The following is a 72089-nucleotide window of genomic DNA, read 5'->3' on the forward strand; positions in this document are numbered from 1 at the left end:
CCTTCATGAAAGTCCTGACATCCCAGGAATCAGTCTGGTGAACTCCCTCTATGGCAAGAATGTCTTTCCTCAGATTAGGAGACCAAAACTGTACGCAATACTCCAGGTGTGGTCTCACCAAGACCCTGTACAACTGCAGTAGAATCTCCCTGCTCCTATACTCAAATCCTTTTGCTATGAATGCTAACATACCATTCGCTTTCTTCACTGCCTGCTGCACCTGCATGCCCACTTTCAATGACTGGTGTACCATGACACCCAGGTCTCGTTGCATCTCCCCTTTTCCTAATCGGCCACCATGCAGATTAAAGAAGCCAATGAACCTACAATTCCGCACGTTTTTCGTATGTGGAAGGAAACCGGAGCGCGGGAGGAAACCAACGCGGTCACGGGGAGAACGTGCGAACTCCGCACAGACAGCACCCGAGGCCAGGATCGAACCGGGTCTCTGGCGCTGTGAGGCAGTGGCTGTACCAGCTGTGCCAAACTGTGAACATTTTCCTTGGAGTTAAACCATTTATTGAAAGAAACACTTCTCACGGTGGAGGAGTTGAACCAAGCTTTGGTAAATCAGTCATAATTTAATAATTAAAATATCAATGGCTCACTTTAGAGAAAAAAATCAGTCCTGCCAGACTTCTGACAGCAGATTAAATTCAAATACCTCCACCTCAAAACAGTTTCAATTGATTAAATAAGATCAGACATTATCAGTAACAATATATTTATATATATTCAAAAGTTACTTGTCATATGTAACATACAATGTGTATGTCACGGCCAAATAATAAGCTGAGGTGTTTTGATGTAGATACAAGGAACTGCAGGTGCTGGAATCTGGAACAAAACACAAAGTGCTGGAGGAACTTAGCGGGTCAGGCAGCATCTGTGAAGGGAAATGGACAGATGACGTTTTGGGTCAGGATACTCCTACTTCGGCTGAGGTTGAGCACACTAGGACTCTATTCCTTGGAGCACAGGAGGATGAGAGGTGATCTTATAGAGGTGTATAAAATCATGAGAGGAATAGATTGGGTAGATGCATATACAGCAGTCTCTTGTCCAGAGTAAGGGAATCGTGAACCCGAGGACATAGGTTTAAGGTGAGGCGAGAAAGATTCAATAGGAACCTGAGGGGTAACTTTTTCACACAGAGGGTTATGGGTGTATGGAATTAGTTGCCTGAGGAGGTAGTAGCTAGATGCAGGAAGATTGCTCCCGATGTTGGAGAAGTCCAGGACAAGGGGTCACAGCTTAAGGATAAGGGGGAAATCCTTTAAAACCGAGATGAGAAGAACTTTTTTCACACAGAGAGTGGTGAATCTCTGGAACTCCCTGCCACAGAGGGTAGTCGAGGCCAGTTCATTGGCTATATTTAAGAGGGAGTTAGATGTGGCCCTTGTGGCTAAGGGGATCAGAGGGTATGGAGAGAAGGCAGGTACGGGATACTGAGTTGGATGATCAGCCATGATCATATTGAATGGCGGTGCAGGCTCGAAGGGCCGAATGGCCTACTCCTGCACCTAATTTCTATGTTTCTATGTAGTTGAGGCAGGTACTATCACAACATTTAAGAAACAGGTATTTTAGAAGGAACTGCAGATGCTGGAAAATCGAAGGTACACAAAAACGCTGGAGAAACTCAGCGGGTGCAGCAGCATCTATGGAGCGAAGGAAATAGGCAACGTTTCGGACCTGAAGAAGGGTTTCGGCCCGAAACGTTGCCTATTTCCTTCGCTTCATAGATGCTGCTGCACCCGCTGAGTTTCTCCAGCATTTTTGTGTACCTTTAAGAAAGAGGTACATGGATAGGACAGGTTTAGAGGGATATTAGGCATACGCAGGCAGGTGGGACTAGTGTTGATGGGACATGTTGGCCGGTGTGGGCAAGTTGGGCCGAAGGTCCCGTTCCCACACTGTATCACTCTGTGACCTGTTACGTCGACAGTCTGACAATGGGTCCCCACCTGTCCATTTCCCTCCACAGATGCTGACTGATCCACTGAGTTCCTGGAGCTTTGTATTGTGCTTAGATGTATCTTCGTATGTGATTGAACGTTTCACATCATCAGGGTGAGTTAACCTTGTTGTATAGTTTGGTGGACACCACAATTGGTTTGTTTGGCATTAAGTAAGGGCTTGGGATAACCTTGTGAAGGTGTTGGTCGATCATTTTACTTTCCAGGTAAATGACAGGTAAGGCATTCAAAGTCCAAAACACCATGAAAGGGCACTGATTGTGAGAAATATTTACGCAAGGCTGTTTGTGGCTTGTGTGGCAACCCATTATTCTCAACTGAGAGTTGCACAAGATCCCAGTGGATTTTTGCATCTGAATGCAATCCAGGAATGCATGCCTGATCCGTGCAATGCTTAAGAATGTCACGACACCTCCATTCAGATCCTATCACCTAGAACCCAATCAAGACAAATTATTTCCATCCAAACCAGACCAACGACACACACAAAACGCAAAACACAGCACTCAGTCCGCCTAGACCTACATGAGCTCCCGGTTGCTAAACACTTTAACTCCCCTTCCCACTCCCACACTTACTGTCCTGGGCCTCCTCCACTGTCAGAGTGTGGCCCAACACAAATTGGAGGAACAGCACCTCATATTTCACTTGGGCAACTTACAAGCATGAAAATTAACTTCTCTAACTTCAAGTAACCCTTGCTGTTCCTATTTCTCCATCACTCCCCCAGCCTGGTTCTCCGACTAGTTTGACTCTCCTCCTGATTAAATTTTACTTTGTATGCCTCGTTGTCTCCTTCCCCTAGCTAACAATGCTCTATTCTACATTTTCTGTGGTTTCCGCCCCTTTTGATCTCTTTTCGCACCTTACCCTTCCTCATCTCTCGTTTCCCTCTCCCCTGAAGAAGGGCCTCGACCCGAATCATCACCCATTCCGTCTATCCAAAGATGCTGCCTGAGTTACTCCAGCATTTTGTGTCTATCATCAACAAACATGTTGTCGGGGAAGGTGAAGTGGGAGTTGGGGCATCACTGCTGGTCATGGCACGGTGTGGCGGCCCTAGGATATTGTAAATGATGGGAGGATTTGTTGAGCAGAGAAAGATCCCATTGTCTGAGTCTTGAAAACAGTGTTCCTGTGTTGGAAGAGTTCCAATTTTGCATTGTTTTCTTGGTTGAGTATTATCGAGAGTCCGGGCAGCTAAGTGATCAATCACATACTGTAGAACAAAACAGTACAGCACGGGAACGGGCTGAACATGGTGTAAAGTTTAATTTAGTTATATGTCCTGCCTAAAGCTCGAGAAAATCAGGTACTCACTTCAACATTCAAATGGAAGGTTTCAGAAAGCATAGGGACCTTTTTTAAATGCATTCCAGACTTTATAAATGCTTGATCATCAAGCACAGTTTAACAGCTTAACAGCCTACCCATTCATTTATCGTGGATTATTGTTGTGACAGGCTGATATTTGCAGGTGGGACTGGGGTGGGATTATTTTTGGTATCTCATTTTTCTTTTACTGCTGTTGTCTTGTTATATGTTATTATAAGTTGTTTTTTATTAATTATTTTCTGTAACAAATGGACAACTTTGCACTTTGTTATGATCCTGAAAACTAAATAAAAAAGATTTTGATTTAAGTTTAATTTAGTTTAGAGATACAGTGCGGAGATGGGCCCTTCAGTCCACCGAGTCGGCACCGACCAGCAATCCCCGCACACAGGCACGCTCCTACACAATTTGCAATTGTTACCGAAGCCAATTGACCTACATGTCTCTGGAATATGGGAGGAAACTGGAGCACCTAGAAAAATCCCATGCAGGTCATGGGGAGAAAGAACAACTCTGTACAGACAGCACCCATAGTCAGGATCGAATCCGAGTCTGTGGAGCTATAAGGCAACAATTCTATTGCTGTGACAATGTACCACCCCAAGCTAGACTGATCTCATCTGCCTATACATGATCATACCCCTCTACTCCCTGCACCTCCATCTGCCCATCTATAGAGTACATCTCCTCTCACTCTCACAGATGTCAGTTTCATTGATCAGTCTCTTCAGTTCACTGGATCCCAAGCTTTGGAATCTGCTCCCAAAAGCACACCCTGCTTCGGACGGTACAGTACTGTTGAGGAAGCCTGAGATGGCATCTCCTGACACGGGATCGTCCTCCAATTCGCACTCCCCCCTGGTGACTGGGATGGTCCACAGAGCTGGGGAGATGTTCTGAGATACATTGGCACTGTCCACCAACCATGTCCTGTGACTGTAGGCGAGAGGACCAAGAGGAAGACCATCACGTGGGAGGTCCGATGTTGAGGGGGCGATCATTGAGTTGAGTTTGTGTTGGGTCTTTACCAGCAAAGTCCAGGCCCAGATGAGTTTGTTGCTGGGTCGATGAGGGCAAAAATCTTTGCCATGTTGAGTTTGTGGCTGTGTCTATCCCTGATGAGTTTGTTGATGGCTTCGTGAGGACAAAAATCCCGGGGCAGAGGGGCCAGAGAGAGATGTTGTAGGACAAGTGTCCAAGCTCGGCTTTTGAAGTCCCTGGCACTGATGGAGCATGTCCTCGATGGTTGGGGGTTTGGGGGGGTTGTTGGGGTTAGGGGGATGATGAGGATCCCGTCGAGTTCTGTCCTAAGGAGGTGACGGAGGGCACGATGACAAAGATAAAGACCCCGGAGACGACCAGGGCGACGGTGAGGAGCACCACGCACAAGATGGCCATGTAGTAGCACCACCTGGAGCGGTAGGGCATGTTCTGTCTGTTGCCCAGTCCCCTGGTCGCCGGCTGGCCCACGTCCAGACTCATGCTGATGCTGTTGACGGGCTTGAGGAAGGAGCCCGGGTCGGGAGCCTTGGTGTAGAGCTTGCCCTTGTCCCGGCTGAAGCGGATGGAGGGCACGGTCTGCATGCCCGAGGGCAGGTGGGACAGCACGGCCTGGTTGTTGTTGAGTGCGGGCAGCCCCTTGCCCGACGGCAGCGGGGTGAGGTGGCGGCAGAAGGGGCAGGTGACCGAGCTGACATTGTCCGAGGACACATTCATGCGGGCCAGGCACTCGAGGCAGAAGGTATGCCCGCACTTCAGCAGCTTCGGCAGCTTGAAGACATTGTCGAAGGGCGAGAAGCAGATCGCGCAATCCTGGTCGGACAGCCCGCAGACGGAGGCGGCGGGGGTGAGGCTAGCACCGTCACCTGTGGATGGGTCGTCTGCGTGGGAGATGACAGCGTAGTTTAGTTTAATTTACAGCTACAGTGCGGATTAGCCGATTCACCCACACACCTGCAACGTCTTCGGAGTGTGGGAGGAAACCGGAGAAAATCCACCCGGTCAATTCATAGAAACATAGAAAATAGGTGCAGGAGTAGGCCATTCGGCCCTTCGATCCTGCGCCGCCATTCAATATGATCATGGCTGATCATCCAACTCAGTATCCCATCCCTACCTTCTCTCCATACCCCCCTGATCCCCTTCTAAGGGCCACATCTAACTCCCTCTTAAATATAGCCAATGAACTGTGGCCTCAACTACCTTCTGTGGCAGAGAATTCCCAGTGTGGGGCGAGTCCAGAACCAGGGGCCACACACAGTTTTAGAATAAAAGGGTTGGCCATTTAAGACTGAGGTGAGAAAAAAACTTTTTCACCCAGAGAGTTGTGAATTTGTGGAATTCCCTGGCACAGAGGGCAGTGGAGGCCTCCAGTCACTGGATGGATTTAAGAGAGAGTTAGATAGATCTCTAGGGGCTAGTGGTGTCAAGGGATATGGGGAGAAGGGTTATTGATAGGGGACGATCAACCACAGAAGGTAGTTGAGGCCACAGTTCATTGGCTATATGTAAGAGGGAGTTAGATGTGGCCCTTGTGGCTAAAGGGATCAGGGGGTATGGAGAGAAGGCAGGTACAGGATACTGAGTTGGATGATCAGCCATGATCACGTTGAATGGCGGTGCTGGTTCGAAGGGCCGAATAGCCTCCTCCTGCACCTATTTTCTATGTTTCTATGTCACGGGCCTCTTTGGAGTGTGGGAGGAAACCGGAGGACCCGGAGAAAAATGCACGTGGTCACAGGGAGGACATGCAAACTCCGTACAGACAGCATCCGTAGTCAGGGTCGAACTCGGGTCTCCGTCACTGCAAGGCAGCCACTCTAGGTAGCCACGGCGGTAGAGTTGTTGCCTTACAGCGCCAGAAACACGGGTTTCATTTAGACCATGGGTGCTGTCTGTACGGAGTTTGCATGTACTTCCCTGTGACCGCGTGAGTTTTCTCCAGTTTCCTCCGACACTCCCAAGAGGTGCAGGGTTGTGAGGCGATTGCCTACTGCAAAACAAACGTTTAATTGTCCCTGGTGTGAAGGGTAGTGCCAGTGTACGGGGTGATGGCTGGTCGGGGGCTGACCGGATTCCACGCTGTATCTCTAAATTGTGTTTCAGTTAGAGTTGACCAGAATATGGGGAGGACAAAATGGGATCAACGTGGGATTGATGGAGTGGTAGATACATTTTGACAGAACAATGAGGATTTATAAGAGAGGACGAAATGGTCGGCACGGACTTGGTGGGCCGAGGGCTTGTTTCTGTGCTGTTCCAGGTCTCTGGCGCTCTGGCAGAATCCCCGCCCGCTGAGTCACTGCCACACTGTTTACATTTGTAGTCTCACCGAACGCTTGCATGACACAGGAAAGCTTGTAGGCAAAATAGGCTACAGGGAAAATTAGTGGGCAATGAAATAGCTCTCTGAGGCAGCTTAGCACCCATAGTCAGGATCGAAGCCAGGTCTCCAGGCGCTACAAGCGCTGTAAGGCAGCCACTCTACCACTGCGCCACTGTCTCCCGGCCCACCACCTCTCTTCCCCTCCGAACCCAACCCCACACTCATTCACATCACATTTACAAGGAATTCACATTGATTATTATGGACTTTTTCAAGAAGGAACTGCAGATACTGGAAAATCGAAGGTAGACAAAAATGCTGGAGAAACTCAGCGGGTGCAGCAGCATCTATGGAGTGAAGGAAATGGGCCTTTGGATGTCAGAGGTTATGGGAGAAGGCAGGAGAATGGGGTTGGGGGGGGGGGGGGGGGGGGGGGGGGGGGGTGAGATAGATCAGCCATGATTGCATGGCGGAATAGACCTGATGGTCCGAATGGCCTGATTCTGCTCCTTTCCCTTATGACATGATCGGATGGGCCGAATGGCTGCCGTCCACATCATAAGGAAATGTTGAAATAGATGGTTTGGATGGGCATGTGAGTTTGGAATGTTAATTGAGGCATGATCTGGAATGCATAGATCAAGAGGGCTCTGTGACGAGATTCATTCACACTCAGCCAAGGGCAATTAGTTTGGTTTAGAGATACAGCGCGGAAACAGGCCCTGCAGCCCACCGAGTCCACACCGACCACCGATCGCCCACGCGCTAGACCTATGTTCTACCCCAGTTTTGTGTCCAACACACTTGGGCCAATTAACCAACAAACCTGCATGTCTTTGGGATTTGGTAGGAAACCGGAGAACACTGTCACAGGGAGAACATGCAGAACTCTGCATGGACAGCACCGAGGTCAGGATCGAACTCGGGAATCAGAGGACATTGATGGGGTGGGGGGGGGGGGGGGGGGGAGGGGGGATTGAATAGGAAGCTGAGGGGCAACATTTTTACATAGAGTGTGGTAGCTTGTGGAATTACCTGCCGGAGGAGGTAGTTGAGGCAGGTACTATCACAATGTTTCAAAAACATTTGGATAGGTACAAAGGTTCAAGAGGGATATGGGCTTAACACAGGCAGGTGGGACGAGTGTAAATGGGGCATGTTGGACGGCATGGGCAAGTTGGGCAGAAGGGCCTGTTTCCATGCTGATTCATTATAACTCTGGCACAATGAGGCAGCAGCTCCACTACTGTGCTGCTTTCTTGGCCAATTGCCTAATACCAATTGATACCAATTGGTTAATAGGATAAATGCAAGAGGATAAATACTTGGAGAAATCTCCAGGGTTATGGGAAAGGGAAGTTAGATGTGGCCCTTGTGGCTAAAGGGATCAGGGGGTATGGAGAGAAGGCAGGGATGGGATACTGAGTTGGATGATCAGCCATGATCATATTGAATGGCAGTGCAGGCTCGAAGGGCCGAATGGCCTACTCCTGCACCTAATTTCTATGTTTCTATGTCTCACTATTTGACAGTGTGTGAACATGCCCAGTAGTTGATAGCTTGCTCTTGGTTCTTTGGCCCTCTGACTACACTCATTGAATCTTGAAGGACATACACCTCCCTTTGTCACGCAGGCTCAGAATTCAAGGCATTTCTGGCTTTGTGCCTGGTTGGAGATACCCCCGTTGACATGCCCAGCAATTAACATTTGATTGATCTCATGATAAAATGAGTCACAGCAATCACACACACAGGTACCTAGAAGTTATGGGCTTGTTAAATGCAGCTCAGCGTCAGGAGGTGATCTGGAAACCTTCCCAAGTCCCTGATAGATTGCAGCCCCAACCGAATTTGCAAAGTTGAATTTGACCGAAACAAATCAGGCTCAAGAAGGGCCTCGATCCGAAACGTCGCCCATTCCTTCTCTCCAGAGATGCTGCCTGTCCCGCTGAGTCACTCAAGCATTTTGTGTCTATCTTCGGTTTAAACCAGCATCTGCAGTTCAGTCAGTCAGTCAATTTTATTTGTATAGCACATTTTAAAACAACTCACATTGACCAAAGTGCTGTACATCAGTGCAGGTACTAATAGAAACATAGAAAATAGGTGCAGGAGTAGGCCATTCGGCCCTTCGAGCCTGCACCACCATTCAATATGATCATGGCTGATCATCCAACTCAGTATCCTGTACCTGCCTTGTCTCCATACCCTCTGATCTCTTTAGCCACAAGGGCCACATCTAACTCCCTCTTAAACATAGCCAATGAACTGGCCTCAACAACCTTCTGTGGCAGAGAATTCCACAGATTCACCACTCTCTGTGTGAAACATGTTCTTCTCATCTCGGTCCTAAAAGACCCTTATCCTTAAACTGTGACCCCTTGTTTTGGACTTCCCCAACATCGGGATCAATCTTCCTGCTACATAATGTGCTACATACAATGGTACACAGACCTAAACATTACATACATAAACTGTTTACCGCACCCCCTCAGAGGGCCTCATAAACGCTAGGGAGTTGGGAGTAGAAATAGGTTTTGAAAGGAGTCGATGGAGGGGGCAGTTCTGATGAGGAGTGGGATGCTGTTCCACAGTCTAGGTGCTGCAACCACAAAAGCGCGGTCGACCCTGAGCTCAAACCTGGACCGCGGGATAGTCAGTAGCCCCAAGTCGGTCGACCTGAGGGACCTGGAGGTAGAATAGTGGGTTATAAGATTTTTCATATATGGGGGGGGGGGGGGGGGGCAAGCCCGTTAAGGGCTTTGTATACGAATAAGAGGTGCTTGAAATTGATTCTGTACCGTACTGGGAGCCAGTGGAGAGGCCAGAATCGGGGTGATCAAGTCAAGTTTATTCGTCACATACACATACGAGATGTGCAGTGAAATGAAAAGTGGCAATGCTCGCGGACTTTGTGCAAAAAGACAAACAAACAAACAACCAAACAAACTACCAACAGAACCACATGTGGTCCCTTTTACGGGTACCCGTCAGGAGTCTCGCTGCGGCGTTTTGAACCGATTGCAGGCGGGACTTCCTACTCCTTCCCATCCATTCCCTCCGGCATATTCACTCCCTCAAGAGTTCACTTTCTTTGGCATCTGAGATTTGGCATGGAGTCATAGTCTTACAGCGCAGAAGCAGGCCCGTTGGCCCAAGTCACGCACACTGGCCAAAATAGCCCATCTACATTAGTCACACTTGCCTGCATCTAGCCTATGTCCCACTCAATCTGTCCTATCTATGGACTTGTCTGAATGTTTTTTTTTTAACATTGGGGTCGTACCTGCCTCAACCACCATGGTGAGCCGTATCAATTTAATTTATTGTCATGTGTACTGAGGTACAGTGAAAAGATTTTGTTGCATGCTAACCAGCGCCCTTCCACATACCAAAGATGTTTGTTTGTAGGTTCATTCTGCTCCCATCACCAATGAACATATCACTGAATCTTTCAAGCGTTGTGTACAGTTTTGGTCTCCTAATTTGAGGAAGGACATCCTTGTGATTGAGGCATGCAGCGTAGGTTCACGAGATTGATCCCTGGGATTGTGGGACTGTCATATGAGGAAAGATTGAAAAGACTAGGCTTGTATTCACTGGAGTTTAGAAGGATGAGGGGGTATCTTATAGAAACATATAAAATTATAAAAGAACTGGACAAGCTAGATGCAGGAAAAATGTTCCCAATGTTGGGTGAGTCCAGAACCAAGAGCCACAGTCTTAGAATAAAGGGGAGGTCATTTAAGACTGAGGTGAGAAAAAACTTTTTCATAGAAACATAGAAAATAGGTGCAGGAGTAGGCCCTTCGGCCCTTCGAGCCTGCACCACCATTCAATATGATCATGGCTGATCATCCAACTCAGTAACCTGTACCTGCCTTCTCTCCATACCCCTGATCCCTTTAGCCACAAGGGCCACATCTAACTCCCTCTTAAATATAGCCAATGAACTGGCCTCAACTACCTTCTGTGGCAGAGAATTCCAGAGATTCACCACTCTCTGTGTGAAAATTTTTTTTCTCATCTCGGTCCTAAAAGATTTCCCCCTTATCCTTAAACTGTGTGTGACCCCTTGTTCTGGACTTCACCAACATCGGGAACATATGACATTTCACCCAGAGAGTTGTGAATTTGTGGAATTCCCTGCCACGGAGGGCAGTGGAGGCCAAGTCACTGGATGGATTTAAGAGAGAGTTAGATAGAGCTCTAGGGGCTAGTGGTGTCAAGGGATATGGGGAGAAGGCAGGCACGGGTTATTGATAGGGGACGATCAGCCATGATCACAATGAATGGCGGTGCTGGCTCGAAGGGCCGAATGGCCCCCTCCTGCACCTATTTTCTATGTTTCTATGTCGTGAACTGCACAGCTACACCAGAGTGCGGCGGGTGCCCCGGAGCCACTGAATGAATTGGTTTATAGCGGTCCTCTGTCCACGCTTCTCACCCCCCCCCCCCCCCCCACACCCCAGTTGCCCCGCTGCAGGCTCGGTCGAGGCGGGGAGCGGCCACCGAGAAACAGGATCCTCAACTCCGCTTCGCTGCCCGGCAGATCTGGATCCGCTCCCAACTTTTCCCATTGTCTCCCCTGCGTCGCGGCGGCAGGTGCGGAACTCGCTGACATTTTAAAAGATTGTGGAGAGAGCGGCCGTCACAAGCCGGCTGTTCATTCTTTGAGGGCAAATGTGTGCTGGAGTAACTCCGCGGGTCGGGCAGCATCTTAAGTTTTTTTTTAGTTCAGAGATACAGCGCGGAAACTGACCATTCGGCCCTGCGGACTTCTCCCCCCCCGTACACTATCGTACGTACACACACACACTAGAACTATCACACAAACACACACACACACACACTAGAACTATCACACACACACACACACACACACACACACACACACACACTAGAACTATCACACACACACACACACACACACACACACACACTAGAACTATCACACACACACACACACTAGAACTATCACACACACACACACACACACACACACACACTAGAACTATCACACACACACACTAGAACTATCACACACACACACACACACTAGAACTATCACACACACACACACACTAGAACTATCACACACACACACACACACACACACTAGAACTATCACACACACACACACACACTAGAACTATCACACACACACACACACACACACGCGCACACACACACACACACACACACACACACACACACACACACACACACACACACTACCGCTGTCCCACCGCGTCGCCCTTCTCCAGATGTTTCGGGTCGGGACCCTTCTCAAGAATCCACGTTCTCCAGAGATGCTGCCTAACCCGCTAAGTTACTTCAGCACTTTGTGTCTTTTTTTTTGTTGGTAAACCAGCATCTGCAGTTCCTCCTTCAAGGCCGGACAGTGTCATTCTTGTATATTGAGTATAGGAGCAGGGAGGTTCTACTGCAGTTGTACAGGGTCTTGGTGAGACCACACCTGGAGTATTGCGTACAGTTTTGGTCTCCTAATCCGAGGAACGGCATTCTTGCCATAGAGGGAGTACAGAGAAGGTTCACCAGACTGATTCCAGGGATGTCAGGACTTTCATATGAAGAAAGACTGGATAGACTCGGCTTGTATTCGCTAGAATTTAGAAGATTGAGGGGGGATCTTATAGAAACTTACAAAATTCTTAAGGGGTTGGACAGGCTAGATGCAGGAAGATTGTTCCCGATGTTGGGGAATTCCAGAACAAGGGATCATAGTTTAAGGATAAGGGGGAAGTCTTTTGGGACCGAGATGAGAATTTTTTTTTTCACACAGAGAGTGGTGAATCTCTGGAATTATCTGCCGCAGAAGGTAGTTGAGGCCAGTTCATTGGCTATATTTAAGAGGGAGTTAGATGTGGCTAAGGGGATCAGGGGGTATGGAGAGAAGGCAGGTACAGGATACTGAGTTGGATGATCAGCCATGATCATACTGAATGGCGGTGCAGGCTGGAAGGGCCGAATGGCCTACTCCTGCACCTATTTTTTATGTTTCTTCCAAACAAACATTCCCCATTCTCTGGGCCTCAACCTGATAAACGACAATGTCCTTTAAAAAATAGGTGTGAAGAATAGACTCGACCATTTACCGCCTTCCCTCTCACTCTCCCACCGGCCGCCAACCCACACACGGGGGGGGGAGTAACAGTCTTCGATTATGCCCCCCCCCCCCCCCAACAACCACCCCTCTCCACCACCACCACCACCACCCTCCCCCCCCCCCCCCATCCCGTCCCACTCACCGGCCTGTAGCTCCAATGTTATGGCTGCTGCACTATCCTCCATATTCCACTGCTGTTCGATGTTTCAGCCGGTCCTTGTCTTTCTGCCACTTGCTGTAACTCAGTAGCAGGTACACTAGTTAGTAACATGCATCGCCCTCACTAACCGCCTCTCTCTCTCTCTCTCTCTCTCTCTGCCTCCCTCCCTCTCCCTCTCTCTCTTTCCGTCACTCAGCCACCTTCGGTGTAGCTTTCAAAGCTACTTTCTTGAATATGTTTATCCGGGATTCAGTTCAACACTCTTGCGCCCCTGTTTACACGCTCTGATTGCTGTCCAGGTCATGCATTCCGGATGCGTTCGCCCCCTTGTGTTCTGGGTTCTGGAGGGTCTTACGCGACCACACAGGTAGGTAGGTCGGTAGGTGGCTGGGTGCTCGCTCGCCTCCGCTTGCCCTGTGAGAACTTGGAGCCGCGACAAGCGGTTTTCTTCCCAACTCCCGTGACGCCCAGCGCAGGTTCAGCCTGTTTTACCTGCTCCAGCGCCGGGCGTCTGCTGGTCGTTTGCCAAGAGACCTGGCCGGCTCATTTCAGCCACACCGGTGAGGGAGGGGGTGGGGGGAGGGGAGGGGATGGGTAGAGGGGGGGAGAAAGAGGGTGAGACGTGGGGCGAGGGGGGAAGGGGGAGGGGAGGAGGGGGGGGGTGGTGGATGGAATGGTCACACAGTCAGATAGGAGGAAACTGGACATGCTGGTTTACACCGAAGATAGACACAAAATTGCTGGAGTAACTCAGCGGGTCAGGCAGGAGAAAAAAATAGGCGTACATGCATGTATATACATACATACATACATACATACATACATACATACATACATACATACATACATACATACATACATACATGCATGCATCCATGCATACACACATACATCAACATACATACATGCATGCATACATACACACATTCGTACATACATGCATACATGCATGCATACTTACATGCATACATACATATATACGTATATACATACATATATACATACATACTTACATATATACATATACATACATATATCCATACATATATACATACATACACACACACACATACATACATACATACATGTATAAATACATACATACATATATATGTACATACATACATACATATATAAATACACACATACATGTATAAATACATACATACATACATGTATACATACATACATACATACATACATACATGCATACATACATGCATACATACATCAACATACATACATACATGCATGCATACATACACATATTCGTACATACATACATGCATGCATACTTACATGCATACATACATACATACATACATACATACATATATACATACATACATACTTACATACATACTTACATATATACATTTATACATACATACATATATCCATACATATATACATACACACACACACACACACACACATACATATATAAATACACATATACATGTATAAATACATACATACATACATACATACATACATGTATACATACATACATACATACATACATACATACATACATACATACATACATACATAGACAGATAAAAAACTAACAATAATGGTGCAAAAATATAAATCCAATGCCTCCCAGTCTCTGTAGTTCAGAAATTATTTAGTTAATTCTCATTGTAAGACTTAAGTGGACGAAGAAACATATTTGCACAATTGTAAACGGTGAATCAATACAGAAGTATGCAAATGTAGGGGTAGTTTGGGGGTAGTTCAGGATAGTTTGGGGGTAGTTTGGGTAGTTTGAGGTTGCATTTTCAGTGCTGGAAGTAAAGGGTTAATGGTGAATCTTGAAGAAGTGAGGAATCAGGATGACAACAGCAAATATGTGTATGATTGTTGTGTGTGCAGCCACACAGATATTGCAGGATTGACAAAGGCCTGACAGTGAAGAAGTTTAGGCAGTTGCAATCATTCTTACGTTAGGCTCTAGATTTGAATTGCAAATGACAAGGCTTAATATTCTACAGTTACTCACACAACACATTACCGGTTGCCAACTATTTTAACTTCCCTTCCCATTCCCACACTGATCTTACGTCAGTCTGAAGAAGGGTCTCGACCCAAAACGTCACCCATTCCTTCTCTTAAGAGATGCTGCCTGTCCCACTGAGTAACTCCAGCATTTTGTGTCTATCTGCAGTGTAAACCAGCATCTGCAGTTCCTTTCTACCCAGGCCGACCTTTCTGTCCTGGGTCTCTTCTGTTGCCAGAGTGAGGCCACAAGCAAACTGGAAGAACAACGATATGAACATTTAATTATCTGTAGGGAGTTTGTACATTCGGCCTGTGACCGGGTGGATTTTCAAGTTCAAGTTCGAGTGAGTTTATTGTCATGTGTCCCTGATAGGACAATTAAATTCTTGCTTAGCTTCAGCACAACAGAACATAGTCGGCATTTACTACAAAACAGATCAGTGTGTCCATATACCATGATATAAATATATACACACATGAATAAATAAACTGATAAAGTGAAAATAACAGATAATTGGTTATTAATAATCAGAGTTTTGTCCGAGCCAGGTTTAATAGCCTGATGGCTGTGGGGAAGTAGCTATTCCTGAACCTTGTTGTTGCAGTCTTCAGGCTCCTGTACCTTCTACCTGAAGGTACACAAAATTGCTGGAGGAACTCAGCGGGTGCAGCAGCATCTATGGAGCGAAGGAAATAGGCGACGTTTCGGGCCGAAACCCTTCTTCAGACTTCTACCTGAAGGTAGCAGGGAGATGAGTGTGTGGCCAGGATGGTGTGGGTCTTTGATGATACTGCCAGCCTTTTTGAGGCAGCGACTGCGATAAATCCCCTCGATGGAAGGAAGGTCAGAGCCGATGATGGACTGGGCAGTGTTTACTACTTTTTGTAGTCTTTTCCTCTCCAGGGCACTCAAGTTGCCGAAACAAGCCACGATGCAACCGGTCAGCATGCTCTCTACTGTGCACCTGTAGAAGTTAGAGAGAGTCTTCCTTGACAAACCGACTCTCCGTAATCTTCTCAGGAATTTTCTCCGGATGCACCGGTTTCCTCCCACAGTGTGCAGGTTTGTAGGTTAATTGGCTTCTGTAAATTGCAACCCAATGATATGAGCATTGAATTCTCTAATTTTAGATACCTAACCTACAACCAACTCCTTCCCCTTTATCCTCGCCTCTGTTCCCTGCCCCCAATTCGGATGCACACCCATTTCTCCCTTTCCTCTTCCCTCTGTTCCCTTCCACCTATTGTCATAAGAAATAGTACAATTAGGCCATTCGGCCCATGAAATCTACTCCGCCATTCAATCATGGCTGATCTATCTCTCCCTCCTAACCCCATTCTCATGCATTCTCCCCATAACCTCTGACACCGATACTAATCAAGAATCTATCTACCTCTGCCTTAAAAAGTATCCACTGAGTTGGGCTCCAAAGCCTTCTGTGGCAAAGAATTCCACAGATTCACCACCCTCGGACTAAAGATCTGTCTTCACATTTCACGTCTCTTCTCTCCTTAGCTCAGTATCTCACTACCTTTTGTATTTTCATCCCTGGCCTTCGTCCAACCATTTGCCAAACATGCCCTCTTCCCTCACGCGTATCCATATATCACATTGCCCCGCCCCAATCTCTCTACTACAATCTTTCTGAAACGTAGAAAAATAGGGGCAGGAGGAGGCCATTCGGCCCTTCAAGCCAGCACCGCCATTCATTGTGATCATGGCTGATCGTCCCCAATCAATAACCCGTGCCTGTCTTCTCCCCATACCCCTTGACTCCACTAGCCCCATAGAGCTCTATCTACCTCTCTCTTAAATCCACCCAGTGATTTGGCCTCCACTGCCCTCTGTGGCAGGGAATTCCACAAATTCACAACTCTCTGGGTGAAAACGTTTTTTTCTCACCTCAGTCTTAAATGGTCTGGTGAACCTACACTGCACTCCCTCAATAGCAAGAATGCCCTTCCTCAAATTATGAGACCAAAACTACACACAAGACTCTACAAGTGTGGTGGAGAAGGGTCCCCCCCCCTGAAACATCACCTATCCATAGTTCTCCAGAGATGCTGCCTGACCCGCTGAGTTACCCCAGCACTTTGTGTCTGTTTTTGTGAACTGGCATCTGTGGTATCTTTGTGGGTACATTTACCTTTTGCCTTTACCGTTCCCCGTGGGTAGCACAGTGGGGCAGTGGTAGAGTTACTGCCTTATAGTGCCAGAGACCCGAGTTCGATCCTGACTTTGGGATGCTGCCTGTACGGAGTTTGTACGTTCTCCCCGTGACCACGTGGGTTTTCTTTGGGTACTCCTGGTTTCCTCCCACACTCCAAATCCGTACGGGTTCCAGGTTAATTGGCTTCTGTAAGTTGTAAATTGTGCCTATTGTGTGTAGGATAGAACTGGGGTATGGGGAGATTGCTAGTCGGCACAGACTCGGTGGGCCGAAGGGCCTGTTTTCACGCTGTATCTCTAAAGTCTAAAGGCGGGATAACTGAACAATGAGAAAGCTTAAATGTGACCTGGGCTACTAAAGGACATTCAATGTGTGAAGGAAGAATAGGATCCACCCAGTAGTCTGGATCGAACCCGGGACTTTTGGCAATCTAGCATCTGCAGTTCCTTGTGTCTTGTTGACTCATCCTATTGAATTGCACAAGTTCCATTGCACAAGTTCCCAGCTAATATGCACGTCATCCCCGTGAACTGTGTGGGTTTTCCCCGGGATCTTTAGTTTACTCGCCCACTCCAAAGACCTACAAGTTTGTAGCTTAATAGACTTGGTATAATTGTAAATTGCCCCTAGTGTGTGTAGGATAGTGTTAATGTGCGGGGATCGCTGGTCGGTGTGAATTCGGTGGGCCAAACAGGTCTGTTTCCGCACAGTGTCTCTAAATTAAACTAAATGAAATTAGTAGGTGACGTTCTATTCATGCCAGCAGAGATGCTCCCTTTATAGAAACATAGAAATTAGGTGCAGGAGTAGGCCATTCGGCCCTTCGAGCCTGCACCGCCATTCAATATGATCATGGCTGATCATCCAACTCAGTATCCTGTACCTGCCTTCTCTCCATACCCCCTGATCCCCTTAGCCACAAGGTCCACATCTAACTCCCTCTTACATAGAAACATAGAAACATAGAAAATAGGTGCAGGAGTAGGCCATTCGGCCCTTCGAGCCTGCACCGCCATTCAATATGATCATAGCTGATCATCCAACTCAGTATCCTGTACCTGCCTTCTCTCCATACCACCTGATCCCTTTAGCCACAAGGGCCACATCTAACTCCCTCTTAAATATAGCCAATGAACTAGCCTCAATAACTTCCGTGGCAGAGAATTCCAGAGATTCACTACTCTCTGTGTACATTTTTTCCCCTCATATTGGTCCTAAAGGACTTCCCCCTTAACCTTAAACTGTGACCCCTTGTTCTGGACTTCCCCAACATTGGGAACAATCTTCCTGCATCTAGCCTGTCCAACCCCTTAAGAATGTTGTAAGTTTCTATAAGATCCCCCCTCAATCTTCTAAATTCTAGCGAGTACAAGCCGAGTTTGTCCGGTCTTTCTTCATATGAAAGTCCTGACATCCCAGGAATCAGTCTGGTGAACCTTGTCTGTACTCCCTCTATGGCAAGAATATCTTTCCTCAGATTAGGAGACCAAAACTGTACGCAATACTCCAGGTGTGGTCTCACCAAGACCCTGTACAACTGCAGTAGAACCTCCCTGCTACAAGCCGAGTCTGTCCAGTCTTTCTTCATATGAAAGTCCTGACATCCCAGGAATCAGTCTGGTAGAGGAACAGAATATCTAACTTGATAACTAGTTTTACATGAAATTACCAACTGTCGCCTTGGTCATAAAAAATGCAAACTCAAGAAGGCTCAATTTGCATGCATTTCCTGAAGGCTCCAAGGCAAATTAGGTGCAAGGATGACATCATAAGTAATGTGGACTAGATCATTTCTCAACAAAACAGCTTTGTTTGAGCCCAGAGTTTGTGCTCAAGTCTGCCCTGGGATTCAAACCCAGCACCTCCTGAACAGAGGCAAATGGGCCATCACTGGGCCATGGGATCAGCTCCTTCATCCAAGCACAATATGCGGCGATGACTTCAGCTGGTGATGTTTCAACGGGACGGTCCGACAGTAATCGATATCTCTACAGAAAAAGAAACAGACTTTTCTACCTGTCTCGCTGAGTTTTGTGCCGGTCTCACTGAGTTTTGTGTCTCTCTTTAGAAAAGAAACATTGCATTCCTCCTAGCAGGCAAAGCAGACCATTTCCAAAAGATTTGGTCTCCATTTATCGACTTATTACAAATATAGGATGCAACATAAATGTGAAAATAAATGGTTTCAGGACCTGGTGAGGGGTGTGTAAAGATACGAAGTAGTTATATCCCTTTATCTTATTTTACTTTCTTATATCTTTTGTTCTCTATTTTTCCAGAAGTCCAGAACAAGGGTTCACAGTTTAAGGATAAGGGGGAAATCTTTTAGGACCGAGATGAGAAAAACATTTTTTACACAGAGAGTGGTGAATCTGTGGAATTCTCTGCCACAGAAGGTAGTTGAGGCCAGTTCATTGGCTATATTTAAGAGGGAGTTAGATGTGGCCCTTGTGGCTAAAGGGATCAGGGGGTATGGAGAGAAGGCAGGTACGGGATACTGAGTTGGATGATCAGCCATGATCATATCGAATGGCGGTGCAGGCTCGAAGGGCCGAATGGCCTACTCCTGCACCTATTTTCTATGTTTCTATGTTTCTCCATTTCTCTTTTTTTTCTCTTTGATTTTCCTTTTATCTCTTCTTCAGGTTTTACGTTTCTACGGGTCTCTCTTGATCACTTTCTGACTCACTTACTATCCTATCTAACGTTCTCTATTTTCCTTCTTTCTAAGGTTTCAAATAAGAAGTGGTACAGGAAATGTATTATGTTATTTTTGGCTTATATCGCTGGAATGTACATAGAAACATAGAAAATAGGTGCAGGAGTAGGCAATTTGGCCCTTTGAGCCTGCACCGCCATTCAATATGATCATGGCTGATCATTCAACTCAGTATCCTGTACTTGCCTTCTCTCCATACCCCTGATACCTTTAGCCACATCTAACTCCCTCTTAAATATAGCCAATGAACTGGCCTCAACTACCTTCTGTGGCAGAGAATTCCAGAGATTCACCACTCTCTGTGTGAAAAATGTTTTCCTCATCTCGGTCCTAAAAGATTTCCCCCTTATCCTTAAACTGTGACACCTTGTTCTGGACTTCCCCAACATTGGGAACAATCTTCCTGCTACATAATGTGCTACATGCAATGGTACACAAACCTTAACATTACATACATAAACTGTTTAAGGCGCCCCCTCAGACAGCCTCAAAAATGCTAGGGATTAGGGAGTAAGAATAGGTTTGGATGATCAAGGCTGATCATCCAACTCAGTATCCTGTACCAGCCTTCTCTCCATAACCCCAGATCCCCTTAGCCACAAGGGCCACATCTAACTCCCTCTTACATAGAAACATAGAAAATAGGTGCAGGAGTAGGCCATTCGGCCCTTCGAGCCTGCACCGCCATTCAATATGATCATGGCTGATCATCCAACTCAGTATCCTGTACCTGCCTTCTCTCCATACCCCCTGATCCCTTTAGCCACAAGGGCCACATCTAACTCCCTCTTAAATATAGCCAATGAACTGTGGCCTCAACTACCTTCTGTGGCAGAGAATTCCAGAGATTCACCACTCTCTGTGTGAAAAATGTTTTCCTCATCTCGGTCCTAAAAGATTTCCCCCTTATCCTTAAACTATGACCCCTTGTTCTGGACTTCCCCAACATCAGGAACCATCTTCCTGCATCTAGCCTGTCCAACATTACTTCTAATTAATAAAATACTAAAAAAAGAAAAAGAAAAGAAACATTGCCATTGGTAATGGTGGTCCAGTCTTCTCCGTGGATTGTCACCTTGTCGTGGTGGAGAAGCTTGTGTGGACCTGAGATCCTGAGAGCGATGCCGTCTGGAGCTGTGCTCCTGGTAGGGTCACCCATGGCAGTAAGGTCGAGAGGGAGGTCTCTGACAAAGAGCAATCCAACCAAGACCTCAACGGTGGAACAGGCGGAGGACGGTGGCTGCCCTGAGTGGAGTGTCACAACGGCTGGGAAGGCGGATGGATGAAGGCTGCAGCAGAAAAGGGTCTCCGGTCGTCTTGGACTCCACGCCACTGGATCCTGACCCAGATCTGTTAAGGACCATGTGGTGGCTGTCTGTGCACCAGTCTCCCCACGTTAAACAAAGTCACGCACAGGCGTCTACACAGTCATACTCGTTTTGTGTGTACAGTGGTGGCACAGTGGTAGAGTTGTTGGCACAGCTGGTAGAGCTGCTGTCTCACAACGCCAGAGACCCGGGTTCGATCCTGACTACGGGGGCTGCCTGTATGGAGTTTGTACATTCACCCCGTGACCGCGTGGGCTTCCTCCGGGTGCTCCGGTTTCCTCCCAGTTCCCAAAGACATCGGCTTAAACCTACTCTCACTGGTGTCAAGCTGTAACTAATGCCCCTGTCCCACTTAGGAGACCTGAACGGAAACCTCTGGGGACTTTGAGCCCCACCCAAGGTTTCCGTGCGGTTCCCGGAGGTTTTTGTCAGTCTCCCTACCTGTTTCCACTACCTGCAACCTCCGGCAACCACCTGCAACCTCCGGGAACCGCACGGAAAAGTTGGGTGGGGCGCAAAGTCTCCAGAGGTTTCCGTTCAGGTTTCCTAAGTGGGACGGGCAGGGTGTAAACCACTCTGAGATTTGGATAAAGTATGGAACTCTCTCTTGACTGCTGCTGGGTTAAATATGCATTTTAAAATCTCTCCTGAGGTTTTTGCCAGGGTTTAAGAAGTGACCAGAGGTTAGGTCAATGGAGGTAGGGCACAACTTGATGGGCTGAATGGCCTAATTCTGCTCCTATGTCTTGTGGTTTAATGAAAACTGAAACCACATTGACAAAGATGCTTGAACATTTATTTGGCCGCAGAACGAAATGATCAAATGGTTGTCAAAGTGGTTGTCAAAATGATCCAATGGTTGTCAAAGTGGTTGTCAAAATGATCCAATGGTTGTCAAAGTACTTCACACACCAACAGACAGCACCCGAGGTCAGGATCGAACCTGGTTCTCTGGCGCTGTGAGGCAGCAACTCTACCAACTGTGCTGTGCTGCCAAAGGTGGAGGAGAAGGAGGACATGTCTATTAAAGTAGAGCAGTCAGAGCAACGAGTCAGGTGGGAAAGGGTTAGAAAGCTGGAGAAATAAATGGTATCAGAGCCGGAAAGAAAATGCAGGGCACATTACACAAATCAAATCGAATTGCTTTAAATATCAATGAGTCATCCTGACATTGAACAATCCAGGAACTAAGAACAATGATGACCAGGACTTGCTTCTCTGTCTACTGTCCAGTTCTCCACCCACTTTTGTCCCTTCCTCCTTTGAAAAAAAAAATACAAATGCTTTTATTCAAATACAGTTGTAACATGATCAAAGACTGCCAAAATTGGCAGTTTATAAACAAACAGTTATCATATTAAAATATCGCCAACGTTATCAATTATGCACTCGAGCCACTGTTCTCCACCCACTGGGAGTGATCGTTTAGTTGTTGATTCTCTCAGTACAGTTAGTTCTACAAAAATAGATTCAACATGATTGATGAATCAGGGAACACTATTTGCATTTTACGGACCGAATATGACCTCGGTGAGATCGCAATTAGAGTATTGTGTTCATTTCTGCGCACCGTGCTACTGGAATGATGTTGTCAAGCTGGATAGAGCACAGAGAAGATTTACGAGGCTGTTGCCCGGACTAGAGGGCCTGAGCTGTAGGGAGAGGTTGAGTAGGTTGGGTCTCTATTCCCTGGAGCGCAGGAGGATGAGGGGGTAATCTTATAGAGGCGTACAAAATCATGTGAGGAATAGATTGGGTAGACGCAGAGTCTCTTGCCCAGAGTAGGAGAATCGAGGACCAGAGGACATAGGTATATGGGAAGGGGAAAAGATTTTATAGGAATCTGAGGAGTAAGTTTTTCACACAAGGGTGGTGGGTGTATGGAACAAGCTGCCAGAGGCTGGGACTAACCCAACTTTTACTAAACAGTTAAGACAGGTACATGGATAAGACAGGTTAGGAGGAAAATGGTCCAAACGCAGGCAGGTGGGATTAGTGTAGCTGGGACATGTTGGCCGGTGTGGGCAAGTTGAGCCGAAGGGCCTGTTTCCACAATGTATCACTCCATGACTCTATGACCGAATTGGTAATGACGAGATTTCGGTTGGGAAATAGAGGACTATTTAAAGGTTACTTTGGAAATTGAGAAGCAGAGAAAAAGCTGTCTTGCAAACAAAAACAATCTTGGAATACAAATGTTTCCATGTAACCTCCCCGCAGTAATCAGACACCATTACCTTCTTCTTCTTCTTCTTCTTCTTCTTCTTCTTCTTGCGTTTGAGGCAGTAGAAGTCTGCATCTGGGTGATGCCATCCGGTTCGACATCCGTAGGTGCCCGCCCTAAAAAGGGCGCATGCTCCGGGTTGGCGCCGAGCTGCGGTGCTGCTGCTGTCTCTGTTTGCTGTCGTTCGCCTGACTGAGGTCAGTTGACAGGGCTCACCACGGGGAAGGTCGACAACACGAGCCCCAACCATTACCTCTTAAGAACAGTCCATGGCGGGGGCCATAGAAATTGACAAACGATCACATTTTTGTCTTTTTGGATATCTTTCGTTAATTAGTTCTATGTACCTATTCATATCTCTCTGTTCCCTCTCGCCTGATGCTCAGCCTGAAGGGTCTTGACCCAAAACGTTCCCTATTCCTTTTCTCCAGTTACTGCCTGACCCGCTGAGTTACTCCACCTTTCTGACTCTAAGCGATCGCTTCTATTATACTATTGAATAATGTATCAGACGACCTTCAGTATTTTAAAACTTGTTTTAACAAAAATAAACCAAGCTAATAAAAATACCTTTATTTTTGAAATTCCAGGAATAAAAAATCTTCACTATTAGGTTTGACATTTTCTACCCCCTATTCTTTTCCCCATTGGCACAGTTGACTTTATCACACAATATTCTATAACACAATGTTTCTTATGCCCCTGTCCCACTTAGGAAACCTGAACGGAAACCTTTGGAGGCTTTGTACCCCGCCCAAGGTTTCCGTGCGGTTCCCGGAGGTTGCAGGTGGTTGCCGGAGGTTGCAGGTAGTGGAAGCAGGTAGGGAGACTGACAAAAACGTCCGGGAACCGCACGGAAACCTTGGGTGGGGCACAAAGTCTCCAGAGGTTTCCGTTCAGGTTTCCTAAGTGGGACAGGTGCATTAGGAACAGAAGCATCACTCTACATGTGCTGATATCCTATACATCTTAAATAAGTCAATTCATCATTTGGGGAAACAGAGTGGCACAGCTGGTAGAGCAGTTGCCTCAATGCGCCAGAGTCCCGGGTTCGATCCTGACCTCGGGTGTTGTCTGTGTGTGGAATTTACACGTTCTCCCTGTGACAGCATGGGTTTCTTCCGGGTGCTCCAATTTCCTCCCACATCCCAAAGACGTGCAGCTTTGTAGGTTAATTGGCTTCTGTAAATTGGCCCCAACTGTGTTGCGAGTGGATGAGAAAGTGGGATAACATAGAACCAGTGTGGCTTGGACTCGATGGGCCAAAGAACCCCGTTTCAATGATGTGTCTCTAAGGAAGTAAGTGAGTTTGAGTGAAGGGGACCTGGATTAGCACAAATCTGCTTTAATGACATTGCGTTACATTTGAGTGAAAACAGTCTGTAGGGCAGAACACTAAGCAGAATCCATGATCCCTCTGGAAAAATTGGGAGTGGGGCTTGATGTTTGATAAATTGGGCAGATGGAATCTAATTTGGGAACAGGTGAGGTCATCCAACTGAGAAGGAGGAAGGAAAAAGCAAATTGCTATCTAAATGGAACAAAGATACAACATGTTGTGGTACACTGGGATCCGAGAGTCCCAGTACATTAAAATACCCAAACATATTGGCACAAAGATATAGCAAGCAAATAGGGAGGCTAATTTGAATGTTGATCTTTATTTACGGAGGCTTGGAGGCTAAATAGAGAGGTTTTGAAGCAAATTCACTGGGCGCTGGTGATACCACACCCAGCATACTGTGTACATTCTTGAAAGAAATGTGCACTTGTTTGAAAGGTTCTAATTATTGTCGAAGGTTTTACCTCGGGCAAAGATCTTTATGTGTTTTGACGGTTGGGCCTACGAGCTTTAGGAGTTTAGCATTGGAGATGATTTTATTGATAAGATAAAAGATCCCGAGGGGGATTCACAAGGGTACCAAGACTCAGGGGACATAGGATAAGAGTGAACCATACCCCACACAAGGTGTAGAGGAGGGATTTTTTTGCTCCCACTGGATTGTGACCATTTGGGAAGAAAACACAAAGTGCTGCAGTAACACAGCAGTTCAGGAAAACAAGGAGAGGTGATATTTCGGGTTGGGTTTATTCAAACTAGATTAGTTTGATTAGTAAGGATGTCAGGGATTATGAGGCGTAGGCAGGAGAATGGGGTTGACAAGAAAAGATAGATCAGCCATGATCATGAAGAAAGACTGGATAGACTCGGCTTGTACTCGCTAGAATTTAGAAGATTGAGGGGGGATCTTATAGTAACGTACAAAATTCTTAAGGGGTTGGACAGGCTAGATGCAGGAAGATTGTTCCCGATGTTGGGGAAGTCCAGAATAAGGGGTCACAGTTTAAGGATAAGGGGGACATCTTTGAGGTCCGAGATGAGAAAAACATTTTTCACACAGAGAGTGGTGAATCTGTGGAATTCTCTGCTACAGAAGGTAGTTGAGGCCAATTCACACGTGACTCTTTGGAGTTCTCTATCGCAGAGAGCTCTGGAGGTAGAGTCGATGAATATGCACAAGCGGCAGATGAAGGCAGTGCAGCGTAGGTTCACGAGATTGATCCCTGGGATGACGGGACTGTCATATGAGGAAAGATTGAAAAGACTAGGCTTAGGCTTGTATTCACTGGAGTTTAGAAGGATGAGGGGATATCTTACAGAAACATGTAAAATTATAAAAGGACTGGACAAGCTAGATGCAGGAAAAATGTTCCCAATGTTGGGCGAGTCCAGAACCAGGGGCCACACAGTCTTAGAATAAAGGGGAGGTCATTTAAGACTGAGGTGAGAAAAACCTTTTTCACCCAGAGAGTTGTGAATTTATGGAATTCCCTGCCACAGAGGGCAGTGGAGGCCAAGTCACTGGATGGATTTAAGAGAGAGTTAGATAGAGCTCTAGGGGCCAGTGGAGTCAAGGGATATTGATAGGGGACGATCAGCCATGATCACAATGAATGGCGGTGCTGGCTCGAAGGGCCGAATGGCCTCCTCCTGAACCTAGTTTCTATGTTTCTATGACTCAAGGAAGTCACAGATTTGCAAGGAGAGGCTGGAATGTGGTGTTGAGTCGAGATTAAATCAGCCATGTTGATGACAGACCAGGGTGGTGGGGTGGACTGGCCAAAGGTGAGAGGGGAAAGATTTAATAGGGAACCTGAGGGGCAACGTTTTCCACACAGAGGGTAACGGGTACATGGTCGAAGTTGCCAGAGGAGGTAGCTGAGGCTGGCACTATAACAATATTTAAAAGACACTTGGGCAGTGTGGAGGAAATTACAAAATGCCTTAATTGTACTGGGGATTGTGTATAGAATTGTTTACATAAGAGCAAGGTTACGCAAGTTTTATATGTCAGGCAGTATCGGTTTTATGCTTACCCAGTATCAGTTATTAATTTATTGTATTATGGATTATTATATATTTATCTATTTGCTATTGCATTGACTGTCCTGTTATGTTGTGGCATTATTCCTATACAGGTGCACATGGCCTTTAAACACTCTTGCCACTTGTCTTGGGTGGTAGAGTGCCAGGGATGGTATATCTGAAGCTGCATGATAAAAGGGTGTAGGGACACAAAAATGCTGGAGAAACTCAGCGGGTGCAGCAGCATCTATGGAGCGAAGGAGATAGGCAACGTTTCGGGCCGAAACCCTTCTTCAGACTGATAGGGGGTGGGGAGAAGTAAGGAAAAAAGAGGAAGAGGAGCCCGAGGGCTGAGGTAGGAAGGGGAGGAGACAGCAAGGGAACAGAATTGTGAGAATTCAATGTTCATGCCCCCAGGATGCAGACTCCCCAAGCGGAATATGAGGTGCTGTTCCTCCAATTTCCGGTGTTACTCCCTCTGGCCGTGGAGGAGACCCAGGACAGAGAGGTCGGATACGGAATGGGAGGGGGAGTTGTAGTGTTGAGACACCGGGAGGTCAGGTTGGTTAGTGCGGACCGAGCGGAGGTGTTCGGCGAAACGATCGCCAAGCCTACGCTTGGTTTCACCGATAAAAAGGTGTACTATGTAAAGGGTTCACTATGTTGCATGGGGGGGGTGGTGAATCTGTAGAATTCATTGCTGCAGCCGGCTGTTGAGGCCAAGTCAATGGATAATTTTAAGGCAGAGATTGACTGATTCTTGATTAGTATGGGTCAGGGGTTATGGGGAGAATGAGGTTGAGAGAATTGGGTCGCTACCTCAAAAAGGCTGGCAGTATCATCAAAGACCCACACCATCCTGGCCACACACTCATCTCCCTGCTACTTTCAGGTAGAAGGTACAGGAGCCTGAAGACTGCAACAACCAGGTTCAGGAATAGCTACTTCCCCACAGCCATCAGGCTATTAAACCTGGCTCGGACAAAACTCTTGATCATTAACAACCCATTAGGTGTTAATTTGCACTTTATCAGTCTATTCATTCATGTGTGTATATATTTATACAATGGTATATGGACACACTGATCTGTTTTGTAGTAAATGCCTACTATGTTCTGTGTGCTGAAGCAAAGCAAGAATTTCATTGTCCTATCAGGGACACATGACAATAAACTCTCTTGAACTTGAGAGGGAGAGGCAGATCAGTCATGATCGAATGGCAGAGTAGACTCGATGAACCGAATGGCCTAATCCTGTTCCTGGAACTTAGGATCCCATAAATGATTGTCTGAAACTCTTTGCAACAAAAACACTCAAACATGTAAAAAATGCCATGTTTTCCTTAGTTTCTTGGCAAACCCTCTCTTTATCTCATCTGACAGAGATGTGGAAAATCAGCCGGGTTATTATTCAAGATCCAATCTCAACAAACAGAAACAATGTTCCTTTATACATTTACCAATATGACGTAGACCAACAGTATCTTGTGTGCCAGTGAATGACTTATCTCCTGATATCAATTATGACAGATGAACACTGGAGCACAGATTTTTTATGAATTTGTATATATTTAAAAAAAAGTCAGATCATTCCTTGAACACCACAATTCACTATCCAAAACAGTTTCAGAGTTTTCAACATGATGAGTATATATTTTTCTAAGGGAACGAATGTACGGATACAAATCTTTATCATATAAAAATTCTTATAAAAATATTTTGAGCATCGGGTTTTCTGCCAGTGATTTGTGTTACAGTGGGCGAGGCAGATGTTAGCACAGTTCTCAGTAGCTGTGAGGTAGCACACTCTGTTCATCCAGCAATTACTGCAGCAGGTCGATTTTAAGTCACTTTTCTCGGTCGATGATGTCTTTAGTCGGTGAAGAATTGAAGGACGGCAAAACCCACTGGCCCATTACGTGGTAACTCTACACCAAGCCAACAGAAGCCAGTGATTGTAGATTCAAAGTACAGTAAACCCTCGTTATAATGGACACGGGGGGGGGGGGGGGTGATGTCCGTTATTGCCAATTGTCCACTATAACCAAGTGAAGTGGGTAAAGTTCAATCCAAGGCCGGGAAGGAAGAAACTGTGCTTTTTGGGGGGCGGGGGGAGAGATTTAAACAAGCGTGAATAATTCACAGGCCACGGAGCCACAGAAAGCCACTGGCCACACACGCGGCACGCCGTGGACGGGCCCGGTACTCACGCCGCCTTCTTGCTGCTCGCGTTCTCCGCTTCCGCAATCAGAAGCACGTCACGTGGTGCCAGCTCGTTGGGCAACTAGCGGAAGTGGGACAGCCTTGCAACGGGAGCCTTGTTATTGATATTATTGATATAATCAAAATCCGTTAGAGGTCTGTTATTGCAAGGATTTACTATAATTGGTAGATTAGGAGGGAAGGTGAGGAAATATATTATCATCTGAAAGCCAATGATTGGTGGGTGGGAGAGAGCAAGAATTCTTACCAGGTCTAAAACCTGTCTTGATGTGTACAGGCACCTCGTGTTTTATGTTGGTTTAATTTATACTTTTTTGGTTAATTGTTTGATTAATACTTAAATCAAATTTAAGTGCTGTAATTTTGAAATAATGTGCTGAAATTTATGGCTGGCAGTGTAGTTCGTGTATACATTTCATTTATGTGTTTTTGAGTTACGGACTGCCTTATAGGTACATAATCCCTGCGTAAAACGCAAGCTGCCTGTACTTGATGAGCCGGGTACATCTTTCCTGACTGATACTGACACGGTGGGCCCAGCTAACTACGCAAGTTGACTACGTTACACTTTCATCTGAAGGGGGATCCCATCCCGACCCGAAATGTCGCGAATCCATTTCCCTCCGCAGATGCTGCCTGACCGTACTGAGTTCCTCTGGCACTCTGTGCTTTTCTGCGTCAGTTACACTTTGCACTGGCTAATCTGCGGAGGCCTTGCCGCTCGAACGGTGCCCATTCAGAATGGACACAAGCCCGCTGAGTGCAGGCAGCCCACCCAGGCAAAATATATCCCACAAGGGCAGCAGGTCTAAAATCCCTGGGAATGGTCCCGATCAGAAACATCACCTCTCCATGTTCTTCAAAGATGACCCGCTGAGTAACTCCAGCACTTTGTGTCTTTCCCCCTCCCCACCAAGACCAAAATCTCTGCCCACTTTAACCGATGGTAATATTTCTCGTTCTCTATATTTAAAAAAAGCCCAGCTTATCTGTAGAACCGAGGAACTGCAAATGCGGGTTTGTCAAGGAAAGATGCAAAATGCTGGAGTAATTCAGGGAGTCAGGCAGCATCTCTGGAGAGCGTGGATAGGTGACATTTTGGGTCAGGACCCAAAACTGAAAGGAACTGACCCGAATTATGACCCATCATTTATCCAGGAATGCTGTCTGACCTGTTGAGTTACTACAGCATTTTGTGTCTTTTTCCCCCCACAGGACTAAAATCTCCGGCCACTTTAACCGGACGGTTATATATTTCCTGTTCTTTATATGAAAGGGCCCAGCGTATGTGCAGTCGGAGGTGACGAGGGGCCATCCCATTTAGCTGCTGTTGCAGGGGGTGAGCAGGGCTGGACAGTGGTGGCTGGTGACCCCTGGGAAGGGCACGACCAGCTACTCCCGGTGCCCGCCCACCCCGTTGCCCGGGGCAGAGTGGGTGAAGGAGGTCTCCTCTCGGGAGAAGATTTCGAACTTCTTATCCAGCTGCGCCCGCAGGTAGCGGTAGTCCTGATGGTCCAGGCCGTGGCTGAGGACCAGGTAGAGGGTGAAGGTGGCGGACAGCAGCAGGCGGTCGAGGGACAGGCTGGGCACCAGCCACAGCACGACCAAGAACTCCAGGAAGACAGGGTGCCGCAGGTGGCTGTACAGGCGCTGGGCCCTCTGTGACTTCAGCTCCATCGGGTCCCCAAGGACCAGGTAGTGGTAGTAAACCTGTGGGGGGAGCAAAGAGTGATAGAGTCACACAAACAGGCCCTTCGGCCCAACTCGGTCCATCCTGACCAAGTTATCCCACTTCAGCTATTCATAGAAACATAGAAACATAGAAAATAGGTGCAGGAGTAGGCCATTCGGCCCTTCGAGCCTGCACCACCATTCAATATGACCATGGCTGATCATCCGACTCAGTATCCCATCCCTGCCTTCTCTCCATACCCCTTGATCCCTTTAGCCACAAGGGCCACATCTAACTCTCTCATAAATATAGCCAATGAACTGTGGCCTCAACTACCTTCTGCAACAGAGAATTCCACAGATTCACCACACTCTGTGTAAAAAATGTTTTTCTCACCTTGGTCCTAAAAGACTTCCCCCTTATCCTGAAACTGTGACCCCTTGTTCTGGACTTCCCCAACATCGTGAACAATCTTCCTGCATCTAGCCTGTCCAACCCCTTAAGAATTTTGTAAGTTTCTATAAGATCCCCCCTCAATCTTCTAAATTCTAGCGAGTACAAACCGAGTCTATCCAACCTTTCTTCATATGAAAGTCCTGACATCCCTGGAATCAGTCTGGTGAACCTTCTCTGTACTCCCTCTATGGCAAGAATGTCCTTCCTCAGATTAGGAGACCAAAACTGTACGCAATACTCCAGGTGTGGTCTCACCAAGACCCCGTACAACTGCAGTAGAACCTCCCTGCTCCTATACTCAAATCCTTTTGCTATGAATGCTAACATACCATTCGCTTTCTTCACTGCCTGCTGCATCTGCATGCCTACTTTCAATGACTGGTGTACCATGACACCCAGGTCTCGTTGTATCTCCCCTTTTCCTAATCGGCCACCATTCAGATAATAGTCTACTTTCCTGTTTTTGCCACCAAAGTGGATAACCATGTTCCCATGTTTGGCCTATATGCAACTAAACCTAAATATGTCCGAAGGAACAGCAGATGCTGGTTTACACCGAAGATAGACACACAATGCTGGAGTAACTCAGCAAATGGTGCAGGCAGCATCTCCGGATAGAAGGAATGGGTGACATTTCGGGTCGAGACCCTTCTTTAGACTGTCCTGCTGAGTTACTCCAGCATTTTGTGGAGTCTTGCCTTGGCAAACCAGCATCTGCCTTTTCTCGTTCCTAGTTTGCACGTTATCCCAGGTGACCTCTGGGAGCTGTGGTTTCTTCCCATGTCTCAAAGACGTGTGGATTTGGACGTTAACTGGCTGTGGTAAGTTGTCCCTAGTGTGGAGGGAGTGGATGCGATAGTGAGATAACATAGAAACATAGAAAATAGGTGCAGGTGGCCATTCGGCCCTTCGAGCCAGCACCGCCATTCATTATGATCATGGCTGATCATCCCCTATCAATAACCCGTGCCTGCCTTCTCCCCATATCCCTTGACTCCACTAGCACCTAGAGCTCTATCTAACTCTCTCTTAAATCCATCCAGTGACTTGGCCTCCACTGCCCTCTGTGGCAGGGAATTCCATAAATTCACAACTCACTGGGTGAAAAAGTTTTTTCTCACCTCAGTCTTAAATGACCTCCCCTTTATTCTAAGACTGTGGCCCCTGGTTCTGGATTCGCCCAACATTGGGAACATTTTTCCCGCATAGAACCAGTGTGAACAGGTGATCAATTGTTGGCTTGGATGGGCCGATGGGCCTGATACATGCCGAATCTCGAAACTCAATGAAAACTAGTGCAAAAGTCGATTAAATGTTGTAATTCTACCAGCCTTCACATCTCCTGTGGTATCTCTTTCCAGATAATCACTGCCTGTGACTGAAAAACCTATTCCTTTACATTTCCCACCAAAAACCTGTTCCACCTAATTCTAATCTCCCCTGACACGGGCGGAGCGGCAGAGATGGTGCCTCACAGCGCCACAGACCCGGGTTCAAACCCGACTGCTTGTGTAGAGATCGTACGTTATCCCCATGACCTGCGTGGGTTTCTCCTGGATCTCCGGTTTCCTCTCACACTCCAAAGAAGTACAGGTTTGTAGGCCAATTGGCTATGTATAATTGTAAATTGTCCCTAGTGCGTGTGGGATAGTGTTAGTGTGCGGGGATCACTGGCAGTCACAGATTCGGTGGGCAGAAGGGCCTGTATCTCTCAACTAAAAAAGAAAATTTGAGTACGTGCCCTTTCCATGGTCCTTGTGATTTTGCCAACCTCTAGGTCATCCCACAGCCTGCAGTTGTACAGGGTCTTGGTGAGACAACACCTGGAGTATTGCATACCGTTTTGGTCACCTAATCTGAGGAAAGACATTCTTGCCATAGAGGGAGTACAGAGAAGGTTCACCAGACTGATTCCTGGGATGTCAGGACTTTCATATGAAGAAAGACTGGATAGACTCGGCTTGTACTCGCTAGAATTTAGAAAACTGAGGGGGGATCTTATAGAAACGTACAAAATTCTTAAGGGGTTGGACAGGCTAGATGCAGGAAGATTGTTCCCGATGTTGGGGAAGTCCAGAACAAGGGGGCACAGTTTAAGGATAAGGGGGAAATCTTTTAGGACCGAGATGAGAAAAACCTTTTTCACACAGAGAGTGGTGAATCTCTGGAATTCTCTGCCACAGAAGGTAGTTGAGGCCAGTTCATTGGTTATATTTAACAGGGAGTTAGATGTGGCCCTTGTGGCTAAAGGGGTCAGGGGGTATGGAGAGAAGGCAGGTACAGGATACTGAGTTGGATGATCAGCCATGATCATATTGAATGGCGATGCAGGCTCGAAGGGCCGAATGGCCTACTCCTGCACCTATTTTCTATGTTTCTGTTTCCTCCGTGCCATCAAGAATAATCCCATCCTATTCAATCTCTCCTTATAACTACAGATCTCAAATCAGGTCGACCACATCCTTCCTGAAATGTGGCAACCACAACTGTACGCAATACTCCGAGCGTGGTCTAACCAAGGTTTTGTGCAACTGAAACATGACGCCCTGTCTCTTGCATGCATTGCCTATATAAACAGGCAAACCAAATAGAAAACCATGCAGAATGGAAAATGTGCAGACTCCAAGAACGCCTGAGGTCAGGATTGGAACTAGGTCACTTGAGCTTTGATGAATGGATGAAAGATACATGATGGAAACAGCCCTCAGCCCACTGAGTCCACGCTGACCAGTTCAATGTATTGTCACGTGTACCGAGGTACATTGAAAAGCGTTTGTTGCATGTCAACCACTCAGTGGAAAGACAATACATGATTGCAATTGAGCTATTCAGTGTATGGATACGTGATAAGGGAATAACATTTAGCAAACAAGTTTATTTATATAGCACACTTCAGCACCAAGGCAATTCAAAGTGCTTTACACTAAGCATTAAAAAGCAATCAAAAGCAATTAAAAAGTCATTAAAAAGAATAGAAAATAAAAACAAGCTAAAATAGAATAAGACAAGTATAAAATACAAGAATAAAAAGTACAATGCAGTGTTAGAAATGAATAATTATTTAATTTAATTTGGAGCGCAGAAGGTTAAGGGGGGACTTGATAGAGGTCTTTAAAATGATGAGAGGGATATAGAAACATAGAAACATAGAAAATAGGTGGAGTAGGCCATTCGGCCCTTCGAGCCTGCACTGCCATTCAATATGATCATGGCTGATCATCCAACTCAATATCCTGTACCTGCCTTCTCTCCATACCCCCTGATCCCTTTAGCCACAAGGGCCACATCTAACTCCCTCTTAAATATAGTCAATGAACTGGCCTCAACTACCTTCTGTGGCAGAGAATTCCAGAGATTCACCACTCTCTGTGTGAAAAATGTTTTTCTCATGTCGGTCCTAAAAGATTTCCCCCTTATCCTTAAACTGTGACTCCCTTGTTCTGGACTTCCCCAACATCGGGAACAATCTTCCTGCATCTAGCCTGTCCAACCCCTTAAGAATTTTGTAAGTTTCTATAAGATCCCCCCTCAATCTTCTAAATTCTAGCGAGTACAAGCTGAGTCCATCCAGTCTTTCTTCATATGAAAGTCCTGACATCCCAGGAATCAGTCTGGCGAACCTTCTCTGTTCAGAGTTAGACAGGATAGACAGAGTTGACGTGGATAAGCTTTTTCCATTGAGAGTAGGGAAGATTCAAACAAGAGGACATGATTTGAGAATTAAGGGACAGAAGTTTAGGGGTAACATGAGGGGGAACTTCTTTACTCAGAGAGTGGTGGCTGTGTGGAATGAGCTTCCAGTGGAAGTGGTGGAGACAGGTTCGTTTTTATCAATTAAAAATAAATTGGATTGGTATATGGACGGGAAAGGAATGGAGGGTTATGGTCTGAGTGCAGGTAGATGGGACTAGGGGAGAATAAGTGTTCGGCACGGACTAGAAGGGCCGAGATGGCCTGTTTCCGTGCTGTAATTGTTATATGGTTAATTAAAATTAAAAGCAATTAAAAGCAGCGTCAAACAGTAAAATTCTTCAGACCCGATTGAAAAGAACTGAGAGTTGGAGCGGACCTGCATTTTCCAGGTATTAGGTATATAATAAGGAAATAACGTTTAGTCCGTCAATCCCCATTCCCAATCGTATCCACTCCATGCACACTAGAGGCAATTTACAGAAACCAGTTGACCTACTAAACCCCACACGTCTTTGGGACATGGGAGGAAACTGAAGCACTCGGTCACAGAGAGAACGTGCAAACTCTACAGCACCCGCAGTCTGGATCGAACCAGCACCTCTAGCACTGTGAGGCAGCAACACTACAGCTGTTGGGCGAGTCCAGAACCAGGGGCCACAGTCTTAGAATAAAGGGGAGGTCATTTAGGACTGAGGTGAGAAAAAACTTTTTCATCAGGAACCGAAGAAGGGTCTCGACCCAAAACTGTGTACAGTTTTGGTCTCCTAATTTGAGGAAGTACATCCTTGTGATTGAAGCAGTGCAGCGTAGGTTCACGATATTGATCCCTGGGATGGCGGGACTGTCATATGAGGAAAGATTGAAAAGACTAGGCTTGCTTTCACTGGAGTTTAGAAGAATGAGGTGGGATCTTATAGAAACATATAAAATTATAAAAGGACTGGACAAGCTAGATGCAGGAAAAATGTTCTCAATGTTGGGTGAGTCCAGAACCAGGGGCCACAGTCTTAGAATAAAGGGGAGGTCATTTAAGACTGAGGTGAGAAAAAAACGTTTTCACCCAGAGAGTTGCGAATTTATGGAATTCCCTGCCACAGAGGGCAGTGGAGGCCAAGTCACTGGATGGATTTAAGAGGGAGTTAGATAGAGCTCTAGGGGCTAGTGGAGTCAAGTGATATGGGGAGAAGGCAGGCACGGGTTATTGATAGGGGACAATCAGCCATGGTCACAATGATGGCGGTGCTGGCACGAAGGGCCGAATGGCCTCCTCCTGCACCTATTTTCTATGTTTCTATGTTACAGCGACAATATGTCACCCATTCCTCTCGACAGATGCTGCCTGTCCAGATGAGTTACTCCAGCTTTTTGTGTTTTTCCTCACTAACTTTAGTTTAGTTTAGAGATAGCGTCCTTCGGTCTACTGAGTACTCGCGGAGCAGCGATCCCCAACACTAGCACTATCTTACAAACATTAGAGACAATTTACAATACCAAGCTGATTAACCTACACACCTGCACGTCTTTGGAGCATGGGAGGAAACCAGAGACCCTGGAGAAAACCCACGCGGGTGACGGAGAGAACGCACAAACAAGCATCTATAGTCAGGATCAAACCCAGATCCTCCTTCATGTCTACAAAGCCCTCAATGGGCTTGCCCCCACCTACATTAAAAGTCTGCTCACCCACCACGCCAACTCCAGGTCCCTCAGATCGGCCGACTTGGGGTTGCTGAATATCCCGCGGTCTAGGCATAAGCTTAGGGGCGAACTACCGCGCCTTTGCGGTTGCAGCTCCTAGACTGTGGAACAGCATCCCCCTTCCCATCAGAACTGCCCTCCTCCATCGACTCCTTTAAGTCGAGGCTAAAAACCCATCTGTACTCCCAAGCCTTTCTTGACGTCCTCTGAGTGAGGGTTTGGTTCTTGGTCCTCCAAAATATTCCAAATGGAATTTAAACTGGAGGTGGTGAAGGGAGGGCTTAAGCCAGAAAGGGTTATTGGGAAGAAAGAGCTACTTTAAATTTAGTTGCATCTGGTTGGGTAACTATAGTTGGGTGGAGATTATTCCATGCTTTAATTGTGCGGGGGAAGAACGAACTGCTGTACACATCTGTCTTTGTAGCTGGGATCACAAATTGGATCGAATGCCCTCGTCTGCTCCTAATTGGTTTGGGTTTGGTGTAGGTCTTGTAGTCTATGTCGAGCTGACCATTTAACATTTTGTAAAAACAGGTCAAACGGTGAGCTTCACGTGTGTCTGTCTTGGAGAGGGTTCCCTCCACCCCAGAGAATTCAGAAGTTTGGTAACACTCGCTTCTCTCTCATAGGTGTTAGTAACAAATCGAGCTGCCTATCTTTGGATGGAAGAAATTTTTTTATTTGTGTATGGGTCCCATGCTGCAACTGCGTAGTCCAAATGAGGTCTAACGAGGGTGAAGTATAGCTTCATGTATACATAGTATATCATGTATACATAGGCTATATGTATGTAGTTTGTTTGTTTATACTATTCTTATACAAATGTAAAGCACTTTGGCCAACGAGAGTGGTTTTTTAAATGTGCTACATAAATAAATGTGACTTGACTTGACTTGACTTGACTCCGGCACTATAAGGCAGCAACTCGACCGCTGAGCCACTGGCCAGCGAGTCCACCACTCACCTGCTTAAGGCCCATGAGCTCGGCATAGTCGAAGATGAGCACTATGCTGAAGATGATTAGCCAGGCGATGATGTGAATGATGAAGCAGATCAGGGGGAACCACGTTGCCCAGGGCTCCCTGCTGATGTTCCACAGAAAGGGTGCGGTCTGGATGGGCTGCCAATACCTCATCAGCAACTGCAGGAGGACAGAGACCATTAGACCGGAGAGGTGGAAGAGACCCCCATATTCAAAGGTACGAGTGTATACAATACTCCTTATAAGCTTCTTATAGAAACGTACAAAATTCTTAAGGTGTTGGACAGGCTAGATGCAGGAAGATTGATCCCAATGTTGGGGAAGTCCAGAACAAGGGGTCACACAGTTTAAGGATAAGGGGGAAATATTTTAGGACCGAGATGAGAAAAACATTTTTCACACAGAGAGTGGTGAATCTCTGGAATTCTCTGCCACAGAAGGTAGTTGAGGCCACAGTTCATTGGCTATATTTAAGAGGGAGTTAGATGTGGCCCTTGTGGCTAAAGGGATCAGGGGGTATGGAGAGAAGGCAGGTACAGGATACTGAGTTGGATGATCAGCCATGATCATATTGAATGGCGGTGCAGGCTCTAAGGGCCGAATGGCCTACTCCTGCACCTAATTTCTATGTTTCTATGTAGTAAACTTAATATTCTCATGTGGGGGACAGTGTGGCATGTTCACGGTTTGTAGAATGCTCAGACTTTATTCAGTAAAGTAGACTTAACAGTAGACTTCAGAGATTGCATCATAGAGAGAGGCCCTTTGGCCCACTGCTTCTGTGCCAACCAGAGGTCACCCGGTAAACTGGAATTTCCGACACACTAGGGATAATTTACAATTTTACTGAAGCCAATTAACCTGCCTAGGAAGGAACTGCAGATGCTGGTTTAAACTGAAGATAGACACAAAATGCTGGAGTAACTCAGCGGGACGGGCAGCATCTCTGGAGAGAAGGAATGGGTGATGTTTCAGGTAGAGTCTGAAGAAGGAACTCGACCCGAAACGTTACCCATTCCTTCTCTCCAGAGATGCTGCCTGTCCCGCTGAGTGACTCCAGCATTTTGTGTAAAGCTATCTAAATGTGTGTATGTGTGGAGTTTGCACATTATCCCGGGTGTCCTCCAGGAGCTCTGGTTTCTTCCCATGTTCCAAAGATGTGTGGATTTGTATGTTAATCGGCCACAGTAAATTGTCACTAGTGTGGAGGGAGTGGATGCAAAAGTGAGGTAACAAAGAACCAGTGTGAACAGGTGATCGATGGTTGGCTTGAACACGATGGGCCGATGGGCCTGATGCATGTTAGAAACATAGAAAATAGGTGCAGGAGTAGGCCATTCGGCCCTTCGAGCCTGCACCACCATTCAATATGATCATGGCTGATCATCCAACTCAGTATCCTGTACCTGCCTTCACTCCATACCCCCTGATCCCTTTAGCCACAAGGGCCACATAGACACATAGAAAATAGGTGCAGGAGTAGGCCATTTGGCCCTTCGAGCCTGCACCGCCATTCAATATGATCATGGCTGATCATCCAACTCAGTATCCCGTACCTGCCTTCTCTCCGTATCCCCTGATCCCTTTAGCCACAAGGGCCACATCCAACTCCCTCTTAAATATAGCAAATCTAGCTCCCTCTTAAATATAGTCAATGAACTGGCCTCAACTGCCTTCTGTGGCAGAGAATTCCAGAGATTCACCACTCTCTGTGTGAAAAATGTATTCCTCATCTCGGTCCTAAAAGACTTCCCCCTTATCCTTAACTGAGACCCCTTGTTCTGGACTTCCCCAACATCGGGAACAATCTTCCTGCATCTAGCCTGTCCAACCCCTTAAGAATTTTGTAAGTTTCTATAAGATCCCCCCTCAATCTTCTAAATTCTAGCGAGTACAAGCCGAGTCTTTCTTCATATGAAAGTCCTGACATCCCAGGAATCAGTCTGGTGAACATTCTCTGTACTCCCTCTATGGCAAGAATGTCTTTCCTCAGATTAGGAGACCAAAACTGTACGCAATACTCCAGGTGTGGTCTCACCAAGACCCTGTACAACTGCAGTAGAACCTCCCTGCTCCTATACTCAAATCCTTTTGCTGTATCTCAAAACTAAATGAAAACCAGGGCAAAAGTACAATCAGTACGTGCGACTGAGAAACCTATCCCTCAGATTACCTTTAAATTTCTCACCATGAACCAGTTCCACCTAATTCTAATCTCCCCTGGCCCAGAGGCACAGGTTCGATCCTGACTACGGGTGCTGTCATACTACAAACCTACAGCACTTCAACTCCCCCTCCCACTCCGTATCCGACCTCTCTGTCCTGGGTCTCCTCCATGGCCAGAGCGAGCAACACTGGAAATTGGAGGAACAGCACCTCATATGGGGAGTCTGCAATCTGGGAGCATGAAGATTGAATTCTCCCAATTTTATTAGTCCTTGCTGTCTCCTCCCCTTCCTCAGCCCTCGGGCTCCTCCTCCCCCCCCCATAGCCCTCGGGCTCCTCCTCCTCCTTTTTCCTTTCTTCCCCCACCCCCCCCCCCCCCCCATCAGTCTGAAGAAGGGTTTCGGCCTGAAACTTTGCCTATTTCCTTCGCTTCATAGATGCTGCTGCACCCGCTGAGTTTCTCCAGCATTTTTGTGCGCCATCGATTTTCCAGCATCTGCAGTTCCTTCTTAAATACTACAAACCTATATGTGTTTGAAGTGTGGGAGGAAATCAGAGGACTGGAGCTCTCCAGTGCGGTCGGTTGGTTAGGTGTTTGGTGTTGCCGTGGGAGTATTCGGTGAAGTTACCTGCAGAGAGGCTGCTGTAGCGAATACATAGAGGGATCTCTGGAGCACACCAAAGCAAGCCAGCGTCCAGTTCTTCACCGTCTCCGCTGCCATCAGGCTGTGCTGCAGGATGAAGACTACAAGGAGCGCCAGGTCGAATGCGAGGGTCAGGAGGACCTTGCGGTCTCCCAGGGTGGACTGCCAATCCTCGTGTCGGTCTGCATCTGGGGGAACGATGGCAGGATCAGTATATTACAGCGAACAGCTACTGGGGCACAAAGCACCAGAGTAAATCAGCGGTCAGGCAGCATCTCCGGAGAACATGCACAGGTGACTTTTCAGATCAGGACCTCCTTCAGCCCGATTGTAGAAGGTGGGTGAAGAAAGCTGGGACAGACGGGAGGCAGGACAAAGCCGAGCAGGTAATAGGTGGAGGAAGGGACTGCATGCAGGTGCTGGTTTGCACCGGAGATACACACACAGAATGATGGAGTAGCTCAGCGGGACCGACAATGGTTAAGGGGAGAAGGCAGGAGAATGAGGTTGAGAGGGATAAAATAATCCACCATGATCGGATGACAGAACAGACTGGGTGGGCCAAATGGCTTAATTCTGCTTAGAAACATAGAAAATAGGTGCAGGAGTAGGCCATTCGGCCCTTCGAGCCTGCACCGCCATTCAATATGATCATGGCTGATCATCCAACTCAGTATCCTGTACCTGCCTTCTCTCCATACCCCCTGATCCCTTTAGCCACAAGGGCCACATCTAACTCCCTCTTAAATATAGCCAATGAACTTGGCCTCAACTACCTTCTGTGGCAGAGAATTCCACAGATTCACCACTCTCTGTGTGAATAATGTTTTTCCCATCTCGGTACTAAAATATTTCCCCCTTATCCTTAAACTGTGTGACCCCCTTGTTCTGGACTTCCCCAACATCGGGAACAATCTTCCTCCATCTAGCCTGTCCAACCCCTTAATAATTTTGTACGTTTCTATAAGATCCCCCCTCAATCTTCTAAATTCTAGCAAGTACAAGCCGAGTCTGCCCAGTCTTTCTTCATATGAAAGTCCTGCCATCCCAGGAATCAGTCTGGTGAACCTTCTCTGCACTCCCTCTATGGCAAAAATATCTTTATGCTTCTATGTCTTATGGACATTACTGGGTCACGGGTACTGAAAAACCCAACCAAAAGGATTCAGTGGCAGCACTACCAAAATATTGCCAGGACTTGAGGTTCTGAGGTGTCGGGAGAGGTTGAGTAGACTAGGACTTTATTCACAGGAGCGCAGATGGCTGAGGGATGATGAGGGGAATAAGGGTGATTGCAGTCTTTTATCCAGAATTGGGATATCATGCACCAGAGGCCATGGGTTTAAGGGCTAAGATTTATTCGGTAACTGAGGGACAATATTTTTCACACAGAGGATGCTGGGTTTATGGAACAAGCTGCCACCTCCCCAATTTGTGGAAGGACATCCTTGTGATTGAAGCAGTGCAGCGTAGGTTCACGAGATTAATCGCTGGGATGGCGGGACTGTCATATGAGGAAAGATTGAAAAGACTAGGCTTGTATTCACTGGAGTTTAGAAGGATGAGGGAGGATCTTATAGAAACATATAAAATTATAAAAGGACTGGATAAGCTAGATGCAGGAAAAACTGCATCCAATGTTGGGCGAGTGCAGAACCAGGGGCCGCAGTCTTGGAATCAAGGGGAGGCCATTTAAGACTGAGGTGATAAAATATTTTTTCACCCAGAGAGTTGTGAATTTGTGGAATTCCCTGCCACAGAGGACAGTGGGGGCCAAGTCACTGGATGGATTTAAGAGAGAGTTAGATAGAGCTCTAGGGGCTAGTGGAGTCAAGGGATATGGGGAGAAGGCAGGCACGGGTTATTGATAGGGGACGATCAGCCATGGTCACAATAAATGGCAGTGCTGGCTCGAAGGGCCGAATGGCCTCCTCCTGCATCTATTTTCTATGTTTCTAGGGGTAGTTAAGGGAGGTAGTATTACAACATTTAAAAGACGTTGAGACAGGTGCATGGATAGGAAAGATTTATGGGGATATGGACCACACTTGGACAGGTGGGACTAGCGTCGATCGGGCATCTTGATCGGCATGGGTGAGATGGGCCGAAGGGCACGTTTCCGAGCTGCATGACTAAGAAGGCAACAAATATTAAAGACCCACACCACTCTGGCCATGCTCTCTTCTTGCTGCTACCATCGCGAAGAAGGCGCAGCAGCCAGAGAATTGTCCGCTCCAGGTGCAAGAAATGTCTTCCCAATGGCCATCGTTTACCTGAACCCTAACTTGCGCAACCCTAACTTAGCATTCATAGCAAAAGGATTTGAGTATAGGAGCAGGGAGGTTCTACTGCAGTTGTACAGGATCTTGGTGAGCCCACACCTGGAGTATTGTGTACAGTTTTGGTCTCCTAATCTGAGGAAAGACATTCTTGCCATAGAGGGAGTACAGAGAAGGTTCACCAGACTGATTCCTGGGATGTCAGGACTTTCATATGAAGAAAGACTGGCTTGTACTCGCTAGAATTTAGAAGATTGAGGTTGAGTAGAGTCTTATAAAAACGTACAAAATTCTTAAGGGGTTGGGCAGGCTAGATGCAGGAAGATTGTTCCCGATGTTGGGGAAGTCCAGAACAAGGGGTCACAGTTTAAGGATAAGGGGGAAATCTTTTAGGACTGAGATGAGAAAAACATTTTTCACACAGAGAGTGGTGAATCTCTGGAATTCACTGCCACAGAAGGTAGTTGAGGCCACAGTTCATTGGCTATATTTAAGAGGGAGTTAGATGTGGCCCTTGTGGCTAAAGGGATCAGGGGGTATGGAGAGAAGGCAGGTACAGAATACTGAGTTGGATGATCAGCCATGATCATATTGAATGGCGGTGCAGGCTCAAAGGGCCGAATGGCCTACTCCTTCTTGAGGGAGGATAGCGGTGGGGATTGTGGATGCATTGGTGATAATTTTCCAAAACTCCCTGGAGGCAGGAACGGTCCCAGTGGATTGGAAAATGGCCAATGTAACACCTATATTTAAAAAAGGAAGTAAACAGAAGGCGGGTAACTATAGACCGGTTAGTCTAACATCGGTGGTGGGTAAAATGTTAGAGACAATTATTAAAGAAACACTAACGGGGCACTTGGATAAACATGACTTCATCGGACAGAACCAGCATGGTTTTGTGAAGGGGAAGTCCTGTTTAACGAATCTGCTCGAATTCTTTGAGGAAGTAACAACCCGGGTGGATAAAGGGGAACCGGTGGATGTGGTATACTTGGACTTCCAAAAGGCTTTTGACAAGGTGCCACATAAGAGACTATTGCTAAAAATAAAAAATTATGGGATTGGGGGTAATATATTAGCATGGGTAGAGGGATTGGCTAACAAATAGGAAGCAGAGAGTGGGGATAAATGGTTCATACTCGGGATGGCAACCGGTAACTAGCGGGGTTCCGCAAGGGTCGGTGCTGGGACCCCAGTTGTTCACAATTATATAAATGATTTGGAGGAGGGAACCAAGTGTAATATATCAAAATTTGCGGACGATACAAAAATGGGAGGAAAAGTAGGGGATGAGGAGGATAGGAAGAGTCTGCAAAAGGATATAGATAAGCTAGGTGAGTGGGCAACAACTTGGCAGATGAAGTTTAATACTAATAAATGTGAAGTCATTCACTTTGGGAAAAAAAATGATAGGGCAAGTTATTTTCTAAATGAGGAGGAGCTGCGTTGTAATGCAACGCAAAGGGATCTAGGGGTATTAGTACATGATCACTAAAAGTTAGTATGCAGGTGCAGCAAGCAATCAGGAAGGCCAATGGAGTTTTGGCCTTTATTGCTAGGGGGATTGAGTATAAAAACACGGAGGTCTTGCTGCAGCTGTACACAGTATTAGTGAGACCACATTTGGAATACTGTGTACAGTTCTGGGGTCCATACTTAAGAAAGGATGTACTAGCCCTGGAGGCAGTGCAGCGAAGGTTTACAAGATTAATTCCTGCAATGAGGGGATTGACATATGAGGAAAGGTTAAGTAGGCTGGAACTCTACTCTTTGGAGTTTAGAAGAATGAGAGGCGATCTCATTGAAACATATAAGATCGTGAGGGGCCTTGATCGGGTGGATGCACCGAGGATGTTCCCAATGATCGGGGAAACTAGAACTAGGGGACATAGTTGCAGAATAAGGGGGGGCTCTTTTAAAACTGAGATGAGGAAGAACTTCTTCACCCAGAGGGTGGTTAATTTATGGAATTCACTGCCCCAGGGAGCAGTGGAAGCAGAAACTTTAAATATATTTAAGACTAAAATAGATGGTTTTTTAGCTGCCAAGGGGATAAGGGGCTACGGGGAGAGGGCAGGGATATGGACCTAGGTATGGTTAGTATAGTAAGACCTGAGTGATCTCCTGGACAAGTGTCGATCGCCTGGATTGGGGTCGGAGAGGAATTTCCCGGATTTTTTCCCCGAATTGGACCTGGGTTTTTATCCGGTTTTTTGCCTCCCCCAGGAGATCACGAGGTTTTTGGGGTGGAGAGGGGTGATAGCGGTATAAAGGGGAGGGTAGTGTCTTGTGTTCTGTGTCTTGTGTCTACTGTTTGTGGGTAAGTGTGTCTGTTTAGTGTTCAGCCATGAGCGAATGGCGGTGCGGGCTCGACGGACCTGGTGGTCTACTCTCGCACCTACTTTCTATGTTTCTATGTTTCTATGTTTCCTGCACCTATTTTCTATGTTTCAAACCACAAACCGGCTGAACAACTACGGAATTTGCATTTGCATTTAGTTTTGAGATACAGCAAAAGGATTTGAGTATAGGAGCAGGGAGGTTCTACTGCAGTTGTACAGGATCTTGGTGAGACCACACCTGGAGTATTGCGTACAGTTTTGGTCTCCTAATCTGAGGAAGGACATTCTTGCCATAGAGGGAGTACAGAGAAGGTTCACCAGACTGATTCCTGGGATGTCAAAACTTTCATATGAAGAAAGACTGGCTTGTACTCGCTAGAATTTAGAAGATTGAGGTTGAGTAGAATCTTATAGAAACGTACAAAATTCTTAAGGGGTTGGACAGGCTAGATGCAGGAAGATTGTTACCGATGTTGGGGAAGTCCAGAATAAGGGGTCACAGTTTAAGGATAAGGGGGAAATCTTTTAGGACTGAGATGAGAAAAACATTTTTCACACAGAGAGTGGTGAATCTCTGGAACTCTCTGCCACAGAAGGTAGTTGAGGCCACAGTTCGTTGGCTATATTTAAGAGGGAGTTAGATGTGGCCCTTGTGGCTAAAGGGATCAGGGGGTATGGAGAGAAGGCAGGTACAGAATACTGAGTTGGATGATCAGCCATGATCATATTGAATGGCGGTGCAGGCTCAAAGGGCCGAATGGCCTACTCCTGCACCTATTTTCTATGTTTCTAACCACAAACCGGCTGAACAACTACGGAATTTGCATTGCTTAGGTTACTCCACATACCTTGTGTTTTTTTGCACTATCATGGTCAGCTAGAATTACTGATGATTTATTACATATCTATTGTTATTTAGTCCAATGTACTTGTAAATTGGCAACAAGTACATTGTTCCATTGTATGAGTTTCATGGCTCATCCTGACCACTGTTTGTATCTGAGATAATGGTGGTGGAAGGTGAAGGAGAATGTCGACGTCTGTGAACTTGGGCGGCACAGCGGTATAGTTACTGGCATACAGCGGTTCAAATGACAGAGATCCGGGTACGTTCCCGACCACGGGTCATAGAATCATAGACACATAGAAAATAGGTGCAGGAGTAGGCCATTTGGCCCTTCGAGCCTGCACTGCCATTCAATATGATCATGGCTGATCATCCAACTCAGTATCCCATCCCTGCCTTCTCTCCATACCTCCTGATCCCTTTAGCCACAAGGGCCACATCTAACTCCCTCTTAAATATAGCCAATGAACTGGCCTCAACTACCTTCTGTGGCAGTGAATTCCAGAGATTCACCACTCTCTGTGTGAAAAATGCGTTTCTCATCTCGGTCCCAAAGGATTTCCCCTTTATCCTTAAACTGTGACCCCTTGTCCTGGACTTCCCCAACATCGGGAACAATCTTCCTGCATCTATAAGATCCCCCCTCAATCTCCTAAATTCTAGCGAGTACAAGCCGAGTCTATCCAGTCTTTCTTCATAAGAAAGTCCTGACATCCCAGGAATCAGTCTGGTGAACCTTCTCTGTACTCCCTCTATGGCAAGAATGTCTTTCCTCAGATTTGGAGACCAAAACTGTACGCAATACTCCAGGTGTGGTCTCACCAAGACCCTGTACAACTGCAGTAGAACCTCCCTGCTCCTGTACTCAAATCTTTTTGCTATGAATGCTAACATGCCATTCTCTTTCTTCCCTGCCTGCTGCACCTGCATGCCTACTTTCAATGACTGGTGTACCGTGACACCCAGGTCTCGTTGCATCTCCCCTTTTCCTAATCGGCCACCATTTAGATAATAAATGGGTCCTGCCTATACGGAGTTTCCCCATGACCTGCGTGGTTTTTCTCTGAGATCTTGTTTCTCTGTGATCTGAGTTTCCTGCCACGCTCCAAAAACCTACAGGTTTGCAGGTTCATTGGCCTGGTATAAATGTATGTTGTCCCGAGTAGTGTTAATGTGCGAGGATCGCTGGTCGGTGAGGACTCGGTGGGCCGAAGGGCCTGTTTCCGCGCTGTATCTCTAAGCTAAAACTCACCCCTCACGGCCTCGGAAAGTGCTCTAAATTTCTGTGATCAGCTCGGGATGGGGCGACTTTGGCGTGTGGAGGCGATGGATTTGCCGTGGTTGCAGATGGCGGTGTTGGCCGCGGTTAGGCCCTACAGTAGCGGGGACGAACGAGCGGATCGAGAGAGGCAGGGGAAGGAGCTGACCCCTACTTCATCAATCCAGTGCAAGGGATGAGAAACTAATGAATTGCATATCACCTTAGTTAGTTAGTTTAGTTTATTGTCACATGTACTCAAGTACAGTGAAAAGCTTTTGTTGCGTGCTGTCAAGTCAGCTTAAAAACAATACATGATTACAATTGACCCATTTATAGTGTATAGATACATGATAAGGGAATAACAATTAGTGCAAGGTAAAGCCAGCAAAGTCCGATCAAGGATAGTCCGAGGGTCAACAATGAGAAACTTACAAAATTCTTAAGGGGTTGGACAGGCTCGATGCAGTAAGATTGTTCCCGATGTTGGCGAATTCCAGAACAAGGGGTCACAGTTTAAGGATAAGGGGGAAATCTTTTAGGACCGAGATGAGAAAAACATTTTTGAGTCTCTGGAACTCTCTGCCACAGAAGGTAGTTGAGGCCAGTTCATTGGCTCTATTTAAGAGGGAGTTAGATGTGGCCCTTGTGGCTAAAGGGATCAGGGGGTATGGAGAGAAGGCAGGTACAGGATACTGAGTTGGATGATCAGCCATGATCATATTGAATGGCGGTGCAAGCTCGAAGGGCCGAAGGGCCGAATGGCCTACTCCTGCACTTATTTTCTATGTTTCTATGAGGTGGAAAGTTGAGCTTGGGCCAAGAATGGACTTTTTGGAGACTTGGATGTTGCAAGATTGTGGTGAAATGAGGCAACCTTTGGTGTGCTTTTCCCGAAGAGGATCTATTGTACTTATGTACAGTATGAATTGACCAGATAGTAAGCAGTACAAGCATCTCAGTGTATCTCTGTGCATGTGACCATAAACCAAACCGAACACTCCTGACCACGGGCTAAATTGATATCTTTACAACAGTTCTTCCCAATGATTTGTATTTTTTCCAATAATGCTGAACATGTGTGGAATTACAGAGGATTTACAGACAAAGTCCCCCAGGCTAGCGATTATGTATCACACACAGCTGCGTCACCGTGCTGCCTGCCACCAAAGTTTGTGGTAACTAGTGGTGCTGCTGCCTCACAGTGCCAGAGAACAGAGATCGATCCCAACCTCGGGGGCTGCCTGTTCAGGTGGAGTTTGCACGCTCTCCCTGCGACCGGGTGGGTTTCGTCCGGTTGCTCTGGTTTCCTCCTACGCCCGACATGGGCGCGGGTTTGTAGGTTAATTGGCTTTGGTGTAAATTGTCCGTTCCTGTTTGTAGGATAGGGCTAGTGTACAGGGATCGCTGGTCGGCGTGGATTCTGTCTCAAAGGCTAAATCCACGCTGTATCTCCAAACTAAAGGGCCTGTCCCACGAGCATGCGACAAGCGCGACCAAACCAGAAGCGGGGGCCGCGCGGAGGTCGAGTGAGTGACGTGAAGTTCGAGCGAAGTCCGCGGGAAGTTCGCGCGTAACGTACGGCGTCGAGGCGGTGTGTACGGCGTCAAGACGCTGCATATGCCCGTCGAGGCAGTGCGTAAGGGGTCGAGGTGGCTGCGGGCCGGCAGGCCGTTGCCGTGTGGAATTTTTGAACACGGTCAGTTTTTCGGAGCCCCGCGCGATGTCGGGACCAGCTCCGCACAACTCCATACGGCTCCGGCGATCGAAGTGGGACGGGCCCCGCGAGGCCATTCGGCTCAAGCGACCACGTTAGGTCGCATGCTCGTGGGACAGGCCCTTTAGGTCGCGCTTGTCGCATGGAGTCGCATGCTCGTGGGACAGGCCCTTTAAGGTAAACAATTAATTTTCCATGAAGATCCAATGCAGTTTTTTGAATGGGTTTGATAATGGGGATACCATGCAAGATAACATCAGGCAGCCCCACCTGATGCAGGAAGTGGTTAGAATGGGGAAGTTTCTACAAGGTGTGATGCGGATTAAAGTACTTCCTTTAAGTACTTCCTCTAAGTACATTTAAAGGAAGGCGGATAATCAAATGTGGGGGAAAAAGGAAGGAGTTGTAGCAAACTGAAGCGAATGAGAAGAAGTTTGTTTAGTTTGGTTTCAAGAAACAGTAAACTTTTGTTATAACAGACCATTTGACTCTGTTAACATTTAATAGAACGTTTGACGACACTGGGACTCTACTCGCTGGAGTTTAGATGGATGGGGAGGGGGGGCCCCTCATTGAAACCTACTGAATAGTGAAGGCCTGGATAGAGTGGATGTGGAGAGGATGTTTCCAATGAGTGGGAGAGTCTAGGACCAGAGGTATTAGCCTCAGAATTAAATGACATTCCTTTAGGAAGGTGATGAGGAGGAATTTCTTCAGTCAGAGGGTGGTGAATCTGTGGAATTCATAGCCACAGATAGCTGTGGAGGCCAAGTCAACGGATATTTTTAAGGCGGTTATAGATAGGTTCTTGATTAGTACGGGTGTCAGTGTATGGGGCGAAGGCAGGATAATGGGGTTAGGAGGGAGAGATAGATCAGCCATGATTGAATGGTGGAGTAGACTTGATGGGCTAAATGACCTAATTCCACTCCTATTCCTTATGACCTGATGTTTTAAAAGATATATTTTGGGGGGATTTTGCACACTCTATGAAAGCAAAAAAACAAAGTGCTGGAGGGATTCTGCAGGTCAGGCAGCATCTGTGGCAGAAATGGATAGGTGACGTTTCGGGTCGGGACATAGAAACATAGAAAATAGGTGCAGGAGTAGGCCATTCGGCCCTTCGTACCTGCACCGCCATTCAATATGATCATGGCTGATCATCCAACTCAGTATCTCATACCTGCCTTCTCTCCATACCCCCTGATCCCTTTAGCCACAAGGGCCACATCTAACTCCCTCTTAAATATAGTCAATGAACTGGCCTCAACTACCTTCTGTGGCAGAGAATTCCACAGATTCACCACTCTCTGTGTAAAAACTGATTTTCGCATCTCGATCCTAAAAGACTTCCCTCTTATCCTTAAACTGTGACCCTTGTTCTGGACTTCCCCAAAATCGGGAATAATCTTCCTGCATCTAACCTGTCCAACCCCTTAAGAATTTTGTAAATTTCTATAAGATCCCCACTCGATCTTCTAAATTCTAGCGTGTACAAGCAGAGTCTATCCAGTCTTTCTTCATATAAAAGTCCTGCCAAGCCAGGAATCAGTCTGGTGAACCTTCTCTGTACTCCCTCTATGGCAACCTTCCTTCGGACTCAGCATTCGAAGTTGCCATTCCATTCTCTCCACAGATGCTGCCTGATAGGTCTTTATTCTTTGGAGCGCAGAAGGTTAAGGGGGGACTTGATAGAGGTCTTTAAAATGATGAGAGCGATAGACAGAGTTGACGTGGATAAGCTTTTCCCACTGAGAGTAGGGAAGATTCAAACAAGAGGACATGACTTGAGAATTAAGGGACAGAAGTTTAGGGGTAACATGAGGGGGAACTTCTTTACTCAGAGAGTGGTAGCTGTGTGGAATGAGCTTCCAGTGGAGGTGGTGGAGGCAGGTTCGATTTTATCATTTAAAAATAAATTGGATAGTTATATGGACGGGAAAGGAATGGAGGGTTATGGTCTGCGTGCAGGTAGATGGGACTAGGGGAGAATAAGTGTTCGGCCCGGACTAGAAGGGCCGAGATGGCCTGTTTCTGTGCTGTAATTGTTATATGGTTATACACTGAGTTCCTCCAGCAGTTTACATTTTTTCCCCCACTTAAGATTCCAGCATTTGTAGTTCCTTGTGTCCCCATGGTGATTGAGATACTGGGCTAAGGTTGCTGACTTTCCATAGGGGGCCCTTGTTATCTCTCATATTTTATGTTTGGAGTTCAGAGATACAGCGCGGAAACAGGCCCTTCGGCCCACCGAGTCTGCGCCAACCATCGATTCCTGTATATTAGCACTATCCTACACATGAGGGCCAATTTACAATCAATACTGAAGCCTGTGCATCTGCGGAGTGTGGGAAGAAACTGGAGCATCCGGGGAAAGCGCATGTGGTCATGGGGAGAACATACAAATTCCGTACAGACAGCGCCCGTAGTCAGGATTGAACCCGGGGCTACGGTGCTGAGATGAGGCAACTTCACCACTGTGTCTCTCCACTCTGTATCTCTAAAATTAAGACTGCTGCTGCTCACCGTCCTTTGAGGTCAGATTCAGCCCACTGCCACACCGTGAAGTGCTCCAGGAGCAGTTGCAATACAGCACCCACCTGTCATTGCTCAATGGAGCAGAGATAGTGTTTCAAACATTTGCCCACCAGTGCCCCCTGCAGTCCTTGGGTTAGTTTCGAGATACAGCATGGGAAACAGGAGGTACACAAAAATGCTGGAGAAACTCAGCGGGTGCAGCAGCATCTATGGAGCGAAGTAGATAGGCAACGTTTCGGGCCGATACCCTTCTTCGGACGGTTTGGGCCCGAAACGTTGCCCATTTCCTTCGCTCCATAGATGCTGCTGCACCCGCTGAGTTTCTCCAGCATTTTTGTGCTCCTTCGATTTTCCAGCATCTGCAGTTCCTTCTTAAACAGCATGGAAACAGGCCCTGGCTCCGACTGAGTCCACGCCGACCTTCGAGCACCCTTTCGCACCAGTTATCCCACTTTCTCATCCACTCCCTACTCACCAGCGGCGATTTACAGAGGCCCAATTAGCCTCCAAATCCACACGTCTTTGCGGGTGTCGGAGGAAACCCACATGGTCACAGGGAGAACATGCAAACACCACACACAGTGCCCAACATCAGGATTGAACGCGGGTCTCTGGCGCTGTGAGGTGGCAGTTCTACCAGGTGCGACACTGTGCCGCCTTGATAGTGTCTGGTATTTCCTCACCCCGGCCCTCCATTAGGCCTAAGCAGTATTACAGTAATCATGTTTTAACAACTGCCTGCTGCTGCCCACACAATGCCAAAGGTTTTTTGTTTGGTGCCAAGATCAACCTGCTCCAGAAGAGGTCTGGCAATGCCTGGTATGTGCATATTTTTGCATCCCGTGGCAGCATTGAAGGGGCGATATCTGTCTCCGCCCTCTGAAACAAGCGATGTAATGTTTTGGGTAACAGCTCTCTTTTGCAGCGGGCATGTGCTCTCTGATCATTCTCTCTCCATTGCTTCCTATCGTGCCTGATTCTACCTTTTCTGATGTCTGCAGTATTTGATCCCCAACTCCTTGAGATGTGCCTTGTGCTGCCGAGATCTCCCGTGTCACATTCCTTCATGTGTAGGAAGGAACTGCAGATGCTAGCTTGTACCAGAGACAGACACAAAATGCTGGAGTGACGCGGGCAGCGTCTCTGGAGTAAAGGAATAGATGACGTTTTAGAAACATAGAAAATAGGTGCAGGAGGAGGCCAATCAGCCCTTCGAGCCAGCACCGCCATTCATTGTGATCATCCACTATCAATAACCCATGCCTGCCTTCAACCCATACTCCACTAGCCCCTAGAGCTCTATCTAACTCTCTCTTAAATCCATCCAGTGACTTGGCCTCCACTGCCTCTGTGGCAGGGAATTCCATAAATTCACAACTCTCTGGGTGAAAAAGTTTTTTCTCACCTCAGTCTTAAATGACCTCCTCTTTATTCTAAGACTGTGGCCCCTGGTTCTGGGCTCGCCCAACATTGGGAACATTTTTCCTGTATCTAGCTTGTCCAGTCCTTTTATAATTTTATATGTTTCTATAAGATTCCCCCTCATCCTTCTAAACTCCAGTGAATACAAGCCTAGTCTTTTCAATCTTTCCTCATATGACAGTCCCGCCATCCCAGGGATCAATCTCGTGAACCTACGCTGCACAGCCTCAATCACAAGTATATCCTCCCTCAAATTAGGAGACCAAAACTGTACACAATACTCCAGATGTGGTCTCACCAGAGCCCTATACAACTATGTACCCCAACAAAACGTTACCTATTCCTTTTTCTCCAGGGATGCTCCCTGTCGCACTGAGTTACTCCAGCATATTGTGTCTATCTTCGGGGTAAACCACACCCTATCCTCTCGGTGTTTAAACATTCCCCTCCCCTCTTCCTCCTTCCCCCCCGCCTCTTCTCCCTTTCCAACCCTCTCTCCACCTCTCCTCTGCCTTAGAGGGCAGAGGAGGCTGGTTCTCTGGATACTTTCAAGAGAGAGCTGGATAGGGCTCTTAAAGATAGCAGTCAGGGCATATGGGGGGAAGGCAGGAACGGGGTACTGATTGGGGATGATCAGCCATGATCAAATGGCCTACTCCTGCACCTATTGTCTATTGTCTCTCCCCCTCCCCGTCCTCTCCCTCCGCCTCCTCTCCCCCTCCCTCTTCTTCATCCTCTTCCTTTCCAACCCTCTCTCTGCTCCTCTCTTCCTCCCCACCTCCTCTCTCCCAAAAATGCGAGAGCAATCTTTGCTCTCTCCTCTCCTCTCCCCTCTCCTTTCCTCTCTCCTCCCTCCTCTCCTCTCCCATCTCCCCCCTCCTCTCCCTTATCCTCTCCTCTCCCCCTCCTATCCCCTCTCCCTCCTCTCCTATACTCTCCTTCCCCCCTCTCCTCCTCTCCTCTCCCTTCTCCTATCCACCCGTCCTCTTTCCTCTCCATCCCCTCTCCTCTCCCCTCTCCCATCCCCCCTCCTCCTCTCCCCTCCCCTACTCTCCTCTCCCCTCTCTACTCTCCTCTCCCCTCTCTCTCTCCTCTCCCCCCTCCCCTCTCTCCCATCTCCTCTCCTCTCCCCACCCCTCCCCTCTCCTCTCCCTACTCTCCTCAATCCTCTCCCCTCCCCTCTCCTTTCCTCTCCCCTCTCTCCCTTTCTTCCCTCCTCTCCTCTCCCCTCTCCTCCTCCTCTCCCCTCCCCTCTTCCTTTCCAACCAAAGATCCTACAGGATCTTTGTTTGCAACCCTCTCTCCGCTCCTCTCTTCCTCACCACCTCCTCTCTCCCAAAGATCCTATAGCAATCTTTGCTCTCTCCTCTCCCTTCTCCTCTCCTCCCTTCTCTTCTCTCCTCTCTTATCATCTCCTCTCCTCTCTCTCCCCTCCTCTCCTCTCTCCTCTCCTCCTGTTTTGTAGTCAATGCCTATTATGTTCTGTTGTGCTGAAGCAAAGCAAGAATTTCATTGTCCTATCAGGAACACATGACAATAAACTTAAACTTGAACTCCCCTCCCCTCCTTTCCTCTCCCTTCTCCTCTCTCCCCTCCCCCTCCATTCTCCTCTCCCTTCTCCTTTCCTGTACCCTCTCCTTTCTCCTCCCCTCTCCTCTCCTCTCTTCTACCACCTCTCCCCCCCCCCCCCCCCCGCTTCTCCCATCTCCTCTCCTCTCTCTTATCACACAGAGAGTGGTGAATCTGTGGAATTCTCTGCCACAGAAGGTAGTTGAGGCCAGTTCATTGGCTATATTTAAGAGGGAGTCAGATGTGGCCCCTGTGGCTAAAGGGATCAGGGGGTATTGAATGAAGGCAGGTACAGGATACTGAGTTGGATGATCAGCCATGATCATATTGAATGGCAGTGCAGGCTCGAAGGGCCGAATGACCTACTCCTGCACCTATTTTCTATGTTTCTATCCTCCCCTCCCCTCTCCTCTCCTCATCTCTCTTATCCTCCCCTCTCCTCTCCTTTATCCTCCCCTCTCCCCTCCTTTATCCTCCCCTCTCCTCCTTTATCCTCTCCCCTCCCCTCTCCTTTATCCTCCCCTCTCCCCTCCTTTATCCTCTCCCCTCCTTTATCCCCCCTCTCCCCCCTCACCTCTCCTCTCTCCTTTATCCTCCCCTCTCCCCATAGACCCCACAGTCTCAGTGTCCAACCTGTGTCGGTGTCCACAGTCCCCGGCCGCCGCTGGTCCCGGTAGATGTGCCGCAGGGAGATGAATCCCACCAACTCCCCACTCCCCTCTCTCCTCCTTTCCCCTCTCCTCTCCTCTTCTATCTCCCCTCTCCTCTCCCCTCTCCCCTCTCTTCTATCTCCTCTCCCCTCCTTTCTTTTCTCCTCTCATCTCCTTTATCCTCCCCTCTCCCCTCCTTTATCCCCCCTCTCCCCTCTCCTCTTCTATCTCCTTTATCTTCTCTGCTCCTCTCCTCTCTCCTCTCCCCTCTCCCCATAGACCCCACAGTCTCTCTCTGTGTGTCCCACCTGTCCCGGTGTCCACAGTTCCCGGCCGCTGGTCCCGGTTGTCCGGGTAGATGTGCCGCAGGGAGATGAACGCCACCAACTCCCCTCTCATCTCTCCCCTCTCTCCTCCTTTCCCCTCTCCTCTTCTATCTCTCCTCTCCCTCCTCTCCCCCCCCCTCTCCTCTCCCTCCTCTCCCCCCCTCACCTCTCCTCCTCTCCCCTCCTCCTCTATCTCCTCCCTTCTCATCTCTCCTCCCCTCTCCCATCCTTTATCCTCTCCCTCCCCTCTCCTCCTCTCCCCTCCCCTCTTCTATCTCCTCATCTCCCCTCCCCTCTCCGTTATCCTCCCCTCTCCTCTTCTATCTCTTCTATCTCCTCCCTCTCCCCTCTCTCCACCCCCATAGACCCCACAGTCTCTCTCTCCCTGTCCCGGTGTCCACGGTCCCCGGCCGGTCCCGCTTGTCCGGGTAGATGTGCCGCAGGGAGATAAACGCCACCCCCCCACAGTCTCTCCCTGTCCCACCTGTGCCGGTGTCCCGCTGGTCCCGGTAGTCCCGGTCCCCCGGGTAGATGTGCCGCAGGGACATAAACGCCACCAACTCGCCTCTACCCTCTCCCTGTCCCACCTGTGCCGGTGTCCCGGTTATCCCGCTTGTCCCGCTTGTCCCGCTTGTCCCCCGGGTAGATGTGCCGCAGGGAGATGAACGCCACCAACTCCCCTCTCCCCTCTCCTATTCTATCTCTCCTCTCCCTCCTCCCTCTCCTCCTCTCCTCTTCTATCTCCCCTCTCCCTCTCCCCGCTCCTCCTCTCCCCTCCTTTATCCTCTCCTCTATCCTCCTCTCCTTTATCCTCCCCTCTCCTCTTCTATCTCCTTTATCCTCTCCCCTCCTCTCTCCCCATAGACCCTACAGTCTCTCTCTCCCTGTCCCACCTGTCCAGGTGTCCACAGTCCCCGGCCGCTTGTCCGGGTAGATGTGCCGCATAAACGCCACCAACTCGCCTCTACCCTCTCCACCCCCACACTCTCCCTGTCCCACCTGTACCAGTGTCCACAGTTCCCGGCAGGTCCCGCTTGTCCGGGTAGATGTGCCGCAGGGAGATGAACGCCACCAACTCGCCTCTACCCTCTCCACCCCCACAGTATCTCTCCCTGTCCCACCTGTGCCGGTGTCCCGCTGGTCCCGCTTGTCCGGGTAGATGTGCCGCAGGGATATAAACGCCACCAACTCGCCGCTGCTCCAGGTGACGAAGAGAAAGTTGACGAGCGAGACGCAGGCGAGGGCCGCGGACTGCAGGGCGGCCATGGCAACGCGGGGCCCACTTCCGGCTCTGGGCCCGCGCCCGCGTCACTTCCCGCCGCGACTGCGCCTGCGCCGAGTTCCTCCCCTCCGCCCCTCCCCCCCGCTGTGGCGAATAGGGCACTTTCCCAGCCGCGGGGCACGCTGGGAATTTACCCCTCCATGATTACCCCCCCCCCACACACACCAGGAACTGCAGATCAATCAGATTCAGATTCAGATTCAGATTCAACTTTAATTGTCATTGTCAGTGTACAGTACAGAGACAACGAAATGCAGCTAGCATCTCCCTGTAAAATTGATTGATCAATCAATCAGTTTTATTCGTCACATTGCACATAAACTGCAAGTGAAATGAATTTGACTGAACCTTGAGTCAAGTCAATTGATCAGGTAAATGCACAGAGTCTTGCCCAGGGAATCGAGAACCGGAGGGCATGGGTTTAAGGTGAGTCAAGTCAAGTCAATAGATCGGGTAAATGCACAGTCTTGCCCAGGGAATCGAGAACCGGAGGACATGGGTTTAAGGTGAGTCAAGTCAAGTCAATAGATCGGGTAATCGCACAGAATCTTGCCCAGGGAATCGAGAACCGGAGGGCATGGGTTTAAAGTGAGTCAAGTCAAGTCAATAGATCGGGTAAATGCACAGAGTCTTGCCCAGTGAATTGAAAACCGGAGGGCATGGGTTTAAGGTGAGTCAAGTCAAGTTTATTCGTCACATACACATACGAGATGTGCAGAGAAATTAAAAGTGGCAATGCTCGCGGACTTTGTGCAAAAAACAAACAAACATAGAAACATAGAAACATAGAAAATAGGTGCAGCAGTAGGCCATTCGGCCGTTCGAGCCTGCACCGCCATTCAATATGATCATGGCTGATCATCCAACTCAGTATCCTGTACCTGCCTTCTCTCCATACCCCCCGATCCCTTTAGCCACAAGGGCCACATCTAACTCCCTCTACAAACTACAAACTGAACGGAACAGAATCACACATTCTTTTACATATTAAATATTGTGGGCGGAGGGAAAAAGGCAAAATAAACAGCAATTAAAAAAAAAACAAACAGTAGAATGGTACAGTAAAGTTAGTCCCTGGAGCACTAAGACCAAGAGCTGGTGGATCGGGCAGCATCTATGGAGGAAATAGGGCGCAGCGGTAGAGTTGCTGCCTCCGAGCAAGTGGAGACCGAGAGCAATAGACAATAGACAACAGGTGCAGGAGGAGGCCATTTGGCCCTTCGAGCCAGCACCGCCATTCAATGTGATCATGGCTGATCATCCCCAATCACTACCCCGTTCCTGCCTTCTCCCCATATCCCCTGACTCCGCTGTTTTTAAGAGCCCTGTCTAGCTCTCTCTTGAATGCATCCGGAGAACCTGCCTCCACCGCCCTCGGAGGCAGAGAATTCCACAGACTCGCCACTCTCTGTGAGAAAAAGTGTTTTCTCATCTCCGTTCTAAATGGCTTACTCCCTCATCTTAAACTGTGGGTCCTGGTTCTGGACTCCCCCAACATCGGGAACACGTTTCCTGCCTCTAGCGTGTCCAAGCCCTTAACAATCTTATATGTTTCAATGAGATCCCTTCTCACCCTTCTAAACTCCAGAGTGTACAACCCAGCTGCTCCATTCTCTCAGCATATGACAGTCCCGCCATCCCGGAAATTAACCTTGTAAACCTACGCTGAACTCCCTCAATAGCAAGAATGTTCTTCCTTGATTCTTGATTCTTGCTCAGTACGGTGTCAGAATTATGTCGAGAAAGCAGGAGAATAGAGTTAAGAGGGGAAGATAGATCATTTAAACATTTTTGGACGAGGGGGTTAAACAATTGCAAACTGAAATCATGGCACATGGGGATGTTCTTAATCCCATTAGAAAGAAGATATGATCCCTGGCTTTCTTTTTTTTGTTTTCAATCACTATTTATTCGTGGAATTGGAAGGGATAATTTCAGCACGATAAGCATTTATTTGTCCGCCTGTATTGTACAGTTTGAGTCAGAGAGTATGCTTCTTTGATTCGTATTTTGATTTTTTAATTTTATATTCAGCCACAGTTATAACATGGAAACGGAACGGACAACCAAGCTGCAAATATTACTCTTAAACATTGAAACTGAGGAGTTAATGGTTAGATTTTCGATCAACGGTCTTGATCTAGATGTTGGCGCCTCGTGGACCATTCAACTCTGGAAAACAAGTGAAGATGGAATTTTAACACGCGTGGCAGCGGGAGACTAGGACACATTTCATTCTCGCGGCAATTAATGTATTTAAACGAAAATGGTCCAAAGGCCGTCAACGTTACCGTTTTGACAATGGAAATGCAGCAGGAATTTTCCAGTGTTACCTGCTCCAACACCAGGACTTACAAAGTGTTTGACCAGAGGGAGCAACACCGGAAATTGGAGGAACAGCACCTCATATTCCGCCTGGGGAGTCTGCATCCTGGTGGCCTGAACATTGAATTCTCACAATTCTGTCTCCTCCCCTTCCTATCTCTCCCTCAGCCCTCGGGCTCCTCCTCCTCCTTTTTCCTTTCTTCTCCCCGCACCCCACATCAGTCTGAAGAAGGGTTTCGGCAAGAAACGTTGCCTATTTCCTTCGCTCCATAGATGCTGATGCACCCGCTGAGTTTCTCCAGCATTTTTGTGTACCTTCATGCAGGTGACAGGCAGATTGGCTTTATACAGAAGACATACACAAAACGCGGGAGGAACTCAGCGGGACACGAAGCATATCCGGAGAGAAGGACCAGTGATTCCCAGACATTAACACTACCCTACATTATGGACAATTTACGATTTCATAACCTACAAAGAAACATAGAAACATAGAAAATAGGTGCAGTAGTAGGCCATTCGGCCCTTCGAGCCTACACCGCCATTCTATATGATCATGGCTGATCATCCAACTCAGTATCCTGTACCTGCCTTCTCTCCATACCCCCCTGGCCCCTTTAGCCACAAGGGCCACATCTAACTCCCTCTTAAATATAGCCAATGAACTGGCCTCAACTACATTCTGTGGCAGAGAATTCCAGAGATTCACCACTCTCTGTGTGGAAAATGTTTTCCTCATCCCGATCCTAAAAGATTTCCCCCTTATCCTTAAACTGGGACCCCTTGTTCTGGACTTCCCCAACATCGGGAACAATCTTCCTGCATCTAGCCTGTCCAACCCCTTAAGAATTTTGTAAGTTTCTATAAGATCCCCCCTCAATCTTCTAAATTCTAGCGAGTACAAGCAGAGTCTATCCAGTCTCAAATGCAATTGTTGCGACTCTCCAATAAGGTGAACGTTATCACTCGTGGTTTTTATTTATCGGAACAATATTTGCCCAATAACAATTTCCAAGTCACTTACGCTGTATTTGTCTCCTTCTATCATCCCTGTGGTAATGACATTGATGAAACAGGCTCATAAATAGGTTGGTTGTTGCGGTCATAACGTTGCAAGCACTTTATAACTTACATATGTGTATATGTGTGTGTGCCTGGCCCTACCTGATCTGCCGGTTGCCAAACACATGAATTCCCCCTCCCATTTCCGAACTGACCGTTCTGTCCTGGGCCTCCTCCATTGTCAGAGTGGGGCCCAACGCAACTTGGAGGATCAGCACCCGTGGTTTTGATTTTCTGTTTTTGGATTGAATTCTGTTTTTAATTTGTGTCTCTGTGATGTCTTTAATTACTTGTTTTATTCCGATTATATGTTTTTATTCCGATTACTATGTAAGGTGTCCTTGAGATGTATGAAAGGCGCCCATTAAATAAAATTTATTATTATTATTATATTACGCTTGGGCAGCTTACAACCCAGCGCTATGAACATTCATTTCTCTAACTCCAAGTAACCCTTGCACCCCCCCCCCCACACTCGCTGCCCCTCCCGCACTTGTACTAGTGCTTGTACTAGCTACAAGTCGCCGTGTTGAATCTCATTATCTGTAACTCGTTGTCACCTAGCCCATAGCTAACAATGGCCTGTTCACTTGATCATCGTTACCCAATTGCATATCGTTCATGCTTTTGTTCTCCATCTCTCCACATCACCGTCTATATCTATCGCTTCCCTTTCCCCTCACTCTCAGTCTGAAGAAGGGTCACAACCCGAATCGTGACCTATTCCATTTCTCGAGAGATGCTGTCTGACCCGCTGAGTTACTCTAGTTGTTTTGTGCGCCTATTTCACACGATATATGTGCTAGGTGTGCTGGGCATCGGCCCTTTCGGTCAACGAAAGTGGACCGTTACATTCCACTGTTCTGATTCCGTTAGCAGATTCTACGTTGAGCCATGTGGGCAGATTACAAGGAAACGGAATTCTTATGCAAGCATTGTGAAAACATCTTTCTTCAATTGGATGGAAAAAAATAGATTCTGGAATAGCGAAGGAACGAGTTTGGGCATGTTGGAAGGGATTGCAGCGAGAGACACAACGTCCTGGACTAACTCAACGGGTCAGGCAACATCTCTGGAGAAAATGATGGAAGACGTTTCGGGTCGGAAGAAGGGTTCAGACCGGAAACGTCACCCATCATTTTTCTCCAAGAATGCAGTCTGACCGGCTGAACAACTTAAGGTGGCGATGAGTACAGGAGCCTGAAGACTGCAACGACCAAGTTCAGGAATAGCTACTTCCCCACAGTCACCAGGCTATTAAACGTGGCTCTGACAAAACTCTGATCATTAATAACCCATTATCTGTTATTTGCACTTGATCGGTATATTTATTCATGTGTGTATATATTTATACATTGGTATATGGACACACTGATCTGTTTTGTAGTAAATGCCTACTATGTTCTGTTGTGCTGAAGCAAAGCAAGAATTTCATTGTCCTATCAGGGACACATGACAATAAACTCTCTTGAACGTTCTCAATAATTGACTCGGTAACTTGAAGTGTACGTGACCACGTGAAATTAATGTAGGTGCATAATCTTTCAACACTCACTACAATTTTTATGAAGTCTTCTGAGTTCTAAAGGAATGAAGAGGATTATTAAATGCCTTGGTTTAAAAAAAGTATTTTCACGGAGCTGTACTATATACTATCACCAGATAGACACAAAATGCTGGAGTAGCTCAGCGGGACAGGCAGCATCTCTGGAGAGAAGTAATGGATGACGTTTCAGGTCGAGACCCTTCTGTTTTGGGGGTCTGAAGAAGGGTCTCGACCCGAAACGTTACCCATTCCTTCTCTCCAAAGATGCAGCCTGTCCCGATGAGTTACGCCAGCTTTTTTGTGTCTATCTTCGGTTTAAACCAGCAACTGCAGTTCCTTCTTACACAGTACTATCACAAGTATGTTCCCCCCCCCCCCCCCCCTTATTTTACACAGTGGAGCCAAGGAATCTCGTGGATCACAAGCAATGCTGGGCGTTTGAGATAAGGGTGGAACATGTTGGAAGCAAGGTGCTCGTCAAATGATAATTAGTTTAGTTTCGTTTAGAGGTATAACGCGGGAAGAGGCCCTTCGGCTCACAGAGTCCGCGCCGACCATCGATCACATTTACACGGTAGTTCCCTGTTATCTACATTCGCGTCCACTCCCTACACACCAGGGGCCATTTACAGAGGCCCTATTAACCCACAAGTTCGTAGGTCTTTGGAATGTGGGCATATATCGAAGCACCCGGAGGAAACCCACGCGGGCACGGGGAGAACGTACAAATTCGGTACAGCCAAGCACCCATAGTCAGGATCGAACCCGGGTCTCTGGCGCTGTGATTCAGCAGCTCCACTGCGCACGTATTCTGTATTCAAACATCTTAGAATAAAGGGGAGGTTCTTAGAATAAAGGGGAGGTCATTTAAGACTGAGGTGAGAAAAACTTTTTCACCCAGAGCGTTGTGAATTTATGGAATCCCCTGCCACAGAGGGCAGTGGAGGCCAAATCACTGGATGGGTTTAAGAGTGAGTTAGATATAGCTCTAGGGGCTAGTGGAGTGAAGGGATATGGGGAGAAGGCAGGCACGGGTTATTGATAGGGGACGATCAGCCATGATCACAATGAATGGCGGTGCTGGCTCGAAGGGCCGAATGGCCTCCTCCTGCACCTATTTTCTATGTTCCTAAGTGTCTATGTACTACATCGTTGTATTTCAGAGCTGTGCTGGTTACAGAGCAGAAATCCAACTTAATATTGTTTAAGAAGGAACTGCAGATGCTGGAAATTGGAAGGTACACAAAAACGTTGGAGAAACACAGCGGGTGCAGCAGCATCTATGGAGCGAAGCGAATAGGCAACGTTTCGGGCCGAACCCCTACTTCAGACGAAGGAACCCTCTGAAGAAGGGTTTCGGCCCGAAACGTTGCCTATTTCCTTCGCTCCACAGATGCTGCTGCACCCGCTGAGTTTCTCCAACTTAATATTCCCGGTTTATGAAAAAATATCCCCACCCCCTTTATATACACAGTCTAGCATACGGCACACCTTCAACTAGTGACAGATGGATTACCTTCATTTTTCAATGTCAGTAGGTTCACTGTGGTAAAAGAAAATAAATATGTGGAGGCTTTTATAAGGGTAAAACGGACGGAGTGCGTGGAATTACCGTCGAACAGGCGTGTTAACATCGCTGCCAAACTTTAGTTCAGTTCAGTTCAGTTTTATTTGTCACTAGACCAAGTGCTCCCCCAACGCAGCCGTTCCCTGCGGGAGACGTGGTCCTCCAACTCAAGCCGTTCCCGAACATAAGGTTCCAGCACTCAGCAGTGAGGCTGTTTTTAAATGGCGTCTTTGAGGCGTGAGGCGAGAGGCGGGCGCCATCAGCCGTTATGGTCGCTGGCCAGCAGGAGGCGACAAAATGAGTGAGTGGGGGGAGGGGAGAGAAGGATTTTATTAAAAATGTGTACATAAACACGACGAAATTTAATCAGGAGTGGATACTTGGAATGAAAAGTGAAATCTCTACCGGAATGGAAACAATCTCGGCGTTTCTGCTTCTGGTGTTGGCGTAGCAACGAATCAAAGGCTGGCACCCAAAAGTCAGGCAGACACACACACACACACACACACACACACACACACACACACAGTTTTAATATTATAATAGATAATAGATATAGATATGTAGGTTAACCCAGGGTCAACGGTGCAGTGAAATGTTTTGACATGACAACGGGTCACCTCAGCAATGATATTCCAAGCATAAAATTAAGGTACAAAAAAAAAAGATTAGATGAAAGTAACTTTAGAGATACAGCGCGGAAACAGGCTCTTTAGCCCACCGAGACCGCACCGACTAGCGTACACTAACCTACACACACCATGGACAACTGCACACTTAACCGAAGCAAATTAACCTTTGAAGTGTGGGGGGAAACTGGGGGGAACCCGGAGAAAACCACGCGGTCACAGGGAGAACGTACAGACAGCACCCGTAGTCAGGATCGAACCCGGCGTTGAAAGGCAGCAACTCTCCCGCCACGCTTCTGTGCTGCCACAATCCGTCCGACTATCTTCAACGGATTGCTGTGCCCTTTATCTTTCACCCGTGCACCGTGGAGGCTTGAGTCTAATAATGTGTATGTGTTTGTTTGACGGGATAGCGCACAAAATAAATACGTTTCACTGTACCTCGGTACATGTAACAATAATAAATTGAACTAAGTTATACTAAACGTTCCCAGCGCATTCTGTTTTCATTTCCAAAGAATATAGTTGGAAATAAAACTTGTACATTGTTTTTTTTCCTTACCCACATCATCTCTAATGGCTGTCAATCTCTGGAGTTCTAAAACAAACAGATATATTTTGTATCAATTGTACATCACATTCAGTTTGGTTTCCAGGGGCTTATAGAAACATAGAAACATAGAAAATTGGTGCAGGAGTAGGCCATTCGGCCCTTCCAAACCAATCCAACCGCCATTCAATATGATCATGGCTGTTCATTCAACTCAGTATCCTGTACCTGCCTTCTCTCCATACCCCCTGATCCCTTTAGCCACAAGGGCCACATCTAATTCCCTCTTAAATATAGCCAATGAACTGGCCTAAACTAGTTTCTGGGGCAGAGAATTCCACAGATTCACCACTGTGAATTTTTTTCTCTCATCTCGGTCCTAAAAGACTTCCCCCTTATCCTTAAATCACCCCTCGAAACCGACGGCCTGTGATTTACTGCTATTCTGATTTCATACAAGACGCAAGGAACTGCAATGAAAGGCCTGGGGAGTGGATGTGGAGAGGATGTTTCCACTAGTGGGAGAGTCTAGGACCAGAGGTCACAGCTTCAGAATTAAAAGAGAGTCCTTTCTGAAGCAGACGCGGAAGGATTTCTTTAGTCAGAGGGTGATGAATTTGAGGGATTCATTCCCATTGACGGCCAAGTCGAGGGATGTATTTAAGGCAGAGACAGATAGATTCTTGATTGGTATGAGTGTCAGGGGCTATGGCGAGAAGGCAAGAGAATGGGATTTGTAGGGAGAGATAGATCAGCCATGATTGAATGACGGAGTAGACTTGATGGGCCGAATGGTCTAATTCAGCTTCTATCACATGAACTTATTATGAACTTATTAGCTGCCGATGATCGAACCCACAGCAAAACACAAAGTGCCGGAGGAACTCAGCGGGCCAGGCAGCATCCGTGGAGGGAAATAGACAGACGCCGTTTCAATTGCTCAGTCCACAGAAGAGTTATGATCATATTGGTCCCACTTAGGAAACCTGAACGGAAACCTCTGGAGACTTTGCGCCCCGCCCAAGGTCTTACCTTCCACTACCTGCTAACTCTGGCAACCACCTCCAAATAGCATCGCAACCGGCTTCGACTAAAATATTACCGATTTTTAAAACGGCAACCTATTTTTACTCGTGGCCGGTTTTGAATTTTTTGAAATAATTGCTGAAACATAGAAGAAGCGGAAACCACTTTCGACCATTAGGGAGAGTGACAAAAAACCTCCGGGAACCGCACGGAAACCTTGGGTGGGGCGCAAAGTCTCCAGAGGTTTCCGTTCAGGTTTCCTAAGTGGGACAGGGGCATGAGGAGAAGATTCCCCGACCCGAAGCGTCGTCTGACAATTCGTGCCTTAGATGCTGCTTGAACGCCAGTGTTTCTCCAGCATTTTGTATCTAGATTTCATACTACGATGACGAGTTGTAAAACAACAGGTGTCAGCATTTTTGGGGGGAGGCATTTTGTTGCGCGAGTAAAGTAACGTGGATTACCAGTTTTACGTTCTTGCATCCGTTCATCTGTATGGTTTTAAAAGAGAAGAATATCATCATATTTATAGTAATATGTCCTAATATTTCTCCTCGTTTGCACGGTGTCAAAATATAAATAATCACGCGGCCTTTATGTTCAGAATGTTGAATATCCATAAATAGTTTGGACGGTAGAAACATTGAAACATAGGAACATAGAAAATCGGTGCAGGAGTAGGCCATTCGGCCCTACGAGCCTGCACCGCCATTCAATATGATCATGGCTGATCATCCAACTCAGAATCCTGTACCTGCCTTCTCTCCATACCCCCTGATCCCCTTAGCCACAAGGGCCACATCTAACTCCCTCTTAAATATAGCCAATGAACTGGCCTCAACTACCTTCTGTGGCAGAGAATTCCACAGATTCACCACTCTCTGTGTGGAAAATGTTTTTCTCATCTCGGTCCTAAAAGACTTCCCCCTTATCCTTAAAATGTGACCCCTTGTTCTGGACTTCCCCAACATCGGGAACAAACTTCCTGCATCTAGCCTGTCCAAGCCCTTAAGCAGGCTCGAAGTGCCGAATGGCATACTCCTGCACCTATTTTCTATGTTTCTATGTTTCTATATTCATTATACGGTTCATCGCCCACCTGAGGCAGTCTGAAGAAGAGGAATGGTGATCTACCTATTGAATTTATACGCCCCGGTGTCCAGCGGTTTTATCCAGCGATTTGTTCTAGCCCCGTATAATGGAGAGGGATGCAATTGCTGCATCAACATTGGTCTGGAACGGTAACATTCCATTCCATCTATCCAGTTAGAGAATTTATGCGGAATGCTTCAACAAACTCACACATTGTCCACAGTTACTCACCGTCTTCTACCAAATGCGAATCAAAGTCTAAATTTCAAAAGATATCAATAATTTTACAAAAAATTGGATCATAACCAGCTTTTCACGCAGAAAGAATTGCATGCAAAGGTACACAAACGAGGAAATGTTGATGAAACTGTGCTTTAGAAGTGAGTTCACCTTTGCCTTTCTGCTTTAGAATTCGTGCTGTTGGCCGAAAAATGTAGAACATTAAACGCTTTAACAGAGAGAATAATACACCAGAGTAATGGAATATTGAAATTTAGTAAATCTGAGGTAGACAAAAATGCTGGAGAAACTCAGCGGGTGCAGCAGCATTTATGGAACGAAGGAGATAGGCATCGTTTCGGGCCGAAACGTTGCCTATCTCCTTCGCTCCATAGATGCTGCTGCACCCGCTGAGTTTCTCCAGCATTTTTGTGTACCTTCGATTTTCCAGCATCTGCAGTTCCTTCTTAAACACTAATAAATCTGAGCGCGGGATGGCGGACATGAGATAACATACTATCTTTTACGTTAATACCCATGTCAAATTTCCATTGCAATTGGATACTTTTTACAAACATTTGGTGCATTTTGAAATGTCAATTCTGAAGTATTATATATGAAATAGAGGTTCCCCAGGTCTGTATAAAAAATAATTCAGTATGAATTCAGAATTGGGGCGGCTCGGTGGCGCAGCGGTAGAGTTGCTGACTCACAGCGCCAGAGACCCAGGTTGGATCCTGACTGCGGGTGCTGTCTATACGGAGTTTGGACGTTCTTCCCGTGACCTGCTCGGGTTTTCTCCGAGATCTTCGGTTTCCCCCCCACACTCCAAAGACGTACAGGTTTGAAGGTGAATTGGCTTCAGTATCATTTATTATTGTGTCCACGCTATACCACGAAACTAAAATAAAAAGACACATACAAAACAAGAACTGAGCACAAATTCTCGGAGGCCATACAGTATGGGGGGGGGGGGGGGGGGGGGACCTTATAGAAACATGAGGGAGGATCTTATTGAAACATATAAAATTATATAAAGACTGGACAAGCTACATGCAGGAAAAAATGTTCCCAATGTTGGGCGAGTCCAGAACCAGGGGCCACAGTCTTAGAATAAAGGGGAGGCCATTTAAGACTGATGCGAGAAAAAACGTTTTCTCCCAGAGAGTTGTGGATTTATGGAATTCCCTGCCACAAAGGGCAGTGGAGGCCACGTCACTGGATGGATTTAAGAGCGAGAAAGATGGAGCTCTAGTGGCTAGTGGAGTCAAGGGATATGGGGAGAAGGCAGGCACGGGTTATTGATTGGGGACGATCAGCCATGATCACAATGAATGGCGGTGCTGGCTCGAAGGGCCGAATGGCCTCCTCCTGCACCTATTTTCTATGTTTCTGTGTTTCTAAGTACATTCATTCATTGCGTTGCGTCACAAATATAGTTTTACCCGGCACCCCTGCAACTAATTTGGCCCCCTGGGGTGATATCCCTTCCCTTGTTCGATGGGTGTCCCATCTGTATTCTGCTCCCAATGTCCAGCAGTGGAAGGACCTCAGACTTTGGTCCTCCCGACAGAGTCTTGGCGTTGGCTGCACCGAGCTTCAGTGCGTCCCTCAGCACGTACTCCTGCAGTCTGGAGCGGGCCAGTCGGTAAACATTCCCTGACGGACATCTCGGTCCACAGGTGAAGTAAGTAGGCCTCAGCGTGCTGTAGGCGAGCCATTCTTAAGTAGCCGCGTTTAGTCGTGGTTCCTACCGGATTCATCCAGCTTTTCAGTCAGGGTTTCGAGTTCTGAAAGGCGGACAAATAGATTTATTCCGAAAATAGACACAAAATGCTGGAGTAACTCAGCGAGACAGGCAGCTTCTCTGGAGAGAAGGATTTGATTCATTGACAATTTTGCTTAACAACCTTCTGGTATCAGGTAGAAACATGAGAAGCTGTATAATTCAGTCTCTTACCGATGAGACGGGACCACGTGCGCTAGTTAGTGCTCAATAATTGAAAGAGTCATAGAGTCTTAAGGCATTGATACATATCCTTCGGCCCAACTAATCCATGTCAACCAAGTTGCCCCTAAGCTAGTCCGCGATTGCCCCCGATCATTCGAAGCCTTTCCTATCAATGTACCTATGAAAGGGTTTCTTTAAGGATGTTATAACATCCTCTGGCAGCTCATGCATAAACCCACCAACAACTGCGTTTGCACTGTTGTCCAGTGGCTATTTTATGGGATCAACATTAGAAAAGCAATATTTGAATGGGAATTGCAGTGAACATGAAAATGTATCCATTCGATTTGGCTTTGTTGAAGGCCTTGGAGAGGATGTTTCCGCTCGTTGGAGAGTCAAGGACCAGGACATACTTTTAAAAAGACGAGGCCGAACTTCTTTAGTCAGAGAGAGGTGAATCTGTGGAATTCATTGCCTCAGACGGCTGTGGTGGCCAAGACATTGGGCATTTTAAAAGCGTATATTCATAGGTTCATGATCACGAAGGGCGTCAAAAGTTATGGAGTTAAGGCAGGAGAATGGGGTTGAGAAGGGAAAAGATCAGCCATGATCTTATGATGAAGTGGACTAGTTGGGCAGAATGACCTAATTCTGCTCTGATGCCTTATGGTCATGGTCTTATCCCGTAGTAACATATACCATATATTCATTTTCCCCGCAGGCGGAAAATGGGTGAGACCCGGTCACAGAGAAAGTTACAACTCACCCGCGTTCATCCCCATTTCACAATGTTACATTTAAAACGACATGAATTAAATATGTAAGGTAGATAAAAATGCTGGAGGAACTCAGCGGGTGAGGCAGCATCTATGGAGAGAAGGAATAGGCGACGTTTCTGGTCGAGACCCTTCTTCAGACTGAATATTGGCATTTTAAAATATTTTCTAAATATTTCTAAAAAAAAGTAAATATTTTCCATTTCAACAAAACCACGAAATCCAATGACGGTGGCGCAGTCAGCGATGGCAGCCTCGCCAACAGTCTCTTTTCGTATTTCTTTGATATTTTTGCTGTGTTTTAAAAGAATGTGTTAATGTTCTCTGGTTTGTTTTATATGGGGGAGGGGGGGGGGGTGACGGAAGGGGTCGGGGGAACTTTTTTCAGTCTCTTACCTTTCCGGAGATGCGATTGTTTTCCGGATCGTATCTCCGGTCGCTCTGCGGCCTAACATCATGCAGTGGGCGGCCTTGCTCGGGACTGACTTTGAGTCCCACCCCACGGGGTCGTGGACTTTCCATCAGAGCCTGCGATCCCTTGTTTGGGATCGACGCTTCAACCGCGGCCTGGGGATTTCAACATCGAGGAGCTCGCAGTCTCGGGTAGAGGCTGATGGCGGGAAGCTCCAAAGTCGCATGGTTCGCCCCTTGGTCTGATCGCCCGGCGCGGGGGAGCAGAGATCCCCCCCCCTGATGCGGGAGCTTGATCGCCCCGGTGCGGAGTGCTTGACCGCCGGTTGCGGGAGGCAAGATCGCCCCTGGCACGGAAGTTTCGAGTGCCCAGACCGCGGGAGAACAAAGAAGGGACGAAGTTTGAACTTTTTTTGCCTTCCATTACAATGAAGAATGTGGGGGAGTCGCTGTGGTGGATGTTCATGTTAAAAATGTATTTGGGTATCTTGTTGCTCTTTAATGGTGTGACTGTATGGCAAATCACATTTCTCGTATGATGCAAAACATACTTGGCTAATACAGCACTATTATGATTATGATTATGATCAGAAAGTTACCGGTACAACAATGAAATCTACTACCTGACGTCTTTGCTTTCAATTTCTTTACTGCAGGAACAAGTCGTGATAACTTAACATTTCAAACTTCAAAATGTACTATGAAAAGTTATTTTAAGATGGATTGCAAATTGAAACTAATTCCTCATTCCACCCATAATTTGTACATTGTTATTTTCTGTATCGTGCCCAGTTGACTGTAACAAAAAGCAATTGGCCGCTGCTTTTGAATTGAGCGAATATGTAAAAGCGTGGACACAGTAACTCCATATACAGGGATCTTGAGCAAATCACAAAGTGCGGAAGAACTCGGGCGGCCAGGCAGCATTTATGGAGGTAATGGGCAGACCACCTTTCGGGTGGCTGATAATTCTTAAAATAAGCTACTTGTGCAAAACTCTTGTTTGGTTCCTCAGTTCGTATTAAAAGTCAACTTCAAATGCTTCTCAGAAATACACTCGCTGCTGCGGCACAGTGGCGCAGAGGTACAGTCGCTGCCTTACAGCGCCGGAGACACGGGTTCGATCCCGACTTTGTCGATGCAGGCATTGCAAGAACGTGCCCCCCCATTCTTCCGTGCACGTTCTCCCCTTGACGGCGTGGGTTTTTGTGCGAGATCTTCTGTTTCCTCCCACACTCCAAAGGCGTACAGTTTTGCAGGCGAATTTGCTTGGTGTATGTGTAAATTGTCCCTAGCGAGTGTAGGCTTGTGTTAAAGTGCGGAGATCGCTGCTCGGAGCGGGCTCGGTTGGATCGAAGGGCCTGTTTCCGCTCCGCGCTGTATCTCTAAATGCATCTCTAAACTAAACTAATGCGGATTGACTGCAGACTCAAATAACATTGAAAATGATGTTTCATTAGTTTTTTACATACCGTAGGTTTCACAGGATTCCGCGGTGGCTAAAATTAAAAAATGTTATTATTATTATTATTATTATTATTATTATTACTTTTATTATTACTATTATTATTATTATTATTATTATTATTATTATTATTATTATTATTATTATTATTATTACTATTATTACTATTATTATTACTGTTATTATTACTATTGTTATTACTATCGTTATTACTATTATTATGATTACTATTATTATGATTACTATTATTATTACTATTATTATTATTACTGTTATGATTACTATTATTATGATGATTATTATTATTATTACTATTGTTATTATTACTATTGTTATTATTATTATTATTATTATTATTATTATTATTATTATTATTATTATTATTATTATTATTATTATTATTATTATTATTATTTCAACTAGACAAAGCATATTGGCGATGACAAAGACATGGCACAGTATTTTCTAAAAGTATAATAAGTAATAACAAATCGCCGATGAAAAGAGTAAGCATGTTTTTTACCCAATTCTTTATCGCGGAGTGTGTTCTCTAGTTAAAACAGAAATAACATTACGTGTTTTTTGGTGGATTCTACTGCATGGATGGATTTCGTTTCCCCCGTCTGAGCTGTAATCTCACCTGGAAAATCCGTTTGAGTTGCATTCCATTTAGTTCAATGGAACTGAAATCGGGCAATGAACATAGAACAGCGCGGCACAGTACAGCAACCGACCCTTCAGCCCACAATGTCCATGCCGTAGACGATGGCAAGTTAAACTGATCCCCTCTGCCTGTACACGAGACAGATACGGTAGTGGCGTTTAATAAGGTTTTAGATTGGCACGTGGAAGTGCCAGGAATAGGGAGATATGGACCATGTACAGGCGGATGAGCTTGGCACAAAATGCTGGAGTAATTCAGCGGGACAAGCAGCATCTCTGGGGAGAAGGAATGGGTGACCTTG

At 46.9% G+C, this 72089-nt stretch overlaps 2 protein-coding genes across 2 annotated transcripts; both read right to left on the reverse strand.

The window, feature by feature from the left end:
* Positions 1-3587: 3587 nt before the first annotated feature.
* On the reverse strand, positions 3588-13436 carry rnf225 (ring finger protein 225). The gene is made up of 2 exons (XM_033047647.1): positions 12912-13436; positions 3588-5194 (listed from the first exon to the last, which is right to left on the reverse strand). Exons 1-2 carry the CDS (start codon positions 12952-12954, stop codon positions 4587-4589), a joined length of 651 nt encoding a protein of 216 aa, XP_032903538.1. The 5' UTR covers positions 12955-13436; the 3' UTR covers positions 3588-4586.
* Positions 13437-28290: 14854 nt separating this feature from the next.
* nrm (nurim) lies at positions 28291-56523 on the reverse strand. Its single transcript, XM_033047648.1, has 5 exons — positions 56403-56523; positions 54890-54944; positions 40261-40466; positions 37448-37624; positions 28291-30674 (listed from the first exon to the last, which is right to left on the reverse strand). Exons 1-5 carry the CDS (start codon positions 56487-56489, stop codon positions 30357-30359), a joined length of 843 nt encoding a protein of 280 aa, XP_032903539.1. The 5' UTR covers positions 56490-56523; the 3' UTR covers positions 28291-30356.
* Between the last annotated feature and the right edge of the window lie 15566 nt (positions 56524-72089).

This window comes from Amblyraja radiata, chromosome 30 (assembly GCF_010909765.2).
Source record: "Amblyraja radiata isolate CabotCenter1 chromosome 30, sAmbRad1.1.pri, whole genome shotgun sequence".
Classification (NCBI taxonomy): Eukaryota; Metazoa; Chordata; class Chondrichthyes; order Rajiformes; family Rajidae; genus Amblyraja; species Amblyraja radiata.

Excerpts from the sequence above, each read along its gene's own strand:
- rnf225 (XM_033047647.1), bottom strand. The coding sequence starts at position 12,954 with ATGGAGGATAGTGCAGCAGCCATAACATTGGAGCTACAGGCCG. Across the intron at positions 5,195-12,911 it reads AACATTGGAGCTACAGGCCG|ACGACCCATCCACAGGTGAC; the intron begins GTGAGTGGGACG and ends TCTCCCACGCAG.
- nrm (XM_033047648.1), bottom strand. The coding sequence starts at position 56,489 with ATGGCCGCCCTGCAGTCCGCGGCCCTCGCCTGCGTCTCGCTCGTCAAC. Across the intron at positions 40,467-54,889 it reads GCGGCCGGGGACTGTGGACA|CAGATGCAGACCGACACGAG; the intron begins CCGACACAGGTT and ends CCATCGTTCCCC. Across the intron at positions 37,625-40,260 it reads CTACAGCAGCCTCTCTGCAG|TTGCTGATGAGGTATTGGCA; the intron begins GTAACTTCACCG and ends GTCCTCCTGCAG.